Source organism: Quercus robur, chromosome 11, assembly GCF_932294415.1.
Source record: "Quercus robur chromosome 11, dhQueRobu3.1, whole genome shotgun sequence".
NCBI classification, from domain to species: Eukaryota; Viridiplantae; Streptophyta; class Magnoliopsida; order Fagales; family Fagaceae; genus Quercus; species Quercus robur.
This window is the reverse complement of record NC_065544.1, coordinates 48298683-48370464: the sequence shown is the minus strand read 5'-3', so window position 1 is coordinate 48370464 and position 71782 is coordinate 48298683. Positions and strand designations below refer to the sequence as shown.

Sequence of the window (71782 nt, the reverse complement as noted above, 5' to 3'; positions counted from 1 at the left end):
TACTCCGTGCATTCTCTGATGCTGATTAGGCAGGAGATCCTACTGATCGCAGGTCTACTACAGGTTACTATTTTCTCCTTGGTTCTTCTTTGATTTCTTGGCGAAGTAAGAAACAAACTTTTGTGGCCCACTCCAGTACTGAAGCAGAGTATCGTGCTCTTGCTGATACCACATCTGAGCTCCTTTGGTTACGATGGCTCCTTAAGGATTTGGGTGTGTCCACCTCCTCTGCTACTCCCCTTTATTGTGACAACCAGAGTGCCATTCATATTGCTCATAATGATGTCTTTCATGAACGGACTAAACACATCGAGATTGATTGTCATTTTATCCGTTATCATCTTGTCCATGGTGCTCTTAAGCTTTTCTCCGTCTCCTCTAAAGATCAACTTGCAGATATCTTCACCAAGTCACTTCCTAAGGGACGCACTCGTGATTTGGTTGACAACCTCAAGTTGGTCTCACATCCACCTTGAGTTTGAGGGGGGCTGTTAATGTATATTATGTTATGGGCTTTAGGCCCAATTAGGTTACTTGTATAGCACACTTGTACTTGTACTACATTCTACTTGTACTGCACACATATGCCTCTTATATAAAGGCAGTGATGTATATTCTTTTATTGATGAAATACAATACAATTATTCTGTATTTCTAACATGAAGTTTCTGCAAAAAAAATCAAAGTAAAATTATAGGAAGTAAAGAGAACCAGAAATAAAATTCCTAACGCTTGGCATCCATCCACGTTCTAATTTTCAGAAGGAAAATACATTCAAACATCTCTTAGATATAACTTCAATATTGAGGATCTGAATTGAAATTGAAAGTCAACAACGTTCATGACAACAATCAAGAGTTTACAAAAAAAAAAAAAAAAAAAAACTTTTTACATGCTTATTCAGAATTTCTAGATATTTTGTGTTCCCCAGGATATAAACTCCAACAGATTTGATGCATACGCTTCATCAAGGAACAATTCACTGCTGAGTGATCACATGCAGATTCAGATTTGACTATGCATCAGTGGTTCACTAGATCTCTTTTCAAAAAATGAAATAATGTGAATAGGCAACCTTGTAAACCATCTAAATAACTAGAGATTTTCATGATTTTTGCAAATAAGGTAGGCCCATCCCCATCAACCTTATTCAACAAGTGAATTCCTCATGAACTTGCCATGAAGAAAGACTACTGGCACCTAAACTTCAACATGGTCAAATAGAAGAGAAGTACTCTGCTATTTTTAAAAATATATAATTAAGAACCAACCCTGGGTATATAATGCAGCACAACTTCACAAATCACAAGAATGATAATCAAGAGTTAAGCATCGGAATCAAAAGGGATAGGGGGGAAACTATTGGAAGCTAGCTAAATTCTACAAAGCCCTTGATTACCATAATATAGTGGCATAAAGATGATAAGTAAAATTTTATAATTATGGGTAGAAATTTCTCGTAATCAAAGAACAATAATACTTCAGTTTTAAAGTCAACGAATATTACTATTTTGAGTCCTTAAAACTACATATGTGATTTTGGAAATATTTGAGTATTTGAACTAAGTCACTTAAACTGCTTATGTATTTTGGAACTTATTGTAAGTTATAGCTTTTGATATATGGAAAACTAACTACTTTCTAAATCATCTATGATATATTTGTAAGATTAAAGTATGTGATCTATTTGCAACTTATTATTTTAAGACTATGAAACTTCTTTAATTATTTTTGATAACCTATAGTATATTATAAATTTTGAAAACTCATATTACATCTTATTACTTTACAAATCTATTGCTTGATAGAACTTATTAGGATTTTGGATACATATTGAGTTGTTAGCTCACCCATTTTTTCCCCTCCAGTTTCATATTGTGAATAGCAAATTTTGAGAGTTTTGATGTTATGTTGTGGGCAGAAAAAGAAGCTTAGTAATTTTGGGATTGGATGGTCTTCTAATAGTTTTATATTTATTAGCCAATTGGCATTATGTACATGAGGTTTGGATTTTGTTCCTATTAAATTATTGGAGATCTATTTATAAAGAAATTGTTGAGGTATTTGGATTTATTTGATTTAATTTTTGAGGATAAACTTTAGTTACTAAGAAAGCCTTGCACACCTGTAGGGTGCTTACTTTATAAGCGTGTGGTGGTTGTCATGTGCCTATCTTTATAATTGGGTTCGAGGCGTGACAAAGTGGGTTCAAAACTCATCAATTGCATATTTACATGTGTAATTATATATATATATATATATATATATATATTTCACAATACCTTCTCATCATACTCCCCTCTTGTAACCAAACCCACGGTTTCCTTCTTAAACGCGTTTTCAAGAATTTGATACACCCATTCAAAAGAAAAAAAAGACATTAGCTTACAATAACCAAAAAAAAAAAAATCAAAAGAACAATTTTGTTAGAATAATAATTAAATGATTAAATTCATCATTTTCTAACAACTTTAAGTTTTGGTATAAGTGATAATTTATTATAGTATCAAAACATGTGGTCTAAGTTCAAATGTTGTCTCCACCCTACCTTAAAGGTGGTTTGGTTTCAAACCTTGTCTACAATCTTCCTTAAAGATCCCACATGTTGGGTTTTAGGGGAGTTTGAGAGGAAGTATTAGACCTACAACTTAAGTGATAATTTATCATAGGAAGCACAGACACTTCAAAACCCCTGACAGGTCAGACACAACAAGCACATTCTGCAAGCGCATCCTCATTATGTTGGATGGAAAAAAAGACTTCTGATTTTAAATGTGTTTTTAAAGATTTTGATAGTTATTATTTATTTCAAATTTTTTATGGGTGTGAATGGACTATTTCACACTTGAAGCTCCAAGTTTTCAGAATGTTGTTCAAGTCGATATTGACTTCAAGAACATATCATTTCTAGCCATGTTATTCATTAAGTATACCTCTCGTGTACTCAATCCTTTCGTTCAACAAAAAATTACTACTTATAATTTTTTTTTTTTTTTGAAAACTTGAAATAAATTTAGCCATATTGTTGAATCCTTAGTGTCCTAATTTTTCAACAATTGTGGTTTCACAATGTCCCGTGTCGTGTCCATGATTATATAAATTTACGAGCACGAGGTCCTAAATTTATGAGCACAAGCTTCAAATAATCATATATTTGAAAAAAATTGAATGCCAATGATACATATAATCATGTCAAAAATTTCAATTTATAACTGCATTTGAAGTAAAACTTGTATATGGTTTAGCAAAGGATCTTCTAAGCTATCTGCATCCTTCTCAGGATTTTCAGGTTTTCTCTCAAAGGATCTGCTTCCTGGCTTAAGCTTGGGTCCTCTTCCCTTTTTTTTTTTTTCTTTTTTTTTTTTAAAATTTTTTTTCCTTCTTTTGGGCCCTCATGATCCTTCTTAACTTCATGAGTTGGACCTTCTTTTGTTAAGGTCCATGGTATTTTTTTTTTTTTTTTTGCTTTTCATGGAATGGGCTTTCTTATCACATTTTGGTCCTCAACAATGGGTTTTATTCTATTCCATGCTATTGCAATTTGATGAACACTAGAGAATTAACCATGAAAATTACTACTACATCTATAAGTTTAAAATATATATATATATTCTTTGTGAATGGATTAGTTGTTTATGCAAAGATAAAAGAAAAAAAAGAATTGATTAGTTGTTGATGGCTTTGTGTTCCTGTTCACCTCAAAAAGAGAAATTAAGGTCAAATCACCTCATATAATAAAAATGAGAGCACAAAATGTAATTGTTAGTAGGGGTGCAAGAATAATTGATGGACCGAAATTTCATGTTTCGGTGTTTTAATTTACATTTATACAAAATAGTAATAGGATTCTTTTTTTATTTAGGATTCATCATCTTCATAGAATTGACGCAGTAAATAGTAGTTAAACATCAATGTAAAATTCCAATTTCAATATATGCGGTTGTCTGAATTTCATTAAAAAAAAAAAGAATCAAGTTACATACATAACATATGTCTTTTCTTTGAACCCCGTTTTTAAGTATTTTGTATTTTTTTTATGAATAATTGTAAATATATGATATGTACCAATTGAGACAAAGTGTACTCATACATCTTAGTCGATTTTCCTTAGGAATTAATTGCAGTCGGATTATTGACTCCAAGTCAAATAAATTATTCAGAAAGGGAGAGAAGGCTTATATATATATATATATATATATCTGATTTTTCTGATTTCGGTTTTGGTTTTCAAATTTCAAAAAATTTGGTGGTGCTGCTGGATTTTTTGACACCATAACTGACCGAAACGAACAATATATATACAATTATGTAACTTTAAAACATAAGTGAATCAGTAGCTTAGTGGTATGCTACGCGTGTTTTGGCCAACTAATCTCAAGTTTGAGCCTTAGCTATGACTTTTTACTATTTAAATTTTTAAAACCCTAGTAGCATGCTATAAATACCATGTTTTATAACTATGAGATTCTCTAAATTCATTCATATTATAATAGTTCAATGAATTAACCAAAGGCACAATTAGCTATGAATTTTTATTATTTAAATTTTTAAAACCCTAGTAGCATGCTATAAATACCACGTTTTATAACTATGAGATTCTCTGAATTCATTCATATTAAAATAGTTCAATGAATTAACCAAAGGAACAATTCAAATGCTTCTTATCCAATTACCTAAAAAAATTTTTTATTAGTGAGGGAAACCAGCTTTCATTTTTAAAAATATAATGGTAGGGCTTTAAGCTTTAAAGAGTAGGCGGTTCGTATGTTTTATGACCCCCAGAATAATATATGTAGGAGGATACGCAGAGCAAGAGCTCTGGAAGTCTACCCCGGCGCGCTTCTTCATTCATTCATTTAGGCCCGACTAGGAACATGTGGATCCAGGGAACTTAGCTCGGGAACAGCTTCTTACTAGTAAGGGCTAATCATAGTAAGAGAGTCCAATCTCTGAAATAGAGCTTAGTCACTCCCCATAGTAGTATACTAGTAAAAGGCGTAGATTATGACTTGATCCAATAGAGTCAGAACACCTTTATATCTAAAAGAAATGGTGCTCGATGAAACGATCCAGATTCCACACTATGCTGCTTTTAACAGTTATACGATTCCAGAAGATGATCTAGAATTTGGTCAATCACGTTTATTAGAAGTGGACAATAGAGTGGTTGTACCAGCCAAAACTCATCTACGTATTATTGTAACACCTACTGATGTACCTCATAGTTTGGCTGTACCTTCCTCAGGTGTCAAATGTGATGCTGTACCTAGTCGTTTAAATCAGATCTCTATTTCGGTACAACGAGAAGGAGTTTACTATGGTTAGTGTAGTGAGATTTATGGAACTAATCATGCCTTTACGCATGCACTCAGAAACATAGGCCTACTGCTGAGCCCACTCTGGCTCATCTACACCACCTGGGGTGCAAGCCACCCGAGAAGCAAGCTATTATAGCAAGCGGCTGAAGCTATAGGGAGTCGAGAAGCAAGGCAGTAGATAAGATATAAGATGGGGCTAGGCTCCTAGTGGAGTAGAGGAGACGATTAGGATAACGAACTTGAAATGCGGAGCCCAAGCAGCTGGTGAGCGTGTGGTTAGTGGCCAATAGTGCCCTAGTTGATGGCATTCCTCTCTGTGGTTGGCACTCGAGGAACCACAGGGCACTCCATACAGAGCAAGCAAGTCTTAAGGATGAGACGCTTGTGCAAGGACCTCCATTCTCATTAGGAGGTCAAACCAAGGACTTATGGAAGTCGGGGTAGCCTCGTCCCTATGGGCAATGCAACAGTGTCTTGAGGAAGGAGTTTAGAGGCCTTATAGTAGCATGGACTTCTTTTTCTTTCTAGGTCATGTGAAGGGGGCCAATCCAAGATCGTATTGTTCCTCTACAAAGACAACGAACGCTCTCAACGGCTAGGTGCCACTCTCTTTCTAAATTATTCTAGCTTTTTCATGATTTCGTGCCGCAGTGAACAAAAAAAAAAAAAAAAAAAAAAGGCCCATCTCCACGGAAGGAAAATGACCTGCAACGGCAGAGACTATTGACCCTATTCTTGTTCCTAGATGTCTGTTACGAGTCCGAGAAGCCTGGAATCCTAAATATGAGGGATCCTTCAAAATAGAGAAGGGCGGGCAGGGCTTCTACAAGGGCCTCACCCCTCTTCCCGGTCAAGATAGATGGGAAGGGGCCCTATCAAGTAAAGGCCATAACTAGCCTCTTTATTTACGTACGTACACCTTTCTTTCAGGGTGGGGCCACCCTTCCTCCTGCTAATCCGGCCATTTTCAAACATGTCTGTCTTTCCCACCCTATTCCATTCAATGGAGGACTTCTAAATTCTTGCGATTCCCAGCCCCCTTAGCTTTTAATTCTTATATATATATATATATATATATATTTATAATAATTAGAAGCTCCCCTTTCTCTAATAATAAAGTAAGGCTATGAAGCCCTTCCTTCAACTGGTTTTGGCTTGCCCCTTGTATAGGTTGGAGCTATGATGCTTACCTTTTAAAGAAAGCGAAAAGGGCTTTTTCAGCTTGCTGCTCACTTCTGAGAGGCAAAGGGAGCCTGACTTACGCTTACCAAGCCTGGCGCGAAACGAAGGGATTGAATTTCACCTATGATCAGATCAGTGGACAACCATTGTTTACTTTTTTTGTGGTGTTGTTGATGTTGTTGAAAGCGAATTTTGAAGTAGACCTCACTTTTCGGAGCTGCTCCCAGCTCACACTATGGTGGAGGAGGTGCCGTGAAGATCTAGGAATGTGAGCAGTACGAGCTAAAAGGCTCCCATATTGTTTGGAGGGCAGGGGGCATAGATACCAAACAAACCCAGCCCCTATCTATCGTCGTAGAAGCTCTTCCTAGGAAAGATTATGATTCTTGGGTATCCAATCAATTAATCCCCCAAACCGGGGAAGTTTAAGCGAAAATGAAAGAGTAGGGTGAGGGATAAGGGGGGAAGCCACTAAATGATGGAAGGCTTCGCTCACTCGCTCTAACGCTCCTTTAGTAAACAGCGAGTGGAGTGCATAAGCCCTTTTAGAGATAGAGGCGAGTACTACACGAGCTCGTAAGTCAAGTACGAAATGAGCCTTGTCTACAAAGCAGAGCGACCTCGTCTTGCTTGCTTTTGGCGAAGCTTCTAGCACTAGATAATAAGCATTCTTGTATGGTATGAATACTACTTTTTAGGTTGACCATTACATAGGAGCGATAGCAAAGCCAAGCCGTATAAAGGCAAGCAGCCCTTATAGCAATAGCAAATGACCTACTTATAGCCCTATTTTTCGCATTTATTTTTAGGGGAAACCCTGGCACACACCCATTTATTGCTTTTTTTAGTTATGCGCGGACGAACATGGTAACAACCAATTCTATATCTCTTTAGATCATGAGGGCTTCTCAGAAAAGTAAGGAATGAGGCATTCGAAAGGCCGACCACTCATAGGCCTTTTCCTTTGGTGGGAAGGCCGACGACTACACAGACTCTATACCAAGTCATGAGTGATAGTGAAGCCAAGATGCCGTTAAAAGCTTCAGCCAAAAAAAAAAAAAGTTAAAAGCTTTTATATTTGTTCTTCCTCACTTTATGGGCGCAACCATCATGGTAGGTGTATGAATTATAAAGAATGAACCCAAGATATTGCTTGCTCCATCAAGGCCTTGACTCTTTCTATATTTCTTCTTTATTTTTTTGGCACTTATACTTGTAGAGTGACCATTGCACCAAGGATGTGTGGTGGTTAAAAAAATTTATGTCTTTAAATTAGCAATTAATCTAATATAATTTATTAAGTCATACAGCAACTAAACTAGTTGGATGATTTTGCCAGCTAAAGACTCATATTAAAGAAGGATTAATGATTGGAATCCAAGACACCTATGTTATCAATAATAACTATATGATGCTCTTCCCTAATATGATTTATTAATATAAAAACTGATATGTGTAATATGTAAAGTCAAATGGAGTTTACCAAAAAAAAAAAAAGTCAAATGGAAAATCCAATTAGTGGTTTGCCTAATCTTATCTTCAGCCGCCCCCTTCCTCAATGCTCTTTCTCCATGAGATGCCACTGGGCAATCATGGTTTTTCAACAGGTATTTCTTCTTCTCTTTTCCTTCTTGATCTTGTTTCTCTCATCCCAAACCACTGTCTTCTTCTCTCTTTCTTTTTGATCTTGTTTTTCACATCCCGACCACTGTCTTCTTCTCTCTTTCTTTTCGTTCCGACAAGCACAAGGAAATTTCCTTTATTCCTTCCGTCCCCCATCATAGCCATACGCTGCTTTTTCTTCAATATTCAATTTATAAGCTCCATAATTTCCTCAGTTCCTCCATCTTATCCTTCACAGCCATCTGCTGCTTTCAGATCATCTCTCACTTGTCCTTATTTCATAAAAGAGAAATGGCCGAGTCTCTTGTATCCAGTGTGGCAGAAAGGCTTGGCAACTTGCTCACACAAGAAGCGAACTTCTTGCCTGGGGTGAGTACCCAAGTTGAGCTGCTACAAACTGAGCTCAAACAAATGCAAGGCTTATTAAAGGATGCAGATGCGAGACAGGATGAATCAGAGGCTGTAAGACAGTGGGTTGCTGATGCAAGAGAGCTTGCTTATGTTGCCGAAGATGTCATTACGACATATGCCCTCAAAGTTGGATCCAGAAAGCACTACACCAAAATAAGTCTATTACATCAAGTGTTAATACAACAAAATTAGTATAGTGGTATTAGACATAATATCACATCTAAAAATTAAAATTTGTTGCAATAGTAACTTAAAAATAGTAAATTATTACATTAATAATAATTAGTTGTAATAATTTATAATTTTCAGTTGCAATAAAGATTTTAATACTTGAATTTAGAAATTCTTTTGCAATAGGTTAAATTGAAGAAATCAATTTTTTTCAATAACTTAAATTGAAGAAACCATTATAATAACTTGATACCAATTATATATTTTGCGATATATTATAATAGATCGAAATTTCAAAGAGATGGCTTATTGCAACAAATTTAACATTGCAATAACTAAAATATCAATTATTTTACAATCTATTGCAATGACAAATATGAAGCTGCAATGAATATATTATTACAATGATCTAATTCCAATTACTTTACAATCTATTGTAAGAAAAAATATGAAAAATTTAACTATTACAATAAATATACCGTTGCAATAATTTGAACCCAAATTATTTTTGTTAATTCTTTACAATCTATTGTAATAAAATTTATGAAATAATAGCCTATTGCTACAAGATATTCAAAGTAATAAATTTTTTATTGCAATAGCAAATATATTATTACATCAAAATTTTCATTAAAATATTTAAGATTTATTGCAACAAAATTTTTTTGTAGCACAAACTTATTACCTCAAATTTTATTACAACACTTCGCATAAACTATTGCAATGACTTCTGTAGGGACACGATTATTTAACGGCCCAATAATGATGTCGGGCTCACACATGAAAGATCCCTCACAATATGATTTGTAGAGAGTGGGCTTGAAAGGCTAGCCATTGATCACGGGGCGATGATCCAGTCCTGATTTTAGGGGAACTTACGTAGAAAGGGGTTCAGCTTGGGCACCCAAACCCTACAGCTTCGTAGCCTGAAGGATTGGGCTCCTCGGACTTGTTCCGATGAGCATTAAGGTCTTCCCCCAGTTACCCGGCGGTGAGTCTTTTGTGGTGTACATACACAGTTCAGGTGTTTTCCTCCTTGGAGTCTTTTTTCCTGGAGGTGGGATGGGAGCTCCTGGCTTTTTTGTCTCTTTTTCCCCCCCCCCTTCCAGATTACTTACTTTCTCTTTTATACTCGCTGATGCTCGCTGTCCTTCGTCCACGTGTAGGGTTAACCTTTCCAAGACTGATATTTGTCCCGTCAGTCTAATCCCAGAATCATTGGGGGTGGTTGATAAAGCCGAAGAATCCGGCTCTGCTGGATGCATAGTCTTATCTGGGAAGGGTAATAAGGGCAGCTTTCCCGAGATATTTTAGATCTTCTTTCCAGTTTGGTCCTATACCGTTTTTGCCCCTCTTCTCGGTGGAATTTTGGGTCTGCCGAGGACTGAACTGTCCTCGGCAACATCTCCAAGCCATTTGGGCTTTATGTTATTGAGCTTGGGCCGTAGCCTTCTTTGACTTGGGCCTTTGGCCTCCTCACGAGCAAGTGGACTTGACCCACAAATTATTGGGCCCCACAATAGCCCCTCAAAACCCTGTTGTCCGACTTCCTAGTTGGAGAGGGGGGTTTTGGTAATACCAAGGCTTTATTATGGCTCACTTAATTCAGCCTTTGACTGACGTTGGCGACTCTTCATCTGCCCATGAAATGTACCGGCCCACGAGACGTTTCTTTTAATTTGGGCGCAATTGCACTTTTAGTCCCTACATTTTGACCTTTTTCCATTTTAGTCCCTACATTTTATTTTTTCCACTTTTAGTCCCTAAACCAATTAACGCGGAACATTTAAGTCCTTGAAACACTGTTCCGTCACCAAACTACCGGAGAAACTGACGGATTAATAAAATAATAATTAAAATTCACTGTAGCACTGACACGTCAGCATATAAATTAAAAAAATTAATTTATTAATTTTAGTTAAATAAAAAAAATAAAAACAGAATTAAAAGTATTTCATTATTGTTAGCAACCTAAATCAGCCACCTAAATCACAAATCGGAGTGAAAAAATCAGCAAAAGCCAGCCAGCCAGCCACCACAGCCCACCCACTCAGCCACTCTCCATAAACCCGCCCAGCCACCCACCGCAACCCCCAAGCCATCCCAAAAGCCCAGATCGTTAAGGAAAAAAAAAACCCCACTCACTCTCACCGATTCCAGGTCAGAGATCTTAGTGACGGCATTTCTAGTGAAACCAGATCCGAGCAACGAGCGACGAAGCGGCGATGACAAGGCTCACCTCGGCCCCCTCGCAGCGACTTCTCCGACGACAAAACGGGCCAAGATTTGATGGTGGTGCCACCAGAACGAAGGCAGAGGGTGCCGACGGAGTGGAGGCGAAGAGCGGTGAAAGGTGCTGGCGAAGTGGATTGAAGAGTGGCGTCACCGATGGGTGTTGTCACTGGTTTGGGCAAGTGTGAGAGAGGATGAGTAAAGTATGAGAAAGGGGGAGAAAGAGTTGGGTATGAAAGACAGTCAGCTGTGATATTTTTGTAAAATACGTTATACTTGTTTTTCTGGTAAAATATTTTACAAGTTTTTACATACAAGGTTTTAGATTTTTTTTCCAAATAACCTTACTTTGCTAACAATTTCGTTAGTTTGCCGGAGAATTTTGGGGGGTTTTGGTTTGTTTTTCCTGTGGGTATCTGACCCAATTTTTTTTTTTTGTATTTGTTTCCCAAGTAGATTTATGGGTTTGAAGGTTAAGGTTTACTTTGTTGGAGATCGGTTTGGTTGTTGGGTTTATGGGTTTGGTTGTTTTATTGGAGATTTGGGTTTGGTTCTTTGTTGGAGATTGATTTTGCAGGAGATTGATTTTGCAGGAGATCTGTATTTTTGTGATTGTTGGTTTTGTTCTCATTTGAAGATTGCTGTGTGTTTTGCATGTTTGGTTGCTAAGAAAATGCAAGAAGAGAAACAAAAATATTGATTTTTTAAATTTCTGGGCAAGGTTTGCTGGGAAGAAAATGAAGAACATGATTAAGGGGAAGAACACATGTTTTTATTCTGGGCAAGGTTTGAACATGATTTTTTAATTCTGTTTTTATTTTTTTTATTTAGTTAAAATTAATAAATTAATTTTTTAAATTTATATGCTGACATGTCAGTGCTACAGTGAATTTTTATTATTATTTTATTAATCCGTCAGTTTCTCCGGTAGTTTGGTGACGGAACAGTGTTTCAAGGACTTAAATGTTCCGCGTTAATTGGTTTAGGGACTAAAAGTGGAAAAAATAAAATGTAGGGACTAAAATGGAAAAAGGTCAAAATGTAGGGACTAAAAGTGCAATTGCGCCTTTAATTTGTTCACGATGCTCTTATGACGTTTGATTATCCGAAGCGTGTCTTTAATGTCTTCCCTTCACGAGACCTCTCGGATTTGACGGTTATTGATGGCGTGGGGGAGAGGAACGGGCATATTCTGGTTGGTGGATCTCCTTGGGGATCTGAACATATTAAGTACCCTCCCCTTCGTCCCCTATATAAAGAGAAGAAACGAGAGTTGTTTCTCCCACAGATGAATCCCTTTGGTCCCCCCGAAATTTGAAACCCTTAGATTCCTTCCGAAGTTACTTTTACTCTCTAGTTATACATTAACCTGAAATACACTCCCCATAGTAGTAAGCAATGAAAAAATCATTCCCCTCCCAGAAACACCATGTTCTAACGAAACTCGAAATGGCTCGGTTAGGGCAAGGATGGCGGAGACTCAAAATTTGTCTCGTCTTTCTTTCAGCCAAAATCCGAAGCAGGGATTCGTCACGTCACACTTTCGGCGTGACTGAGCCGAGGACGCACATCATCAATACCACCCGCTATCTCATGAGCATATCTAACATGGCACCAGTGTGTTAGGAGTCAGGATTGGGGCAGGAACTAAGTGCCCCTGCTTCTTCCTCTCTTCATTCACTGGCGCCTCCCTTTGCCTCTCTCTCTTCTTCTCCTCCTTCTTTTACTCATGTCCTCCATCTTCCTCATTCATCTCCTCCATCTTCCTCATTCATCTCCTCCATCCTCTTCTTCCTTCTCCTTCATCTTCTTCTTCCTTCTCCTTCATCTTCTTCTAAAGAAGGTTCTTCTCTCAATATGAGCAATACTGAGGCAGAGATTGGAGAGACTTTGAAGACGAGTTTAAAAGACACCTGACTGTTTACTTATCTGTATTGCGGATGTTACCGTTGCTTCGGCAATTCACCTTTTGTATAGGCTTGTTTAAGCCCCTCTTTGTACGTTGTAATAATTTTTCATATTAATAAAAATTGTTGCTATTTTATTTTGCATGTTTTGTCTCTATGTTTTTACAAATTTGCAAGCGCTGCTCGGCACAATAATATAGCATTTGAATCAATGACAACTAAGGCCAAAATACTTACTAATAAAAGGATGTCACCATAACTTTAATAGAATTGTTTGACATAGCAATGCGTACCTGCGAATAACGATACTTATCCGAAACAATGCCGAGATTAGAACTGAATGCTCTATGCGGTGTAGGAAGTAATCATCCGAAGACATATCGCCAGCAAAAATGAGCAGCCCCCTTAAGCTACCGAATAGTGGGGCTTACCGCCATCATCCTAACACTTTTGTTGGCCTTAACATTTTACCGTATTTGAGCCGAGGACTTTCCCCATCCAAGTAGTTGGCGACCCAATAGGCTTGATTCCGAGGACTTCGCAACGCCTTGGTTCTGTCCAAGACTTTTTGAGTACTTGGTTTCCCCATAGGCTCGAGTCCGAGGACCATGCAAGGCCATCCAAGTAGTTGGTTTCCCCATAGGCTTGAGTCCGAGGACCATAGTTCAGTTTCTCCCTTTCCTCAAGTATTTCACAAAGTGCCGAGCAGGAGGTTGTCCTCGGCAACGGTTATTCCTCGGCGTGGGCCGTAGTCCCTGGGCCCCCATGCAGAACGGGCCTGGGCCACGAATTTACTAGGCCCACTAATTAAGATGTATCTCTGTAGTCTTTGGTCACGCGGTACTTTTTGGCATCCCAATGTTCGAGGTGCGCCTTCACGAGACTCCTTTATTCTCATGGTTGCAGGTGGCGTTGGAAATCGAGCCGGAGACATTTTGTTTGTAGCGTTCCTTGGGACGCTGCGAGAATTAAATGCCACCACCTTATCTTTTTAAATAAATAGGAGAGAAAGGTGCTTTACCTTCGCACAAATCCTTCAGTTTCCTCCCTTAGTATATCATGTCTGAGGCGAGGGTTGGGGAAAAGGAACTCTCTCTGCCACAGAGGCGTCGTGTCCTCCTGAGACTCAAAGTAGTGAGGTACGGGCAAAGGAGGCATAAATTCAAGAGAATATTCTGTTTCGACAGAGGGGAAAGGGTGTTTCTCCCTCTTTTAGTCAAAATCCGAAACAGGTTCTGTTCATGCCAGAATTTTGGTGTGTCAGAAGAAAGATTCTCCGCCATCATCGCCTCTGCCTTGTTGCAGGCAAATTTTTGGTGAAGGCTCCTCAACTTCCGGCTCCCTGCGCCTTTCCTTCAGCGGTGTGAGTCTCAAGTTGAGTTTCATGCACCTTTTCTTCAGCTACGCTAGCCTGAAGCTGGGCTCTCTCTCTGCACCTTTTCTTCGATGGTGCAGGCCCTAAGCTGGGTTCTTTTACTGCCTGAGTTATGGGCATGTAAAAGCATTGAGGAAGAACAAGGTCTTGAGGCAGTAGCCAACCTCTTTTCTTTGCTGCCTCCTCGGTTTTGTCTTATTCTCTTGTATCTTTCTTTTCAATTATGTAGTGAGTTTTGACATAAGCTGATTCCAGCTTTTCAATGTACGCTGTACTATTTCTTTGTTTTAGTAAAAAGGGAAATTTATTTACTTGTTTTGAATACTATTCTTTTTGCAACACTACTTTGTGAATGAGTGTGCTCCATGTGCGTGTTTCTTCAATGGTACTTAGAGCAGGGAACCGAGGTAACAGTTGAATATTCTGTGATAAGTGCGAGAATACCGTCCGAGAATGATAATCTCTAAATAATCCACCCGAGGAGTTGACCGAGCAGTAGGGAACTCCGATGGTGTTTCAGGCAACATATTGCTCTATCTTGCATCGATCCCCTTTGGTGCTGAAGATCCGAAAGCAGACTTGAGAATCCTTGCAATTTAGGAATTAACCCAATTGTTAGTGGAGAGTTTTCCTCGGATAAATCCTAAAGTCCATGTAATATAGTTTTTCCTTGTAAGTAGTTTTGAGTACTTGGTTTCCCCATGGGCTTGAGTCCGAGGATCATGCAAGGCCTTGGTTTCGTCCAAAACTTTTTTGAGTACTTGGTTTCCCCATAGGCTTGAGTCCGAGGACCATGCAAGGCCTTGGTTCTGTCCAAAACTTTTTTGAGTACTTGGTTTCCCCATAGGCTTGAGTCCGAGGACCATGCAAGGCCTTGGTTCTGTCCAAAACTTTTTTGAGTACTTGGTTTCCCCATAGGCTTGAGTCCGAGGACCATGCAAGGCCTTGGTTCTGTCCAAAACTTTTTTGAGTATTTGGTTTCCCCATAGGCTTGAGTCCGAGGACCATGCAAGGCCTTGGTTCTGTCCAAAACTTTTTTGAGTACTTGGTTTCCCCATAGGCTTGAGTCCGAGGACCATGCAAGGCCTTGGTTCTGTCCAAAACTTTTTGAGTACTTGGTTTCCCCATAGGCTTGAGTCCGTGGACCATGCAAGGCCTTGGTTCTGTCCAAAACTTTTTTGAATATTTGGTTTCCCCATAGGCTTGAGTCCGAGGACCATGCAAGGCCTTGGTTCTGTCCAAAACTTTTTTGAGTACTTGGTTTCCCCATAGGCTTGAGTCCGAGGACCATGCAAGGCCTTGGTTCTGTCCAAAACTTTTTGAGTACTTGGTTTCCCCATAGGCTTGAGTCCGAGGACCATGCAAGGCCTTGGTTCTGTCCAAAACTTTTTTGAGTACTTGGTTTCCCCATAGGCTTGAGTCCGAGGACCATGCAAGGCCTTGGTTCTGTCCAAAACTTTTTTGAGTACTTGGTTTCCCCATAGGCTTGAGTCCGAGGACCATGCAAGGCCTTGGTTCTGTCCAAAACTTTTTTGAGGACTTGGTTTCCCCATAGGCTTAAGTCCGAGGACCATGCAAGGCCTTGGTTCTGTCCAAAACTTTTTTGAGCACTTGGTTTCCCCATAGGCTTGAGTCCGAGGACCATGCAAGGCCTTGGTTCTGTCCAAAACTTTTTTGAGTACTTGGTTTCCCCATAGGCTTGAGTCGGAGGACCATGCAAGGCCTTGGTTCTGTCCAAAACTTTTTTGAGTACTTGGTTTCCCCATAGGCTTGAGTCCGAGGACCATGCAAGGCCTTAGTTCTGTCCAAAAATTTTTTGAGTACTTGGTTTCCCCATAGGCTTGAGTCCGAGGACCATGTAAGGCCTTGGTTCTGTCCAAAACTTTTTTGAGTACTTATTTTCTTTTTCGCAGGTCAGCCCCTTGACCAGGGCGGGGAGAGTTGACTTGAGGTCGGAAGCCCCTAGAGCTGCCTGTGCCGTTGGCACTACAAGACGTAAGCCCTGGCACAAGTTTATGTCGGAGCAACAACTGCATGTCGCCGGAGATAGGGGAAAACCCACGAATCTCTGCTTCCTAGAGAGTTGACTCAAACGCCACCTGTGCCAACGTGCAAGCCTTCCCACAGACGGCGCCAATTGTAGGGACACGATTATTTAACGGCCCAATAATGATGTCGGGCTCGCACATGAAAGATCCCTCACAATATGATTTGTAGAGAGTGGACTTGAAAGGCTAGCCATTGATCACGGGGCGATGATCCGGTCCTGATTTTAGGGGAACTTACGTAGAAAGGGGTTCAGCTTGGGCACCCAAACCCTACAGCTTCATAGCCTGAAGGATTGGGCTCCTCGGACTTGTTCCGAGGAGCATTAAGGTCTTCCCCCGGTTACCCGGCGGTGAGTCTTTTGTGGTGTACATACACAGTTCAGGTGTTTTCCTCCTTGGAGTCTTTTTTCCTGGAGGTGGGATGGGAGCTCCTGGCTTTTTTGTCTCTTTCCCCCCCCCCCCCCTCTTCCAGATTACTTACTTTCTCTTTTATACTCGCTGACGCTCGCTGTCCTTCGTCCACGTGTAGGGTTAACCTTTCCAAGACTGATATTTGTCCCGTCAGTCTAATCCTAGAATCATTGGGGGTGGTTGATAAAGCCGAAGAATCCGGCTCTGCTGGATGCATAGTCTTATCTGGGAAGGGTAATAAGGGCAGCTTTCCCGAGATATTTTAGATCTTCTTTCCAGTTTGGTTCTATACCATTTTTGCCCCTTTTCTCGGTGGAATTTTGGGTCTGCCGAGGACTGAACTGTCCTCGGCAACATCTCCAGGCCATTTGGGTTTTATGTTATTGAGTTTGGGTCGTAGCCTTCTTTGACTTGGGCCTTTGGCCTCCCCACGAGCAAGTGGACCTGACCCACAAATTATTGGGCCCCACAACTTCGATGTTATTGCAACGATTTTTTTTGTTGTAATAAACATTTTTTGTTGTAGTGAAGGGAGGAGGCATGCAAAAGGTCGTCATAAGGTGTGCTTGCATCTTGAGTGAAGGAACTACAGCATACAACGTTGGGTCAGAGATTGAAAATATCAAGATGAAAATTACTAATTTGAAAACGAATTTTCGAGACTACGGCATAAAAGAATCTATAATACATGGAGGTGGGTCCAGTTCTTCGAATGAGAGGGAATGAGAGCGCAGGCAAACATTTTCTCATCTTGAACATGACATTGTTGGGTTTGACGATGATCTAAATAGATTGGTAGAGTTTTTGCTGAGAGATGAGGAAGGCAATAGAGTTGCTTCCATATGTGGTATGGGTGGTCTGGGGAAGACCACTTTTGCCAAGATGGTTTATAACCACCACAAAATCAAGCAACATTTTGATTGTCGCACTTGGTCATATATCTCACAACAATGTCAAAGAAGACGAGTTTGGAAAGAAAATCTAATCAAGATTAATGAAAAGGAAAGGAATGGAATTCAAAAGTTGAAGGATGCAGAGATCGTTGAGAAACTTCATGAAGTTCTACGCGAGAAAAAGTGTTTGGTAATTTTAGATGATATTTGGAATATTGAGACTTGGAACATTCTACGTGAAGCCTTTCCCATGAAGAATACTAGCAGTAAAATTTTGCTTACCTCTCGTAATAAAGAAGTGCCTTTACATGTAGATGCCAGAGGTTTTCTCTATGAATTGCAATGCCTAAATAGGGAAAGGAGTTGGGAATTGCTTGACAAGATAGCAATCTCTTGGAGAAAAGGTATTGCAACTAATCTTCTCCTTTGGTAATTAATTTGAAGAATATTTCTTTTATTTTATTTCTTAATTAATTTGAATGAAACGCGATCTATTAATAAAAAAAAAATTAAAAGTAAAAATAAATAGTAACTTGCAAATAATAGATTTATCTAGATATAAATTTTAATTGTAAGATATTAGAGGTTTAATAAATATTAATATATAAATATATGCGTGTGTATAGATATGTGTGGGCACCTATGCATCTAATATTAATTTTTATTTGCTGCATGTGAATGTAGATAGCAGATACGTAATCCTAAAATTTAAATCAAATATTACATCTAGGGAAAAAAAAAAGAGTCTTATCTCAATTTTCTTTTGCTATGGTTAACTAGTATTTGATGACACAAAAATATAAAATACATAGAGAAATATTTCTCTAAAACTTTGGACCAAGTGTACGTAAATGTAAAATGTTGGTTATGAAATTTTATCTTATTCAAAATTATGGTCCAAAAAGTACTTTTAACAATAGTTTTTTTAAATTATTTATTTAATAATTCAATCACTACAAGTCTACAACAAAAAGAAACTGAGAGTTGTATTTGAAAGTGCAAATTGAGCTACAATAGATAAATAAATGCGGATTCAGCTTCTGTCTAGTGGCCAGTGCCACTGGACGCGTTGGATACGCGACACGTGTCCAGTCTTGGACACGTGTCGCGTATCCAACGCGTCCAGTGGCCACTGGACAAAAACCAGTCCCAATAAATGCAATCTGAACAGGTTACCCATGACTGGCTGTTAGGTCAATTTTTTGAACTCCAAAAACTGCCATTTCAGTCCGTAAAAAAAAAATTAAAAAAAAAAATTTTTGGCAATATAGTGAGGCTGGAACCTTTAACCTACCCATTTGGAGAGTGAAATGTTAACCACTAAGATATCAGCTTTCCTTATGTAAGTTTTTTAGAGAATTATATATATCCCACACCCAACCCTCATAATTCTTCCCTTTCCTTTCTTATTTAATACAGTTGTTGAACCAAAATAATAATAATAGGGTAAGACTTAGATTCAATACTTAGGTACTGTTCCTTAGGTTCCCCTCTTAAGATTCTGTCATGTGGATTTTTTCTCATAGAATGGAAATATATCTTTTAGTTAAGTAGCCACATGACTCGATCTTAAGTGGGGAATCCAAGGAACGACACCTAAGATATTGTACCTAAATTTTGTCCATAACAATAATAATAATATAGTTAGCCATAGGGATGGCAATGGAGAGGGGTGGGATCAAAGGATGTGATCTTCACTCCTACCCTGCATTGTTTTGTCTTGCGCCATTCTTGCCCCGCCCTGCCCTGCATGATGGGAAAAACTTCCTTACCCTATCCCCACCCCTCAGAGACCAAGCAAGGCCCCGCCCCACTCCATAAAATTCTACTTCATGTTAATTTGTCCCACAATTATTACAACTCTTTTTAATAAAACTTGTATCATTAATATAAATATATTTGAAATTACAACTAAATTTATTCCATCGAATCAAACTAATTTTAAACAAAAGTTGAATAATATTATCCAAGTGTTTAACAAGACAGTATCACAACAAAAACAAATATCTTAATATCCATGCATTTAAATTTGCGCTAGTATTGATTTGTTTATTTAAAGTAGGGATTAGGGTATGAAAAATTTACAATTATATCCCTTACCAACATGGGGCAAGATAAGGCAGGGCTAAAATATCTAAGCTCATCCTCACCCTACCGTGTGGCAGCGACTAAAATCTTGCCCCATCCCCACTCCACCTAGGGAGTGGGGTTGGGAAGGGTAAGTCAAGGCGGGGCAGGACAAAATTGTCATCTCTAGTTGGCCAAATACATAAACAAATAAATAATAATAATATATTAGTTAATGAACAATAAATACATATTTATTTTGAAAATACCTTATTTCATATTAAAATGTTTTGTACTTGAAGAATTAATAAACATATTACTAATTTAGGTTTGTTTATGCGTCATTATTTTTTATTTACCTTACAAAAGTGGTGAAAATATATTCAAAGGTTGTTTAAATTCCTTTAGATTTTATTTTCACTCAATTTTGTTAATATTTATAAATTTAATTCATTTGTTTTATCTCAATTAATTATTAAATAACTTATGGCATCATCACATTTTAAACTCTAGTTGAGTTTCAATCCGACCTTAAAACCTTGAACCTATCTTCTTCTTCTTCTTTTTTTTTTTTTTTTTTTTTTTTTTGAACTGTTCAATTTTTAAAATTTTGGTATTTGATGACACAAAAATAGAAATATTCAATATGAATGATAAAATATATAGAAATGTTTCTCTAAACTTTTGGAACAAGTGCACTTAAATGTTGGTTATATAATTTTATCTTTTTAAATATCATTTGGTCCAGAAGAGTGTTTGTGTATGTGTGTGCATATATATCTAAATAATTCAATCACTACAAAAAAAATTTCTCAAAAAAAAAATCACTATAACAATGAAAAATGTGGAATTTGTACCTTAGACACCGTTGGAAACACTAAAAGATGTTAGTTAAGTTACAAACTTTAATTTGAATCTATTATGTATATTAATATATCCAATCAATTGTGAATGTCAATTTCTTATAATAATTGTGAAGAATTAAGTGATTGATAGAAGCTTATAAAAAAAAAAAGTGTTTGATAGAAGGAATTTATTTGGACAAATAGACTATTATCTATTTTAAATGAGAGGGAAGAGGGATTCTATTTTGTTTTTAGGAGTTTTCAATATTATTATAGATATATAAAAGGGGAAAGTTTCGTGGAAAAATGTAGCTCTCTATTACTTTCAAAAAGAAAAGAGGTTTATTGAACAAGTTTTGCCACTCCAAAGTTAAAATTGCTAGATGGTCAAACTTGAATCTCACATTTAAACTAGCCCTACGCCAACCAATGATAATTCTAGAAACTTACACTCGTATTAGTTTTTTTTTTTAATTTTTTTATTTAATTTTTGAGTGAATACACTCGTATTAGTTGGTACGAGAAACTTGAATAATTCAAAATTTGGCCAAAAAATGAAAAATAATAGTAATTCGAAAAGAAAATGGTTTAACTAATACTTTTATATTATTAATATATTAGCAAATTGGTGAATGCTTCCAAAATAATTGAGAAAAATATTACCACATAAAATTAAAAATAAAGAATTTGAATTAATTGTATTTGCATTTTAAATAATTTAGTAAAATTAATTTCATACCAGTCGAGAGCCTGTATATTGGATAAAAGTCAAATATTAGTATCTTCCATAAGCATGGAGCAAATTTCTCCAAATGGATCTACGATTCTATATCAATGGGTTAATAATTATTATGTTATTTGTCGACTTTCTAGTCTTTAAATATAGGTATTTGATGTTATTATTGTAGTTGATTTTGTTGTAGTTGTTGTAGTTCAAGAAGAAATGATATTATTTTGTTTGTTGTTGGCTTTGCAGACAGTGTGACCAACATAAATAAGCCTAATATTGAAAATTAGGGAAGGAAATAATTGAATATTGTGGAGGTTTACTGTTGGCTATCACTGTACTTGGTGGCCTTTCAGTGACAAAGCAGACGCAGGATGAGTGGAAGGATGTGCTTAAACATATTATGTCGTACATTTTAGAAAAAGATGGCGTAGGAATCAATAAGGTGTTAGGATTAAGTTATAATGATTTACCTTGCCACTTAAAACCATGTTTTCTATATTTAGGCCATTTTCCAGAGGATTTTGAGATTCCGACAGAGGAATTAATTCAAATGTGGATGGAAGAAGGTTTTATTTGGCTTGGAGAAGATAGTGAGGATACAATGGAGAGCAATATTTGAGTGAGTTAATGCAGAGGTCCATGGTTCAGGTGGGGAAAATTAGCAGACTTGGAAGGATCGAAACTTGTTGAATCCATGATCTTATGCGAGAATTTTGCATTTCAAAAGCCCAACGAGAAAATTTTCTCCAAATCACCAAGAAAAATATTCACTCCATGGAAGGAAGCCAATGGCGTATTGGTAAAATTAGAAGACTTGCTATCACTTTGGAATCAAATGATAATTACCTCAATGAATATCCTTATGTCACAGGTCCCTTCTCTACTTTACGCCTTCTAAAGAATTTTATTTCAAGAAATCCAAGCTGCTTAGAGTCTTAAATTTGAATAGTTACAAAAGAAAAAACTTACCTAAAAACATTGGACGTTTCATTCATTTGAGATTTTTATCTTTGAAAAATAGCGATATAAATCATGTGCCATCATTCCTTGGCAATTTGAAGTGCTTGCATTCACTTGATTTACGGCTTCCGTACTTAGTTGATTCAGATACAAAAGTGAGAGTGCCAAATGTTTTTAAGGAGATGAAACAGTTGAGGCATCTATACCTACCCGACCAGCATAAGGTAAGTGAGAAGTTAGAATTGGGTAATCTTTGTAATTTGCAGACATTGCTGAATGTTGGGCTTGAAACCATCAAAATGGCCACAAGTTTCCGATTCAACCATCTTCGGATTCTGGGCTTCAAAGTTCACGTCAATGGTGAAGCGTCCCATGTAATACAAATACTAGTACCAAACTGTCCACATTTATATCAGCTATATGTTAACTACCCTATTCTGAAACTTCTAAAAACTTGTCAATTCTCTCCAAATCTTGCCGAGTTGGAATTAAAGTTCACTCATCTTAAAGAAGACCCAATGCCAACCTTAGAGAAGTTGCCCAACTTAAAAACCCTTGACCTCTCTTTTCTCTCTTTCTTTGGGAAGGATATGGTTTGTTCTGAAGGAGGATTTCTTTTGCTTCAGTATCTTATCCTTGTTAATATAAACATAGAGGAGTGGAGGGTGAAGGAAGGAGCCATGCCTAGTCTCTGCCATTTGAGAATTGATAACTGCTGGGGATTGAAGGCTATTCCAGATGGATTGAGGTTCGTCACAACCCTCCGGGAATTGGAGATCAATTTCATGCCGAAGTCATTCATAGATAGGCTTGAGAAAGGAGGACCCGATTTTTACAAAGTCCAACATGTGCCTTCCCTTGTATTTACAAATTGCTGGTAATGATAATCATCATTAGCTAAGAACAATGAATTCCTGCACTTGCATTATTGAAATATCTTATGGACCTTTCTTTTCTTTCAAATCTCTCCCTCCAATTAATTCAATTTTTCCCCTAACAATATTTACAACAAAATATTTCCCTAATTAATGTAAGGGTAATTCTTCTTTTGATTAGAATGAAGCTCTTATCTATTCTTTCCAATTATTTATTATGCTTTGAACTCACAACCTATTTGCTTATTATATTACAGGTAAATTCTTTTCTGCTTCGTCTTGTGGTGGACTCTTAATTTTTGCCTCTGTTATCAATAAATTAAGCAATGAGTTTTATTTCACAGTTTGTTCTTCCTTCTTCTCCCCTTTTTTTGGGGTCTTTCTAATTATTTTTTGGTCCTACTTTTTTCCTTTTAATTTCTGCAGCTTAAATGTATTGGTTAACGGCAGAAACATAGTTCTAAATGTTGCTTTAATGAGTTTATGTACACTACATATTCATTTTAATTCATTTTTGATGTTTTGGGCTTTAATCATTTTAGTTGGTTGTCTCTCTCTATTCTCCTTTGCTTTTTTTTTTTTTTTTTTTTTTTTTTTTTTTGGCAGGTGAAATTAACCGTGGAGCAAAAGTTTCTACTCTGCTTCAACTAATGAAAAATCAACATAAATATTTTCACTGCTTTGCAACTTTGTACAAGTTTGTGACAGTTTGGGGTCTTAACTTTCTGTTTTTTGGGTCCTACTTTTTCTTTTCATTTCAAGAGCATGAATATATTGGTTTTCTAAATATAGTTCTAAATCTTACTTACTGAGTTCATGTCTATAGGCTACAGCATATTTCATTTTAATTCGTTCATGACCTAATCTTATTTATTATATATGCTTAAATATCACAAAATGTTCAGTGCAATTTATTTCTTAATAAAGCCAAAAATAAGTCTTCCACAACAATTTCTAGGGCAGATGCTTCACTTGAACGGTAAAGTGATTGAATCCCTTTTAAGAAAACCGTTTCAAAACCTTCAATTATGAATATTTTGAATAGCATCCTTCCACAAACAAAATTAGTCTGATCATACCAGTATTGTCTATATGTTTCTCTGACATAAATTCCTTCTTTCCCGTATGGTAAAACTTACAGAAGGCGGGCAGATTATAAGCACAAAACAGAAGAGTGGGAGAAGATTATAACTAATAACGGTCTCTACAATCTATTTCAAGCATTTTCCATGATTTGTATGCAAATTACTTAAAAGAGTAAAGGAACTAAAACTCCCATTTTTAACTGGTAGGTAAGTCATTACAATTCAAAAATCGAGCCCAAACAACTGATGATAAAATAGGGTTCTACTGCTTTTGAAACATATCATAAAGTTCTTGATCTGGTAATGTCTTTGACAAATAATCAATCCCCATGGATGGTATAACGCTCCCATTTTCTCGTTGGGTCATATATCTGCCAAAACAAAGATAAAAAAGAAGTGATTAGAAAACATCTAAGGAGCATCATGCTGCTTGTCCATTGCACTCCCAGACGAGTAGCACTCTTCAGATAAGCTATAAGCACTCCAAACAAAAGTAATCACACTAACTATCTAAGCTCCTGAACAGATTGAAGTCAAGTGGATATTTCTGAAACAATTGTTCTAGAATGAGAACTGAGATGCTGGGGTAGTTATAGACAACCTAGATTGACAGCTAAGGGTGCCATACATGCAGTGATAGGTCAAATCTAAAATTTATGACTCAGTGAAAAACACACCTCCCATCTTGAAGCAGGGAAAATATGCTTGTTCTTTTCGTACCAGTGCCTCTCGACAACTTTCCCAGCATGAGACTGTCAGAAGTTTCAAGAATATTAGTGAATTGACACAAAGAGATGCAAGAAATTTTAATTACACATAATAGGGAAGATTCAACACAGATGCTCCAACCTTACATGCCCCCCGCCCCCCCCTTCTTTTTTTCCTTATTTTGCTTTATAATTTAACTCACCCCAAGAGATTAGAACCCATGATCTCTCACCCGATACTATACTGTCAGGGCCCACACACAGAGCATTGGGAATTCCCTAAATGGCCCTAACCACCATGTTTACATCATCGAAGCCATATTTCAGGCTTGGTTGTGCATGTGTTTCAATATTCGATTCTGGAAATGTTAAATTTACAAAATATAAGAGATAGATAATGATAAGGCAGGAATGAAATGTACCTCATCCTTTTCTACTGTTGCATCAGCAATTGTTCGCACGTCCTCATGCACATCAAAGTGGAAAAGCTGCACAGAACCCCCCCAAAAAATGATAAATAAGTCACCCCAATCAAATACAAACTATAAACCCTGCAACGAGAGAGAGAGAGAGAGAGAGCTAAAGAATTGTTTTAAAAAGCCCACAGCCGCTTGTTTTAGTTATAGAGCCCAATTTCTTGGTCATCTGCAAATGAATTAAGTTTTGATGTAACAAAACCTGACTGGCAACTAAAAAAATCCACCATCTTACAAAATCTTCTCATTTATCAGTCATATACTGCTGCATAAAACTTTATTTTCCTTAAATCTTAGAAAACAAGAATGTAAGACTTCCAAAAGCACACAACACCATTACTTTTCACTTGTTAGGTTGTCATGAAAGTGTGAATCTAACACAAACCAAGTGTTGCAAGCTGAAACCCACTATAAAACCCAAAATAAGGCATAAGCGAGTAAAATTATATTTGCAAGATACTCAAACAGAATACAAAATACTCATCTCTTATTTTTCTCCTCGGTTAATTCAGTTACTAGTTGAAACGTGGGTAAACAACCAGCAAGATAGCATGTGCGAACACAAGGTCCCCCCCAACCCCATTTTTAATTCCAAAAACCAAAAAAGGAAAATAAGAACACACAACAAATTAAAAGAGGAGTAAATTTGAAAAAGTTGATACCGGTCCACTTTTGCCCCTAGCCTTGTTCACGATTAGCTCATAGAAACTATGCTGCTGCAATTACAAAATCATGGAACCAAGAGGAATCGAATTAGTTAGTACATGTTCAGCAGCAGAATATCACAACCATAACTAAATTCTTGTTTTCAATAGTATCTTACATGGGGAATGATAAGATCTTCTTTCACATAAAGCAAATTCTCCACTGAGGTTGTCCTAATTTCTCGAAACTCAGGTGCAAGTTGCTGCTGTACAGCCCGAAGGAACTCTCCTATGGTATCCCCCTTCCGTACCTAAATGATTAGAAAACGGGCCAGGAAGAAGAATATTATGATCTCTCTCTCATTTCTTTTTTTCTTTAGGGTACACTAACATCAATCACCTAAAAAATTTGAGAAAGAGAGAACTACAAGCAGTTTTAATAATATGCAGTTCAGGTAACCACTACTCACCTGAAGCACCCGCCTATGCCCAGCTCCATCCCAGTAGCTGTAAGTAATTTGAAGAGGCTCATCTGAAATACACAAAAAGCTTGATTCAGTAGGAACTTAGTTTTCATTCATTCACGTTAATTTTATCAGGTATCAGAACACATAATTACTTCGAATCTGCTCCTGCTCAAGAAACCACCGTCTCTGCAGCCTTTCACGTTCAGCTTGCTCCTCTGCCTCCCTCTCACTGAAAGCGTATCCTCATCACCTCTAAGATCACACGTTAGTACAAAAACCACAGAGGGAGAGAGAGAGCCAGGGGGAAGGAGGAGAGAGAGATACCACACCTGTCAGGCAGAAAGCTAGTCTCCACTGTTGGATCTTTACCATATTTGCCATGTCGAAATTTCTTTGATTGTGAAGTTTCTGCAAAAAAAATCAAAGTAAAATTATAGGAAATAAAGAGAACCAGAAATAAAATTCCTAACACTTGGCATCCATCCAAATTCTAATTTTCAGAAGGAAAATACAGTCAAACATCTCTTAGACATAACTTCAATATTGAGGATCTGAATTGAAATTGAAAGTCAATAACGTTTATGACAACAATCAAGAGTTTAAAAATATAAAACTTTTTACATGCTTATTCAGAATTTCTAGATATTTTGTGTTCCCCGGGATATAAACTCCAACAGATTTGATGCATTCGCTTCATCAAGGAACAATTCACAGCTGAGTGATCACATGCAGATTCAGATTTGACCATGCATCAGTGGTTCACTAGATCTCTTCTCAACAAATGAAACAATGTGAATAGGCAACAAGTAAACCATCTAAATAACTAGCAATTTTCATGATTTTTGTAAATAAGGTAGTCCCATCCCCATCAACCTTATTCAACAAGTGAATTCCTCATGAATCCTATGAAATGGAATATAATTCAATGAGAACCTGAACTTGCTGAAGAAAGACTACAGGCACCTAAACTTCAACATGGTCAAATAGAAGAGAAGTACTCTGCTTCAGTGAACTATGCAATTTTTAAAAATATTTAATTAAGAACCAACCCAGGGAATATAATGCAGCACAACTTCACAAGAATGATGATCAAGATTTAAGCATCAGAATCAAAAGGGATGGGGGGGAAACTATTGGAAGCTAGCTAAATTCTACAAAGCCCTTGATTACCATAATGTATTGGCATAAAGATAATAAGTAAAATTTTATAATTATGGGTAGCAATTTCTCATATCAAAGAACAATAATACTTCAGTTTTAAAGTCAGCAAATATTACCATTCTCATCCTCCTCCTCTTCACTACCATTCTCAATATCATCAGTAAACGATAACCGAGAATTCCCCTTTATCTTCCTCTGTTTACGCTTTTTTAATTGAAGCTCCTCCTCCCTGTAACAATAAGGAACGCCACCAAAAAACTAAATATCACACAACAGGCAAACACAAAAGGGCCCTAGTAAAATATACACAAACTTTCACAAATTTAACACAAAAGCCATAAAGATTCAAACTCACTCTTGCTGCTGCTTCTGAAGCTTCTCCTTCTCTTCCTCTTCAATTTTGGTCCGAATATTAATTCTCTACAATAAAAGTACACATCTCCTCAATCGCATTCATCAACACAAACAAAAACTACTCGTGTGTGTATCACAACGATTAGGATCCTATAGAGTTGTTAGAGTAACTCCAATATGATTTTCCTAAAATCCTATCCATCTATTTAGAAATTAGTAGGTTGAATTTTGCCACATCATCAACATTTAAACAAATGTTGGCTATCATCATTTTGGTATCTATTTAGATTATTGATGATGTGGCAAAATTCAATCCACTCATTTCAAAATGGATGGGCAAATTTTAAGAACTACATGGAGGAGTTACCCAAATAACCCTAAAGGATCTTAATTCGCATATCACAATACCGCCAATGAGCTCTAGCACAAATGGCACCTCCTCCACTTGTACAAGCAAGTTGGAGAATGAGGTCGTGGGTTCAAAACCCATCAACTGCATGTGTAATTACCATTTATATATAAATATATATATATATATATATATATATATATATATCACAATACCTTCTCAACATACTCCTCTCTTGTAACCAAACCCACAGTTTCCTTCTTAAACGCAGTTTCAAGAATCTGATACACCCATTCAGAAGAAAAAAAGACATTAGCTTACAATAACCAAAACAAAAAAATCGAAAGAACAATTTTGTTAGAATAATGATTAAATTATTAAATTCATCATTTTCTAACGACTTAAAGTTTTGGTGTAAGTGATAATTTATCGTAGTATCAAAACATGTGGTCTAAGTTCAAATGTTGTCTCTACCCTACTTTAAAGGTGGTCTGGTTTCAAACCTTGTCTACAATCAACCTTAAAGACCCCACATGTTGGGTTTTAGGGGAGTGAGTTTGAGAGGAAGTATTAGACCTACAACTTAAGTGATAATTTTATCATAGGAAGCACAGACACTCCAAAACCCCTGACGGGTCAGACACAGCAAGACACATTCTGCAAGCGCGTCCTCATTATGTTGAGGGGTGTGAACAGACTATTTCACACTTGAAGCTCCAACTTTTCAGAATGTTGTTCGAGTGGATATTGGCTTCGGGAACGTATCATTTCTAGCCATGTTATTCATTGAGTATACTCCCCGTGTACATGATCCTTTCGTTCAACAAAAATTACTACTTATAAAAAAAAAATTTCGAAAACTTGAAATAAATTTAGCTATATTGTTGAATCCCTAGTGTCCTAAATTTTCAACAATTGTGGTTTCACAGTGTCCCGTGTCGTCTCCATGATTATATGAATTTACGAACACGAGGTCCTGAATTCAAACCCTAAATTTACGAGCACAAGCTTCAAATAATCATATAATCATGTCAAAATTTTCAATTTATAATTGCATATGGTACAGCAAATAGAAACCCTAGAAAAGTGAAAATTGGGGTAACTGAGAAACCCTAAAAGTACAAAAAGACGGACCTCGGCACGACTTTTGCCGAACTGGAGGAGACCCGGCTGGCCTTTGGACGAGGCGGACTTGTCTTTGAGCTCTTGGATTTTGCGGCGCTCCGCTTCTCTCTGCTTCTCGAGTTTTCGGATCCTCACGGCGTCTTGGGCCGTGCCCACGTACCCGTCTCCCATACCCGACATTTTTTTTCTTCTCTTTTTGAGCTTTTGGCTTTTCCGACTCTAAAAAAACTCTGTTTTCTGCTTTGTGTTTAGAAAATTGAGAGCGAATAAGAACCGCCACGGTGTTTATTATATATATAGGGGATGGTGTGGGCTGATAAAGTACAGCCCGGTGCAGAGATATTATTTTGGATCGTCTTTTTATTTTTCTTTTTTCTTTTCTTTTTTTTTTCTTTTAGATTTTAGTATTTTTATTTTTTAATTTAATAGTTGGGAAAAAAAAATGATTGAAACATGATTCCATGAATATTATGAATTAAGAATATATTATTTTGCATAATTTTTGTGTACAATATCACTTTACATAAGAGAGCGAAATCCAGTACATACAAGAGAAATATTACAATTTTTGTTTTTGTTTTTTTATTTTTAGAAACTAGAGATATCATAACCAATAATTACGCATAATGCCATATATATTTTTTAACCTTTTGGTCGATTGATAACATGAATAATAAAAAAAATTATAAAAAATTTATATGGATAATTAAACAAAAAATTGGGTGCTTTTTACTCAATAATATTGTTTGGGACTTATTTTAAAATGTAGTCTTTTTAAAAACTTGAATCTTCAAGAGTTGATTTTCATGTCACAATAGTTTACATCTAGTTTTTAGCTATGGTTGATTTTTCTTTTTCTTTTTTTTTATTCATATTATTTTTAATTTAAATATTTAATAGTTGGGAAAATAAGGATTTTTTGAACCGTGAATATTATGAATATATTACTGTGCATGATTTTTGTATGCAACATCCCTTGCATAAGAGAGTGGATACCACAAATACAAAATCCACATTCATATGAGAGGAATATACAAATTTTTTTTTTTAGAAATTAGAGAAATGTTATTGTTGGGGTCAAAAGAAGACTAAGACGTCACAAATAATTTGTATAGGATGGGTAACAAATAATCTACAATGGGAGATTTGAACAAGAATGATACATTGAAAATATAGATTGAATATGGATTAAGAACACAAAGGAAAAGCTTGCTTAGGAAAATAATGCCCGAGAACAAGCATACATTCACTCTCTAGTCTTATTCTCTCTTTTTATCTCTAAAATTTCAATCCCTTGATAATATAGCATGTCCAGCTTCTCTTTATACCACCCTCTTGCCTTCTTTCTTAGAACACATTGTCATTATACAACTAGTGAAATACTTGTTCCATTAGACACTTCCTCTCCCTTTTTTATAATGAAAATGGACTTTTAGGGCTTAAAACAATATTCAAACCAGTCATTCAATAATAAATGTGACTATGTCAAGCATGTGAGTTTAATTAATGTGAAGTTGACTGTTACTTTATGAAGAAACCTTCCTTTGGGTCTTCGGCCATTTCCTTGTGACTCCATGCTCTTCCTTGAATGTTCCGAGGGTGCTGAGATCCTCGGTAACTTTACATATGGAGCGCCTCTAACAAACTTTGGCAAATGGGCATAGGACTATCCTCTGAGGTCCAACCTCAACTTATTGGGCTTAGGACCTTATTTTATTAGTAGGAACTTGAGCGACCCCCTCGAAAGGCCCAATATCATTTAAGGCTAAAACCACTCCTCCATAGTTACATCTAACAATTACGCATAATACTAAATTGATATTTTAACCTTTTGGTCGATTGGTTGCATGATCCAATAAAATAAATTATAAAAATAGTGGATGGATAATTAAACACAAAATCGGATGCTTTTTGCTCAATAATATTATTTGACAAGCAAATTTTTTTTTTTTTTTGAAACAATTTTACAAGCAATTTCAAACTTATATTTAAATAGCGTTTTAAAAAACTCAAATCTTCTTTCATTCCACAATAGTTGATGTGACATTTTTAAAAAACAATTGAATTATCATCTAGTTAAAAACTTATATTTGGTAAAGCAATCTTCCAAGTTGGAACTCTACTCTTGATAAGTTGACTTCCACTTGAAACATTGCTTTACCAAATTTCTCAAATCAGTCTCACACTTGTCTTTGTCTCTTTCACTCTTTAATCCCTTTCTCAGTCTCAATCTATCCCACTCTCGTCTCTCACTCTTCAAGTGACCGGCGACAATGGTCCTAAAATTCAAGTCACTGGAACTCCTCATTCTTTCGGTCTTCTAGGTAAAGTTTTAAGAAAGATCATCTAGTGCCTATAAGTACAATGCAAGTGAAAAGCATTTTACCCTTGAAGAAATTAGATATGTAAAATGCTACTCCCATCCATGACAAATACCGATTTTTCTCACATATGTATAGTGTTCAAAAGCATATCGTTTTAAGTGCCTTTGAAGAGAAGTAATGCACCCATAATTGTCAATTATTGGTGTTTGCTTGATGCATATGAAGACCCATATAATGAACCCAAAAAAAAAAAAAAAAATTGTATAATATGAGAAAGAAGATAAAATAGTGCATTGACAAATTGGTTTGCCTATAGAAAAGGAACTCCTTTTCACCATGTTTTAAATTGTACATCTTATTATGGAAATACATTGACACCTCAAATTTTAGTTGGCCATTACCAAAAATCAAAACCCTGACAAATATGAAAAACATTATAGTGGAAACATTATAGATATATGAGTTGCAGGGAGCTTTTCAAATATGAAAAACATCTCCTGTATTTACTTGACAAAATGAATAAATCTTCGTTCGCTTAACCAAAACAAATCTACTAAGATCTTGGCCTTTTAAGAGTTGACTTGTGTTTAATTCTAGTCTCTTTGAAGAAATGAGATTCAAGTAAATCCAAATTTAAAAATTCTTTTTAATTTCGTTTTTTCAAGAATCGGGTTATGGGCCAAAAATCTTGTAGTTGATTTGACACATCTCTATACACAAAATGCTTAAAAATCTAAGAAAAAAAAGATAATTAGCAGTAAATTATAATTATCTTTCACAAAAAGAATTTGAGTTATGGTATTTCATGGATGGGAAAGTGAGTCCCACACGTATGTGCATCCCGAGATCTAAGAAGGAAAAAATATATAGCCCATAGATTTTTCTTATTTGACAAGCATATAGGCCATTGATGAAAATAATAGTTGTGGGAACTCACATTGATAAAGACGTTTGCCGGGAAAACAGCAGAGTACTACGCGACCAAAGCGTGGGAAGCACATGAAAGCACGCGGCGAAGCACTATCACACACACTTTGTTTGGACTTTGCTGATAATTAAAGCTGTTCAGTTCGCTCGTGGACTTCTTTAGCCATAACACACGCTCCGACCAAGCCAAGCAAACCAATTCACTGTGATTTCGTTTCACTCCGAAAAATCTGTTACCCAAACAGTTTCGGAAGCCACTGTACAATGGAATTCATTCAAAACAAACAACCCCCAATCTCAACTCCAACAACGAATATTGCCCAAAACCCGCGCGTGCTCTCCACTCGCCCACAACCCAATTCCAGGTTCTGAATTTAATTAAATTGTTTGAGTCATGTGTTTATTTTTCTTGGATTTAATTCTACAATATCAATTCTGGGTTTCAATAAATTTTTGAGCTTTATTTTTCTGCTAAAAATAAAGTCAAAGTTTCTATTCAATCAAAGTGGCACTGGGTTTCTAGAATAGTGGAACTGTGTTTCTTTTGTTCTTAAACAATGTTCATGTTTGATGTATTTTCAGTCAAAGGTCTGAACTTGAACTCAATGATTGCTTATCTGCAAGAAAAATTCAGAAGGCTGACCGAGAGAAATTGAGGAGGGATCGACTAAACGAGCATTTTGTCGAGTTGGGAAATGTTGTAGGTAATAATAGTAATCTTACTACTCCTAATTGTTGTTATATGCTGTTATTGAATTATCATCTAGTTACCAATAATGATATGTGAATAGCAGTTCAATATATATATATATATATATATATATATATATTTTTTTTTCTAAAGCCTCATATGAACTTTAGAAGCAAAGATTTTCATTTTAAGCTGTTTTGTTTTATAACTTTTGTTTGGGACACTTTGAAAATTATCTGAACTTTAAATTAATGACATAGAGCTTCTCTTTTGCCAAGAGGCTTGTGGCCCAGTGGCACTGTCCTGTTCTTCACATGGGGAGAACTTGGATTTGAATCCCTTCCCCTACTAGTTGTAAGCCAACCAAAAAAACATAAGGAAAAATAGAAGACATCCACTTTTGATAAAACAAAAAAAATTACACCATGTAACTTTGACCTATTTTCATTTCAATTTTTTAATTTTATTACATTTTCAATATAGTTATTTTGTTTAGTTCCGTCCAATCTTGCTGTTAGTGTTCGTATTTACACTTTCTAAAATGACGTTTAGGTGGACTTAACAGTGCAAATTGGACGGAAGGACTACATTGGAAATGATTGGAAGTTAAAAGACTGAAGGACAAAAATTTAAAAAAAAACAAAAAAACAAAAAAGAAGAAACTTAAAGGACTGAATTGAAAACGTCAAAGTTAAAGTGTATAATTTGTAATTTAAGATTTTTTGTTCTGTTTTATCAGGGTCCACATGTTTTAATTATCTTGTATTAGTTAATAGTGATATTCATTCCACTTGAAAAAAAGATATGAACTTTTTTTTTGTTGCTAAAAAAAATATGAACTTTCAAAATAGTGCATAACCACATGTTTTGGGCTTTCAGTTTCCCTTCATGTGTTACTACTTGCCTCAAATCTCCATAGCTGTAATTTTTTATATCCAAGTTTCCACATGTCCTTTTCACTGTGATAAGCTAGATTTGAATAAGTGTATATGAAATGTGAATGAATACTCTTTGGTAGTTTATTGGGGGTTATTTATCATGCTTAAATGATGATAGAGGAATTCACTGTAGTAATCAACTGCTGAAATTGTTTAAATAGGACCTTGTTAATCTACGTGATCAAGTTTGAATCTGAAAATTACACTATAGTATGGTATAATTTTAGCTAAGGGGAGCTTACTTTATGTTACATGAACTTAATACGTGTCAAGTGTGTAATTGATTTTGCTTGTAATTTATTTAGAGTCTATCTATGTGGCAGTCATGTACCTTTGCCTATAAGCATGAAATCAACTTCCATATGGTGACTTTGAAATGCAGATCCTAATAGGCCCAAAAATGATAAAGCAACCATTCTAGCTGATACAATTCAATTGGTAAAGGACCTGACGTCTCAAATCAACAAACTCCAAGCTGAGCATGCTACACTAAGTGAAGAATCTTGTGAGGTAATCTTTTTATATGTTGTGTTGATGATCTGGATGATGATATCTGTGGTGCTTATTTGGTAAGGTACGCAATCACATAATTTGTTGAAATACAGTTGACACAGGAGAAAAACGATCTCAGAGAAGAGAAGGCATCTCTTAAATCCGATATAGACAACCTTAATGTTCAATATCAACAGAGAGTTAGGGCAATGTTCCCATGGGCTGCTATGGATCACTCTGTTGTCATTGCACCACCATCTTATCCGTATCCGATGGCAATGCCAATGCCTCCAGGACCAATTCCAATGCATCCATCTATGCAGCCATATCCGTTCTATGGAAATCAGAACCCTGGGGTGATTCCTAACCCGTGTTCGACTTTTGTTCCATATGTGACTGCAAATACGTTGGTTGAACAACAGTCCACCCAAAATGTATCTCAACTTGTGCATCCAGGCAATCCATCCCCCATCTTGGGAAAGCAAGATTCTAGAAACAAGTCATCTGGGGAGAGCAAGATTGAAAAAAAAAAGGACTCCAATGATGTTACAACAGAACTGGAGCTGAAGACTCCTGGATCTACTGAAGATCAGGTTAGTTGTGGCCTTTCAAATTTAATTGTGAGCATTGGAGAAATAATTACTTCCAGAGTAAAAAATATTTCATATAAATGCTACTTTTTAACAGAGTTTGACATCGGGAAAGAGAAAGTCTAAGAAGTCTTGGAGGAAGGAAAACAATGATACTGAAGGGAGTTCTTCAAGTAGGTGTTCTTCATCAAGTAGTGTGAAGGATAGCTCATCTAATAGCATTATTGGTGGTGGAAAGGCTGGTGACTGAGAATTGGAAGAGACTAAGCTAGAACAGTTAAAACTAGGTTTTGACCCATGATAGGGTCAGCTCTGCTGTGAATCAAGCTGCTGCTGTGCACTGTGCTGTGCTGTCAAAGCTTATCTGATTTGGAAGGAAGTTAGGATAATTTCTGATGAGGCAATTAGTAGTTAGTTATAGTTAGTTAGATCCAGCTATTCATAACTGATTGTATAACAGATTTAGGGGGACTAGCTATTGCTATAAGAAGCTGGGAACACTTGTAAAGAATCATCTTGGAAAATACCATGCAAGTACTCTCTTTGATCTTTACTCTCTCAATCTCTCTCTATCTTTGTATCCTGACTCTCTAGGAGGCCTAGTTCCCTTGAAGAGCTACTCAAACTATCTTAATTCCATAAGAACCAGTGGGTTCTTATCATCCCATTTCTTCTTATTCCTTATCAATCTCCTCTAATATATTATATTGTTTAGTCTGTGATCATTTTGTTTGATTCCAAACTCCTAGCCAAAGACCAATCACCTTTACCCTTCCTCATTTCCTTGTCCCTAAAAAAGAAGGAAAAAAAGAAGAGGAGAAAATACTTCTATGTTCTGGAACAGATTTCCAGTCGTTTTGTATCTGATATATTTCTGAGCTGAATTAATTTCAACATGATGCAGTCTGAACACCATTTGCATTATAAAGCAAGTCTGAAGTTGGCTTTTCACCATCCATCCCCTGGCATGAATGCATTATATGTGGTGGGTGTATTCAGTCTCTATTATCCATTTCTTCTGAGCATGAAAAGCACTATAAGTAGTTTTGGAGTTTGGACACTGATTTAAGTTTAAACCTGTTTGTTCATCTGAAATCATTGGCAGCTTTGCTTGTTTATAATCATTTTGCGTATGGTAGAGACATTTCAATGAGAAAATAAAAGTAGATTGAAGAAATGCTTAGGTGACCATGAAGGTTAGTGTAATTTTTCTGTAGGATGTCGAAAATATTTCAAGGTGCTAAAATCGGATTTGTGGTTCTTTCTTGTAAATGAAGATCTTGTTGCTTGACAGAGACTATTTGTGCAGTGAATTTCTTAGCAATTTTGAGCGGAAAGCTAAGCTGAATATGCCAGTCTTGGCATAGACACGATTTTGATGGCTGTTGCCATTAGTTTTTTATATGCATTCAGGCAAATGACTTGAATGCTGTTTTTTTATTCCTGCTTTTCCTTTCTTGTACTCATTATACTCCAGGACCCCAGGTTACCATCTCGTTTGCATATCGAATTATCACCAGTCACCAAATGAAAAAAAAAAAAAAAAAAAAAAAAAAAAAAAAAAAAAAAAAAAACTCCAATAAAGGTTTAAAAAGGCTACTTCTTCCTCATGAGTGTTTTTTTTTTTTTTTTGGTTTGTTTCTTTGACAGTGAGATGCATTTGTATAGGTGTTGTTTACTGTGAGTTTCTTTCTGAGTTGAAATTGTAACTGTACAGTGCTTTACTGTGGTTTAAAAAATCTCTCCCATTCATTTAAAAAGAAAAAAGTCCAATAAAGGCTGGAAGTGTTGGCTACTGCTTATAAGAATATCCAAAAGACTTGAATGCTGAAAGAGACATTGGGGTATTCAGCCAGAGGATTAAATATGTTCATGGGCACAATGAAAAAGACCAGCAGAGTCCACAAGTGGGGATATCAATCAATTAAAAGATGAGCATCTACAAGTTCTGAAGAATAGTAGAAGAGTGGGTGGTCCTCATTCCTCAAATGCTATATAAAGGACTGGAATTTAATAGTTTACAGCAACACCTATCTAGGATTACAGGGGGCAAGTTCAAACAGAAAGTCTAGGGACACATTTATTCACACAAAGTTTCATAACTTCTCTGAGATGATAAGTTGTGATTGGTGAGCAAAAAAATTGTCAGTGATGGGTTTGTATGAAAATAATGTTAAGTTAATCTTTACTTATCAGTTACCACCTTAACACGTTGTAAAATAAAAGAAAAAAGTGAGAAAAAAATAGTGTTTGTAGCATAGTTGAGGTTCAACTGCGGTATGTGCTGAGGGAAAAGACAAAATAAGACATCAATGTGATCTCAAGGTCTCAAGTCTCTCAACAGTCCTAACTGTTTCTTTGGATTTGTGCTGAAAATTCTAAAAGAATTATGTTGATTTCAGATACTCAACAAAAACTATGATCCGCAGCAATCTTTGAAAATCATTCATAAAAATCATTTTCAATCCTGTGATAACACCTTCTCCAGTTGACTAACATGGGTGTTGATAACAAAAGCACACATCAAATTATCCTGTTTGTTTACTATTTAGTGCAATAATCATCATCTTCTTCTTCTTTTTATTTATTTTTATTTTTTTATGAATGTGCAATAATCATTTTACTCGGGCTAGAAAGCTTTGTCTAATACATGTATACCATGGGGTTATAATTCACAATTTTTTACAACCCTTGAAGTGGTATATTGTAGTATATAATTAAAATAGTGAGTGACGAATCTATGTGAATTTCATGGTGATATTACAAGAGTCAATTTGTCACTTCAATAAATTATGAAAAATGTTATAAAATATAGTTATATGTATCGTTTTACAAACATAACATACATGTCAAAATAAAATATTTTGTAATGGTTCCTTTGTAGTACTTGAGAAAGGGTAATCTAAACTAATAAAGATTGTGAGATTGATTAATTGGAGACTAAAAGTTTGGTGGACTACCTACTAATCAACCACCTTCATCCTTTGTTCTTAAGGCTTTCTAATTTAGTTAGGTACATAACTCTATTTTTCTCAAGAAAAAAAAAAGGGTACATAACTTTATTGTCTATATTACCTACTTAACAAAGATTTCAACCTCTTCTATAGCAAAATTATCCTAATAATTTGCTCATTAATCAGTTTCTGACTAAATTATCTTGAATTTGGTCATGGAGCAACACATATTTGTCACAAACCTTTTTTTTTTTTTTTTTTGAGAAACATTTGTCACAAACCTAGGATTGTGAAATTGGGTTTTTGTTTTTGGATATATATTAGATTAAATATATCTGTACGGTCAGTAACACAAACTAGAGCTTTTCACCACAGATTCCATGTAGATTGCCACCACTACATCCGCATCCATCTTTTCCTCCTTTTTTTGTGTGTAAGCCACGTGGCAAAAGGAAGAAAGACCTCAATATTATATTATTATCCTATACAGCAGAGGTTGAAAAGAACATGAACTAGGACGACCTTAAACGATGTCGTACTTTGTATTTTATGTGTATAAGGTTAGAGATAATGCCTTGCCAACATGTCTTCTCGTTGAACGACAGCGACAACTACAATCGTGTGTGTCTTTGAATATAATCAGCGCCTTTGAAGCGCGTGGAAGGTAGAGCTTTTAATGCTGTGTTTGGTGGAGATTTGAAAATATCCAATTCATATTTCATGCCTTTTTTTTTTGGCAAAGCCAATCCATTTCATTTCATGTTGCTTAAAAGCCAATATGATATAATTGATTTTGACATATCATCTCAATAAATTTTTTTTTATTTTTCTAGATAACCTTTCGACCAATACAAACAATGTTGCATTTCTCAACATTTTTATGTTTAAGAACTTATTTGAGATATTATTAATGGATAAATTAAATAATCCAAACACCAATATTTTTTTTTATAAAAAAATTAAACTACTATTTTTGGTCAAAAAAGTACGTGTCAGTAGTTGGAATTCAATTTTATATCTAGTTTAAATAATTATTTGTATCAATTTAATCACTTAAATTTTTATTTAATATTGTGCTGACTTTACTTATCGTCAAAAGTTGAAAGTTAACTTAATATAAAATATTTTTTTTAAGAAAAAATTTGATGATTAGATTGACATAATTAATAGTTTATAAAAAATAAATTTAAACCCCAAAATTGTAGTCATAAAAAAAGAATGCGTGGAAAAAAAATTGAGATATAACTTACTTAGGGTGAATGGTGAGATTAATAAATTTTCTCTCCATTTGCTCAGAATTGAAAGAATTCATCTTATTTTAATTTAGTCCCAAAAATTTAAAGACCTCTAAGGTGGTACATAATTGTTTCCTTTTCATAATTTAGTGGTGGTCATTTATTATTAGTGATTTGTAAAATCGTGTGAGATAATGTGTATACATGTAAAAAAGAAAAAAGAAAAATGTAATTAACACTCTTAATGTTCGGGTTAATGCCAACAAGATTCAAGACTTTTAAAAAATGATCAACTTAGTTCCTAATCATCACGAGAAAAATGAGTAATGATTTAGGGTCCAAATTGGGTTTATGGATTAAGTGGGTCATTTTTGAAAAGTTTCGGTACAATTTCATTTAAAAAATAGAAGCAATTAAGCGCGTGGATTTGACGCCCACGGGAGTAGCGTGAAACACCCAGCCCACTTTACCAGCTGGTTTTTACCGTAAAGCCCAACGTATCACCAACCAGCAACCAACACCACAACTCTCAAAAAGCTCTCTCGGACCATTTTACATACAAAAACGCAAAACCCAAAGCCAAATCCAAAGCTACCTGACTCTCTCTCTCTCTCTCTCTCTCTCTCAAACTCCCCAAGTAGTACTTTCACAGACAGTAGTGATGGCAGTGGCTTCAACATCTCTAGCATCCCAACTCTCCGCCCAGTTCTCCGGTCTCCGCCGCACTTCTCCAAAACTCGACCACTCCCTCTCCAATTCTCAATCCTTATTCCAACATGTTAACTCTCATCTCCGCCTCACTTCCTCTCCTAAACCCCCACGTGGCGTCGTTGCCATGGCTGGCTCCGGCAAGGTACACTGTCTTCCTTAACAATAATAACTCCTAGATCTATAAGCTTCAATGTTGTAGTTTCATCAATATGTTTGTTTCAGTGTTTAGATAGCTATTGCTGTTTCATTTCTTAAAAATTTTACCTTCAACAAACGAAACCAACCACTATGAGATATAGACACTTGTTAGTTAATTCCAAGGTTGTAAATTTTTTTTTTGCATGTTTAATCTTTTAGCTAAATGAGTGACCAGTGGTTCCTTCTTGGAACCAATAATGAAGCATTCAAAGCTTTTGAATTTTTACTTTTTTTTTTATAATAAAAAAGCTATTAAGTTGTGCATTATTAATTGTTTTTATCTTTATTTTTTATTATAATGATTTGATTATGAATATGTTAAATGGGTTCTCAAGTGTAAATGGTTCTCCAATTTGGACATTTACTAATTGTTCTTATGATTTCTTGTGCTTGCAGTTCTTTGTTGGTGGAAACTGGAAGTGCGTAAGTATTTTTTGTCACAAATGTTGTGATTTAATTTGTCTGTATCTTAATTATGGTTTTATTTTTTTTTACATGGTCCGTATTTCTTGTTTGCATTACTTGTTTGTTTCTTAAGAATTTGAGTACTTTCTTGATAGAGCTTGAATTTTGAAGAGAATTGTCGTTTTGATTTGATAGGTTGGATTTGTCATGGTATGGGTTCTTGAGTTTGAATCCTGTCTCCATTTTACCTTCTATTTAAAAAGTTAAAAATCTCACGCGTTGGGCCCTATTTATTAATGAGTTTGGCCCCACACTTGAGGGGGAGTTTTAGAATTATGATTAAATGATTTAATTCACCATTTAGTTACACCTTAAGCTATTAGCTAGGACAATCAGTACTTTATCAAATATATATGCCACTGATAGTACATGTGTATTGATGGGTGTTTGATGAAGGAAAGGAGGAATTTGTTTCTCTATAAGCTGAAAAAGAGAGGTTGCAGTCTGTTTGGAACCTGTTTTGCTCCGAAGTCCAGTCTATAGAACATAGTTTCTCAATCCCATCTAACTCTCTCTTGTATGTAACCTAGTTGTACCAGTAGTTAGTCCAAATCTCTTTTCCCATGTAAAGCACTCAATATCTTCTCTCTCTAACAAACAATTGCTGGGAGTTGGGCTTAACCATCAAAACCCGCAAAAGTTTCTCCCTTATAGACAGATTAGAGCTCTTGATTAGAGGGTTGATTTGACACAGGAAATAAGGATATACTGCATTTGTTCATATATGTAGATTTTCTCTAATTAGGTTTGCAGAGCATAACTCTATTAATTGGCTTTGTATTATGTACTCTTGGAATTGCACTGGATAAAGAAATAGGACAGCTATGGATACTCTGTTTACTTACAAGCAAAATTAGAATGGAATAACGAAAAAAGAATACGTGCCTTAGTAAAAAATTGCCTGAGAACCCTTCTGCAGGGTTTCCGTGCCTTGTGTGGGTACCTTGTCTCTGCTTCAGTTTATATAACTATCTTGCAACGTATTCTTGTAGTTCTCAACTCCGCATTGGTTGTTCAGCAACCTGTTTTTTTCTCTTTTTTGGCTATGTGTGTGTGCACCTACATGGGCAAGCATGTTCATATATGTCAAATTGAATGCCAAAGACGGCAAGACTGGTTCCAACTCCACATGATGGTGCTACCATTCATATTTCCAAGTTATGTACATTTGTATGTAACATTGATAGCGTCAGAACTCAGAAGTGAACTGTGAACCTAAGGCTCCTTTCCACCCAATGCATTTAATGTGGAGCTACTCCACATATCTGTTAGGTTATAATACATTTTTCTTATGCATTTTTTTGGACTGTACATTGGTACAAACTTCATTTATATGCTTTTCTATCTTGCTATTTTGTTAAATATTGCATATGCAATGTAGATTTTTTGCTCTTTCTATTTTTTTTTTTGTTTTTGTTGTTTTAGTTTCTTCATATTGAAAAGCTCATCTTTTTTTTTTTTTTAATTTTTTTTAGAATGGGACGAAAGACTCAATCACCAAACTCATTTCTGATTTGAACAGTGTGAAACTGGAAACTGATGTTGGTAAGATAATATTCGATCTTTAATGTAGTATATGTTACAATCTGCAGTAGACTGACTTCTGACTTTTTCCATGACTACTTCCCAAAATTAGAAGAAAAGATAATTACGTGTAAACTGATAATTTAGTTTCTGAGTGTGCAAAAGAGCCTCAGACAGTGAGTCAATGATGATTTTGTCACTATCTAATCCTTGAGAAAATGCTGCAATACCCTTGGACTTCTGTATAACTAACAGTGAATCTTTTTTCAGTATTCGAAAAAGTGTTGGAGATGGGTTTTGTGGTGGCAAGTCTAAAGCATTAGTTGTTCAATAGGTTCTTTTGTATGATAAAGGTTTATTTTTTTATATAGTAATTTATCCAAGTATTTTCTTGTGAGATGTGCAGATGTTGTAGTGGCACCTCCCTTTGTTTACATCGATCAGGTGAAGAACACGCTATCAGATCGGATTGAGATATCTGGTCAGAACTCTTGGGTTGGAAAAGGTGGTGCTTTCACAGGAGAAATCAGGTGATCTTGCTCTTCCATGTTCAGCACAATGTGTCGTTTGTTCATAGTTTCTGGCTCCTTTGCTGTGTATACATACATACATACATACATACATATGTGTGTGTGTGTGTGTGTGTGTGTGTGAATTTTATTTTCTCAAGAATCAATCTTTTTTTCAGATTGAGTGATTCTTTTAGTTATCTTATATTGGCCGCGGAGTTGTTTTACTTAGGCAGTTGGTGTGTAGAATAATTTTTTTTTTTGAGGAAGTTGTGACTTTGCATGGCTTTCATAAACAATGTGCCTTTTATTTTCTTAGTATCTAGTTTTCTCTTTTGGAAGTTCTTCCCTTCTTTGATGAGTAATAATGAAGCTTTTATCAAGAAACAAGAATGCTCAAAAGATTTATTTTCCTAAAGAATTAGAATCATAAGCCTAATTTGAGAGACATATAAACTGAATGAAAGAGTTACAAGAAATCCTCACTAGTACACCATTCAAACAAAATGTGCAAAAAGCTACATTTGATCTCGATAAAAAGTTTCTCTACACCCTCAAATGTTTGGCTATTCTTCTCCTTCCAAATCTCTTACATAAGACACATAGGGGTTGCATTCCACATGATACTATTCCTATGTCTCCCATACAACCCCTTCCATCAACAATCTAGAATATCTCTCTCTCTCTCTCTCTCTCTCTCTCTCTCTCTGATGAAACTAAAATAACGAAACTTCTAGTGGTTCCTGTTTAAAATTTGGTATCAGATTAAAAAAAATGTCTTGTTTTCACTTTTCATACTGCACACAAATGGTTCTTTCAAGATTGTTGCTCCAAAAGTTCCAAAAGAGGTCCTTTTACAAGAGTCCAAATCATTCTGCTGATGAAAATGCAGGACTCAGCCATACATCGACTTTTTGATAACTAATAAATTAATAATGGTGTCATCGTTATTCTTCTTTTGATGTCAGCTTTTAATTGATCCAGTTTCCTACAACATCAGCTATGTAGGAACTAGTAATTAGCAATATAGGTGGTGAGATGCACTTGCCTTTCATAGGGTTTAATATTTCAAACATGGCCTGAGTTTCAGGCTCATGGGGCTCCATTCTGTTGAATTTACATGTATTGGAAGTTGATTTGAACATCTTTTTCCTTTATGTAGATCCTGGGGTGTTCATTGACATGAAAAATTCTGTCTTTGGTTACTTATAAACATAAAAATAAAATCTGTTTTTGGTTGTAATATCGTACTTGTGCCCATGTTTTTAATTTAAAATTTTCACATAATTACCAGATTTACTGTTTTCATTTTGTAGTGTGGAACAATTGAAAGATATTGGTGCCAAGTGGGTTATTCTTGGTCATTCAGAGCGGAGACATGTTATTGGTGAAGATGATCAGGTGAAAGTTTTAACAATTATTGTTTTGAGAGGTCTCCGAGAGAAGATGATTAATGTTCTTTGCTAATTGATGCTATAAGTTAAGACTTTAACTGATGATTTGTGAACTTCAGTTTATAGGAAAGAAAGCTGCCTATGCCTTGAGTGAGGGTCTTGGAGTAATAGCTTGCATTGGGGAGAAATTAGAAGAAAGAGAATCAGGGAAAACTTTTGATGTATGTTTTCAGCAATTGAAGGCTTTTGCAGGTAACTTTCATGCTGATGTTACTTCTTTTTATGAATTATGATTGGAGTCCTGTTGCAAAAGGAAAATGTGTCCAGTATTCCATGATACTATTCATACCATTATGTGCAGATGCAGTATCTAGTTGGGACAATATAGTTATTGCTTATGAGCCTGTTTGGGCAATTGGGACTGGTAAAGTGGCAACACCATTGCAAGCACAGGAAGTACATGTAGCTATTCGTGACTGGCTAAAAAAGAACGTCTCAGCAGAAGTTGCATCTAAGACACGAATTATTTATGGAGGTAGTTTCTTTACTGCAACTGCATTTGCATCATGATTACTGTTTTGCCAAATCATATATATCTAATGCTATGGTTACATTTTACTGCATTTGGAAGTTTTAGTTTATAATCATCTATCCTTAAGAAGGGATAACACTACATCGGCATCTTTTGTTTGTAATAATCTTTTTGTGGGGGAAGAGAGAGAGAGAGAGAGAGAGAGAGAGGTTTGCTTTCCTGCCGTATTATAGTCTACTGTTATATGATGCTTAGAATTGGTTATAGAATGGTTCATCTCTAGTTGTTATAGTCTTCTATATGACTGCTATTATAGTCTACTGTTATATGATGCTTAGAACTTATTATAGAACAGTTCATCTCTAGTTGTTATAGTTTTCTATATGACTGCTGCTTACTATCTATATAAAACCAAAATGAACAAAAATTCATTTTCAGGGTCTGTAAATGGAGGCAATTGTGCTGAGCTTGCAAAGCAAGAAGATATTGATGGTTTTCTTGTTGGTGGTGCATCCTTAAAGGTATATTCCTGCTGTTAATGATTTCCTTGAAATTTTATGGAAAAAAGTTTATCAGAATTTTCTCAATGATGGTGCATTGTGATGATTACAATTTACAACTTGATTTTTCTTGATGTAGGGTCCTGAATTTGCTACCATTGTTAATTCGGTGACATCCAAGAAAGTTGCTGCTTGATTTGGTGGTTTTGGCAAAAAGAGCAAATAAATGGTGAAGAAAAGCTGTTTCAGTTTGAAGCATAGTATAATAAAACTATGTGCCATGTGCCAGTTTTCTTGGATGGGTTTTTGATCATTATCCCGTTTTTCTTCCCTTAAAGCTAGAAGAATCTCTTTTATATGTTTTCTGTGGGCTACCTCTCTTCTGGGAATAACAAGAGGTATACAAATCATGTTTTAATAGCATAAACAATTTATGAATGAGTGGCATCTTTTTCAAGAATTCGGAGCTTTTATGTTGAAGTCTTGCTTGTGTGATGTGGGCATCATATAGACAATTTAGTGTACAATGCTCTTCTCTGACTTTTTGTTCAAAAATCGCACCCACTAATGACTGCATTAGTAAAAAAAAGAAGGGAAAATATGGGAAATAAACCTTCAAAATCTCCAGTTTGCATGAACCTCATCAATCATACTAGAATTTGGACAATGGTGGTGTGGATATGTTCTCTCCCTGACTTATTTGTACAGGCTAATGGTTTTGTGTGTGTTTGGATCAACTTTTTGCTGAAAGTTGACAAAAGCATTGTTGTACTTGTGCCTAGAAAAAGTGAGGTACTGTACACAGATTAATGGCTTTTTGTGTGTTCGGATTAAATATTTGAGGAAACTTTACTTGTTTACTCTTTAAAAGTTGATAAAATAAAATTTGTACTTAGAATAGTGAAATTAAAAATAGAAAAAAAAAAGTTAATCCAAACTAGAAACTGATTTCATGAACTTGGCCTCCAATGCCAAATAACATGTGTTTAAAGCTTTTAGCAAAGGAAAGAGTGTGCTTAAAGTTTTTTTTTTTTTTTTTTTTTTTTAACCTAAATTGCATGAACTTTATAGATGGTGATTACATTTCCAAGCACTCCTTCAAAAGCAAGATTATAATTTGGTATCAATCACATGAGTGAGCATTCAGCACAGAAGAAAAGTTGTGCCTGGGAGAGCCTACACTCAAAGCATATGTGCCAAAGCAAACCTAGTAATAAAGACAAGCAAGCCTTATACTTCTTATATAAACCATTCTTGGAGAGAGGTAGAGGTATAGAGTAAGACAATGGAGTGGTTCTACACTAGGAGGAGAGGTCCAGAGTGGAAACAAGGGTGGACAGGCCAGACCTTGGGCTCCATTTCTACACCACCACTTCATTTGCTCACCATTTTTGGCATTGTCTTTGTGTTACTGTGGTTTTCTCACTACACAGGCTATAAGACCCAGTTGAGAACCACAGCAATGAACTTTCAGTTGTTCCTTTTCTTGTTGCCTATCCTTTTGGTACTCCTCATGGCTTCAAATTCTTCTGGTTGGAGGTTCAACTTTCCTCTCTCGCGCTCGGACCATGGGGGCTCACCTTTGGGTATTGCAAGCTTGGTGGTGCTACTTTTGGTGTTGCTTTCTTATCAATCATCTTTTCAATCAAAGTGGTTTGGACCTCTTTGGAGGTCAGGCTAATTATACTATCAAAAGAAGAAAAAAAAATACTGTAATTATCAGCTATATATAATGCCTATGTGTACATGCATGTAAATCTTAATAATGAAATCTTTTTGTTGTTGTTTTTGGAGCAATGCTATCTGGTCCATACAAATAGCACTGGCAATTTGAGGTAATATCTTTGTAAACACATCATGGAATTGTTCTTCTTCTGGAGCAGTGCTATCTTGGTACAACAAAACATTGTTAAACAAAATTATATTAGCATATAATTTTCATTTTTATTTTTTGTAATTAATATCAATTAATATTTTTTAGATTTATATTTTTTTCAATGTAGTTTTTAAATCTTGCCCTTCTAAGTTAAAATCTTGATTCCGTCACTGGCTTACGATAATAACATACCAATTCTTAGATATTTAATAATTGTTATAAATTAAGTATAGATTGTAATATCAAAGGAGGTGGATTTTTGTCTTTCAATAAGTTTGTCCCATATGGAAAGACTTGCAAAACTTTTGTTGTGAATATAAAGCAACCACAAGCCATGCATTCCCTGCATTATGTTAGGTGGAACAAGAAAGCGCGTGTATGGTATGGATTGCTCATTAAAAATGAAAAAATAATTGATTTGGAACGAGGAGAAATGATTGCTAATTTGAATGAAAAGCTCTTTGAAAATATAAAATATTTTTGTTTTGTTGTTTTGTGTATTGAAACAGCCAACCTATGTGCTTTAGGCTAGCTAGGGGAGAATATTGTGGCTTGGTGAAAGACGTACGAGGGTGGTTTTGGTGCAATAAATAGCTTAAGCCATAAGGGGTCCATTATCTACAAGAGGAATAATCTTTTTTTTTTTTTTTTTTTGGTATAAAAATAATGTTTAGAGAGAGAAGAAACTAATGTGACTTCTCTATTTGGACGTGACCATAATATCATCCTAATCGCTCTTGGATTAAAACCATACATTATAATCACTAATGAGTTAGGTGAATAGTCTTCAGATAGGATATAAAAAACCGCAACATACTACTAGTAGGAGAACTCGAACCCATGCTTGAGGCATGTTGGCGCAAGCCCTTATCACTTGGCCAACCAAGGTGGTGGTATAAGAGGAATAATCTCATATTAATCAACTGAAGTTACTGAACCATCATGCCCACTTATGCGAGGTTGATCAATTAAGTGGTATATTTCAAGCTCTTCTAACACAAAATTGAGAAGAGAAAGAAGAGTTTTAGGCCAATGCTTGTGAAATTAGCCAATGCTTGCTCATATAATTTCACAAGCATGAAAATGAAAGGGCCAAATCAAATGTTTTTGAGTTATTGACAATGCTGACTAGCACTCCTGATTTAACTAAGCTTGATTGAGTACTGGTCCACGAGGACGGTGGTAGGTTTAGAAAATTATTGTTATTTCGATAGGTATTGATAAACACTTGTGCCGTGACACAGTGAGACAAGAGGAATGGACATCTGAAATTGACATTCCGGAGGACATTGCTTAATTTCAGTTGCTTTTAGGCATCTAGTGCCATCTGTTATTTGTGTTTTATTTTGGGGTATGTCTACCTTTAGATTAATAATAACTTGATGGAAATATATATGTAGAGGTCCCACTGAATTTATAATCTATATCTTATTTTTTTGATAGTTGGTGTAGGTTAATTAATAAGTTGCCTAGAATGATCAACTAGTGCAAAATAATGAAATATGATTATCTAACATTTTAAATAATTTTTCTTTCATCAAATTGCGGGAAAGTGTGACAGTACTTTTTTTTTTTCCTTTTTTAATTATTATTTAAGTTTCATAGCTTATTTACTCATGTAAAATTTCTTAAATTTACTACTTTTCTTAAGTAAATATATATTTTTGTCAATTTTCAGGGGAAAGAATCAATCATATTTTTTTTGCTTATTTGTTGAAAATGAACAAAAAAATAATTTTATTCAAAAAGTGTGAAGTTTTAAAAAACTGTTTATAAACAAACAAATTATCTAAAATAACTACGAACATGATTGATATATGTTATTTGCTTTTTGAATTTTTTTTTTTTATATATATTTAGAGAAAATATGACAGATTGATTCATGACCAATTAGCTTGAAAATTCAAGTTAGTTACAAACATGATTGATATTTCCTCATTAACATTAACTCACAATCTATTTGCCTCAATTATTCCAAAAGCTCTATCCCAAAAGCTCTTCTCAAAAAAAAAAAAAAAAAAAAAAAAGATCCCAAAAGCTAAACATTTGTGTGATTTGTGGGTTTTTGTTTTTGTTTTTATTAGGGACAAATATTATAGAGATATGATATATGATATATAAGCAATTAACTTAGCTTAACATTTAAGTCATCAATTACCTTACCAAATATATATGAGTTCTATTTATAAAAGATTACTAAGTTTTATGTGGCCCTATTATAATTCCTCTCCTTTTTTTGGGGTATAAAACTGATTGTATATAATATATCAGACTCAAAGTATCTACAGGCAAAATTATACAAATAGATTAATGAACAAGTAAATGAAAATCAGTGATAACTTGTCTTTGAGAAAAATTACTAGCTCAAAGCCGTAAAAGAGCTCGTTAATAGAACAAAAAATTGCTTAGCAAACTAGTAAGTTGCATCAATGAAAACAGTTCTTGTATAGCTTATGAGTAAATTATATTCAAGCATTTGATTGGTCCCTTAAAGATGACAGTAGAAGACAAGAAATAAGAATGAATTAAGAATGTTTTATAGTCATTGACTGAGATTCAAGAAAAGAAAATCTTCCACTCAATTGATTCCAGGACAAATCTTAGGCTTAGTTGAGGTGTATTTTCCAAAAGGCAGTTACTTGAGGCATACATGGGACAAATATGTCTGGGCAAGGGTGTGATTATTCATTTCCTTTCTGTTTTTTTTAGTGCAAAAGGTGTGATATCTATACTGGTTTCATAATCTTGTTTAAGGTGATATATTCACAAATCACAATTACTGGGGTAATTAAATACAAAAAAGGGTTTATCTCCAAATTTCAAACTAGTTTATAGAGAAAAACTTTGTCCATTAAATACAGCCAAAACAAGATAATAAATTTTGTCCTCAAAAAGTTAAAAAAAAAAAAAAAAAAAAATTTGTTCTTAAAAATGGCTTTTATGATTTAGTAATATTACTCGATTTTTTTTTTTTTAATCGGTGAATCTTAATCCACTTGCTCTACTCGTTGTGAAAAAAAGGAATAGAAAAAAAATAATTCCTTCCTTAAAAGAAGTCTTATATATCTCTCCAATCTATATTAGACAAAAACCCAACCACCCCTCACTCAGTTACAATGTGTCGTCTCTCACTACATGCAATGGTCAGTGGTCACGAAAATTGCATGTTAACTCATCTTTATCCGATAAACACAAACCTCTTTAATTTCTTCAAACTATAATTCACTAGAGAACCAATGAAATAAATTTAAAAAAGAAACAAAAGCAAAACAAAACAAAGTTCATAGCTAAACCATCATCAGAACTTTGCTATATATTACAATGAAAAATAAGAAAAAAAAAACATGATAGATATCACCCACATATTTATATCTACCAAAAACCCAAATCAATTACAATTCATCATCCTTTACTATATATATACAACAGTCATGTATATTATCATGATCTATATAACCTGTCTTTACTCTAACAAAACACAAACTCCATTTTTCCAAACTATCTACAAACTAATCTGTTTCAACCAAATAACAGCATATATTCTCATATATCTTATATAGTTCTGTATATCTAAACTAACCAGCCATCAGTAAAGACAGACCGGTATTGCACCATAACAAGCAACAACACAATCAAAGCAGCAACACCCCATGGTGAGCTTCCCTCCGAGGGCCGGTGGTGGGTTCGGCGGCGCTGGTCCCATGGTGACATGGAAAAGAGAAAATTTGGATTTTCCATGGATGATAACCACCGGACTAGGATGAGTAACACTATAGGTGTGGCCAAAAGCAGCCAACCCATTTGTTCTTCAGCACTTTCCACAGCTTCCTCATAAGAGAAGTACCATGAGGTGCCAAGAAAGATTGAGATCACTGCTAGAATTAGCAGAACTGGGTATGGAAGAGGGTTTAGAGAGAAGGCATCAAAGATAGAGGAGGCTGTGCTTCTTCTATAGACCATTGAAGACCTTCTTAATGAGAAGCTTTGTATAAAAGTTTGACAAATTCAAGAGGTCCTTAGGAATAGCATTTATAGCCAAAGGTGGGATATTTGATTTGGTAGTTAACCTATTATTATATAAGAAAGTCTAGTGACACACTTTGTTCACACACAATGTCACAAATGGTTAGGGTGGTATATAAGTTTGTAATTAATTAGTAGGTGGAAAACTTATATAAGTTATAAAATGGTATTAAAGTAATAGTATTTCTGACAGAACATTCAAAATTCAAAATTCAAAATTCAAATTTCAAATTTCTTGATCATCTAATTACAATAAAAAAAAAGGGAGAAAAAAAAAAAAAACCTTCTTATGTCAACAATTTATATAAAAAAAAAAAATTTGTTTACATTTTGGCACGTCTACTAAGTTATTTGTGTGTGATTCAATGCATGGGTTTTCAAATTGATTGCTTAGTGAAATGGTCTGACTTGTTTGTGGGGTAGAGCATGTTGGTAGCAAGTGGCTAATGGGCCCTCTAGACTCCAGAGTAATAAATTAAAATCATTGAATTAGATTTGCTAAAATTATTATTTTGTATAATATATGATAAATTATCTATCATAATTGATCACATCATAGGTTGGTACCGGTACCCGATTAATATGAATATAAGACATCAAGTTTTTTAAAACATATTTAGATAAGATATCAGAATAGCTTAACCTATTCAAAAGATTAAGAAGAACATATATAAATTAAAAGAAAATCAAATTGAAAATATAAGCTTAGTTTTATTTTCTTCACTTAAAAAAGGTTTTTTTATTTTTATTTATTTTTTTATTTTTTTATTTTTATTTATCAATGTTATGCCGTATAAACTACTAAACATAAGCAAATATTTTAATTTAGAAATTCCAATTGATGCAAAAATTACATATTTGTTATATGTTGATGGTGAACCAAAATTGGACTATCTTCAGTTCGTCCATAGTGTCGTCCAAGTCCATAAAGGTTGTCCCAATACGAGAAGATCGTCCAAGCGTAAGAAGGTCGTCTAGCATGGAAGCACCTAGACGACCTCCTGACACTTAGAAATTATCAGAGTAAATTTGTGTTCAAAAACTTATAATTTGGACCACGTTTTACTATTCTGAAGTATGAGCAAAATCCTTATTTATTGCTCTAACCTCCCACTAAGTTCTTAACTTTTGATGGCAGTTGTAGAAGATAAGTCTGAACCTTCTAACTTCCATCCACGTTGAGGAAGTTACTAAATAAGTAATCACTCCAAAGCTCACTATAAAAGGACTCATTCATATCAAATGAAAGTAAGTTTCCATCACTCCTAAAGTTGGAATTCTTGAGTTCTAGAGAGAAAACTAACTTAAGTATCGGAGGGTTCTTGGCCGGTTCACCCCAGTTACCTTTGATCTTATGTTTCTTTCTTTTCAGGCCTTTCAAGCAACCACTATCCTATTGAAACCCGGAACATTCAGCCTACTGATTTTCTGTGCATCATCATATGTATATATATATATATATATATATATATATATATATATATATATATATATATATATATATATCCATATAACAAAATGAATGAATAAAAAAGCTAAAAAATATGTGTTAAAATAGGTGATATTATATCAATCTTAGTGAGATGTTGTCTTATCATAAATGATCCTGATAAATTGTCAACAATAAAAAAAAATAATTTTTTTGGGATAATACAAAGAAACTGTATTAATATAACATAAAACAGAGAATTAAAACATAAAGTTCAGCACAAACCCTACATATATAGCATACTAAAAATAAATTAAATTTGTCAAGAGAATATTCAAGTGATTAGAGGTCATAGTCATCTCTCAATCAACCAAAGTGGATTTAATAGTGAATTACATCACTGTCCAATTTCAATTGGGCATGCATCCACATCAGGGATTTTATTTTATTGGGAATTAAGATTGCACCACAAAGAATTCTCTACTCAGCCCATCAAAGATTTTAAAAAGAAAAGAAAAGTATAGTGACACCCATTAGAGATGGAGTTTAAACATGAAAAAAAGAAAAGAAAAAAAAAATGTAGCATGGACAATAATTGCCATGATGTGGGGCAGATGGGCCAACTTTAAACAGTCAATGATACATTGTTTAGGCTCAATGTTTCATTCTCTTTGTAAGTTCATCATTGATCTTATTCCTACTGCTTTAAAACCAATGCTTTTCTCACTCAAATTAATTGTTAATTGTCAAGCTTAGCAAAATTTAGGGACCTTGTCCCTTCACCAGTATTTTTATCAGGAACCTCAAAAACATGCAATTTTAAAGTACATCACAAAGTCACACGAATAGTAAAGAAGAAGAGGTGAGATTCAAATCCCAAACAGTAAATTTGAATCACCATTCAAAAGGTGATATAATTGCTCAACCACTTTGATGATACAATATATGTTTTGATTTGTTCCTATGGTTGAAAGTAGATATAAATCAACGTCTGCTTTATAAATGCTTCCAGCTTTATAAAATTGTCGCCTTCTTTATGAAGGTTTGGCTTTTTTGACACGGGTACTCAAAATTCTTTATTTATTTATTCTTTTTTTAAGGCCGACCCAATGTTGAATTGATCAATCGAGAAATTGTTTTTGTATTCATCAGTGGATAAGGTCAGTCTAGCTGAGCTATGGACTTAATAATTAAAGTTTAACAGAAAGATTGATCTGTAAATTTAGATATGACTCAAGAATGTTAAAAGGATCACCAGAAACCACTGGGAATTACAGTCAAATAACTCTGCTTCTGACATATTAATGCTAGATGACACCCTCTCGATTGGATAGAAGTTGAGTCGGCCTTTAATGTTGCAGAGATTTTTTATTTTATGCATCGATAGTTGAGGGTTGAGGAATCTTAAAGTTGGCCTTTAATGTTGCAAAGATATCACGGTTGGAAATAACTGTGCCAATTAGTTAACTACAAGACTGTGGATTTCAGTTAGTTCAATTGGTAAAGTCTTTGATGGTTGAATCCCCCTCTTCTATCAAGAGTTTTATAATTAAGTGGTATTGTCCTTCTCCTTCACAAGGATAATCAAGGTGAAATTCTCACTCTCTCATTGTTATAATGTAACTATTAAAATTGAATTAAATTTTTTTTTTTTTGTAAACTTAGGATTTTCTCTAATAAAAAAAATTATTATTTTTTCAATCAAAACAAAAAGATTAAGGAAGAGGCTAGAGAGTAACTTACAAATTAACCCACCACTATCAAACTGAATCATTACGCGATCATTGGCATTAGCTCGTAACAATAGCACTAAGTCGTTATAGTCATTTATTTATATATTTTTAATATGGAGTCGTATATAATATATTATCATTAAAGCGAGTTAATAGTGGGTTTTTTTTTTTTTTTTTTTTCCTAGGCTATAAGTGTTTTCTTTTTTTCTTTTTTTAAAAAGAAAGAAGTCAGGCTATTAGTGCCTTGGTGGCCATAATTGTTGGTTTATCCAATCCAGGAAATCCAAATGAAACAATTTTAATCTTCTAAACAATCAAGGAATATTCTATAACAACTGCAAATTTTACTAAAAATAAATACAAACTACCGTGATAATAAATATAATTACTTAATTAGTGTTATTTTAAAAACATAATAAATAAATGTTTGATTTTTTATTTTATTACTACTACATTAGTTTGTAAGATATAAATAGTAAAATTTATAATATTTCTAACATTTTCTTTACACAAATGTGTTGCAAAATTCTTAATCATCATTAGAAGAAAGAAAAGAAAGAAGAAAAACAAAATATCGGTTTCCATTAGCTGGATCCAAATAAAATTAAATATAAGTGGCTACAGGCTCTAATCCTTGTACCAAAATGGTATTTCCCTATTTAAATGAATGTCTTGAATTCAACTCAAAATGATACCCCTATTACCTTGTGGAGCAGATGACAAAAATTGTTATGATGTTGAGGCTTTAGAATTGACAAATGTCGAGTGATCTATTTGACTATTTCTATTCTGCTTAACAATATTGTAGAGCTTAGTTGTTGCTTTGATTTTAATGCATTTAGTTGGGTTAAAAGGAATGTTAATAGTGTTACTCGTGCTCTTGCTAAGTTTGTTTATGCAAATAGATTTTAGATTTTTTTTTTTTAATGAATATTGCGCATTAAAACAAAAACTGCTATTACCAATTAACTGTTATTAAAAAAAAAAAAAAGAAAAAAAAAAGCATATATGGGACCCTCCTTTGGGGCATAGGTATTGGAAAAGAATTGATTCTATCCGATCCATATACGGAATTTCATGCATATCTGATCAAAATTCATCAAGCAAGAAAAAGTGAAAAACCAAAACTATGAAGTATCAGACAGCACTTTGTTTACTTTTCACATAATCATAATGTTAGGCATAATTGCCAATTTTACATCTAATACAAACATTTAGAACTCTCTGAGTCTCTGGTACATAAACATGATACAACCAAACTAGAAAAAAAAAACACGTTTTTGCTGACTAAATAGGCATAACAAATCAATTAAAACACAGTGCTTATCAAAAAAAGTAAAACACAAAGTGCTTACAAGTTACAATCCATGTCTCAGGAAAATGTAGCTTCCTGATAATCAATGAGCCACACCCCATGGCACAGATCCTTTGCAAGAGCAGTGGCGGTATCGTTTGCATGGTGGTGGTGGTGGTGGTGGTTTGCATGGTAGTGGTGGTGGTGGTGTTGGTGGCATTGGACAACACTTATAATCAGGAGATCCCATTGATGATAAGCCAAGCACAATGGCTAGTAATAGCAATGGTAAGAATAAAAGGGGCCAATTTATAGACTCTTTGGGTGGTTCAACGATAACAGGTGGCTCACGAGTAAATAGCTTTGGTATGCAAAGGAGGATTAAGATCACAACCAAGAATAGCAGAACCTTGGATAAACCATCATTCACTGGGGTTGGTCTGCAACAGCTTCTATAGCATCCCATTAAGAGCCTTACTGGTTTGTTGGGGTTGCTAAGGTTTTATGAGAAAACTTCAGAGTGGCTCTTCTTTTTTTGGATGGAAAAAGGCCAAAACTTATAGCCAAAGGTGAAATTGAAAAGCAAATCATATCCTAGCTCAATCTCAACCATACACGTGTTGATGTGTCCACTTTTTGGATGGCTGAACATACGGTAGTTGTTCCATCAACATTCTCTTTTAGCATTGAGATATCTTGTTTTGTAAGAATGGTGGGTGATGCCAATACTATTGGACGTGTGAGTCAAATATAAAATGAGTAACCTTATGATTACAAAAAATTTCACAATTATTGACGTGTTAAGTTGTAATTAGAGTAACATTACTCTCATATGAGTTTATATCAATAACAACATACCATCTTAGCAATTAAGAAAAACATTGTAAAAGGTTGTCTCAGGCTTAATTGATATGGAATATATTGGTGTGGAAAGATATTGTTAGCCTTTTAACCAAAAAAAAAAAAAGAAGAAGATATTGTTAGCCTTGACGCTGGACCAGCCATTTCTCAAGAAAGACGATCATTTTTTGGCTGTTTTTGCGGTCCTCTTCACAAACTCATAATTGTTGCAGCTACAAAAGATGTAGATTATAGACCACTGTTTCTTATCCCAGTTGCCGACATTATTCTAAAGTTCATATTATTGTTATAAAGTTAGATGAAAACATTAGCCTAAAGCATATAGTTCTATAGCAGCCCTGTATTAATACCACTAATAACTTCTATTTCCACAAAGAAAAGCCAATCGTTTAATGTTACAAAGTCTTCTACTCAGCATCATTCTCATTGGGTATATTAAACTTTTTTCTTGTGTGAAATAGCTAGTGGTTTGTATCTGCTATGTAAATGCGTCCAAATTCTACTGAAACTTTGTCCATAATGAACTTTTCATCATCTCACATAATGCCTACTTAACTAATGGGCATGCAAATGATGCCAAACTTCATTGTCAGTCAAGAAGCACCATGCATTGCTCTAGATTTTTTTTTTTTTTTTTTTTTTAATACTGTATTTACGGATCAGATTACATATTGACATCATATGCACAAAGATACTCAAACAGCATAATAAAATACTAACAAAAAATTGATATTTTTATAAAAGAAGAATGCACTTTACAACACTACTGAAGCCATTTATACTTGAAAGGTTACAACAGAAACAAGGTAACTCAGTAATTCTCTCATATGTACACTTCAAACGACATTAAAAACCCCAAAAAATTGCAACAATATAAAAACCTACAACCTGTGTAATTTTGGACTTCCATGAGGAAGCTACAACAACCACCACCAAACTTTAGTCCCAACATTTTGGGATCATCTATAGATCCTCAACAGACTAGTTAGGGTTAGCTATGCTTCTTTCACATTGTTTTTCTTCTCCATAGCACAAAGGTAAAATTGTAACCCAGTATTCATAATGTAAAATAATTTGTGTAAATTTGAGCCAACATATTTAGCCAGAGCAAAAGAGAAGTAGATCAGACTTTTCCTTCATACTGGAAATTCAGTTTGTAGTCGTGTCGTAAAGTTGCTAGTGTGTTTCTGCAAGGACCCTCTACAGAAACAATAAGAAAATAAGTGAGAATGAAGTGTTTCCTTCTTGTACTCATTTTAAACATCAACACAAAGATTGCTTACCTCCAAATACTGTATGAAGATACTGAAGATCATCTGCTGAGCAGGCATCTATCAAAGCGTATATACCTGGTCTGAGAGCTTCATCTATTTCCCTGCAGATTCACAATAAAATGGTTCAGCTGCTACAGCGTGAGAGCTAAGGGTCGAATCCCACTAAGCTTGTACTTTTCAAAAAAAAAAAAAAAAAATTATAGAGACTAATTTATTTAGTTACACTTGCTTATTTAAGCTCTCATTTCTCCAACACTGTCCTCCTCTTGTCACTCTAAATAATGGGAAAGAGGAAAGTAGGACCTTTGGAACCATATTTGTTTTTTTATAGGTACCTTTGGAACCATCTTTTGAAATAGAAAAACATTTTGGGACATATTAAAATGCAAAGACATGTTATAGTTGGGAGGAGTAATGGTTCAAATAGAAAACAAGAGCAAGACATGGAATTCTTGTAGAACTTCATAATAGGAATGATTAAAAAAAAGGTGCTAAAAATTACCTTTTGATGCCAGTTTTAAGGGGGCCATAGCCTGAATAAACATATATGTAGTTTGCCAAAAACTGAGAACAATGGCGGCCAACGGACTCTTTTTGCTGTCTTATCTGCACCATAAATATGAAGAAGTAAACCAGGTAGAATAAAAAAAAGAAAAGAAGGAAAAGGTGTCATATACGTGTAAGACTCCCCCCCCCCCCCCCCCCTTCTCTTTCCCCCTCTATTTTCAAAGTAAACAAGACCACACATTTGCATAGAACCCGTGACTTCACTCTCCACCCTTTGTACATTGGAGGAATAGATGTCATTTGATCCAAAGACCATTGGCATGTAGAGGTCGGGTATTGGTGTGATGGCAAGTGCCTTCCACCAAAAGTGACAAGTCATGGGTTCAAGTCCAGGAATCAGCCTCTCCCAAAATAAATTGGGGATTAGGCTGCCTAGTGCCTACCATGACCTCCCAAACCCTGCAGAAGTGGGATCTCTGTGCACTGGTACAACCATTGGCATGTATCTTATGCTTGTATGCATAGTAAAGCTTAAATACTATTGAATGTTAGAAATGGTAAATATAAAGTGAACAAATTATGGTTACTCTTAGCAAAGCAGTAATGGTAATACAAAGTAACCATCAAAAAAAAAAAAAAAGGTAATAAAAAGTAAATGATGATAGAAAAGAAGTCTTGCCACAAACATGTTTCTATCAGTAGTGGCGATCAGTTACTTATACATCCAAGTTTTAGTTGGGTAACAAGTTTTCTGGACTAGAAAGGTTTCCTAAATGTGCAAGCTGGGCTGTGGGTGTTTTCTGAGCACCAATCACTTTATCCCCATATAAGCTCTGACCTTCAATGACCCCCATTCACCAAAGAAAAGCCTTTACAAGGATATTAGGTCTTTAAGTTCAAACTAACAGTGGAATAAATGGGATACTAATGACATGTAGGTTCATATGTTTGATTGATCAAATGAACCCTTTACCTGAACAAAAATGACAAAATTCAAGGAAGAATGTTTAAACTTCTTGCAAGGTGAGATCCATTATATAACATATCAATTGAAAAGGGATAGGGACAACATATTCTATCAATTGTTGTTCAATTTTTTGATCCCTCTGTGACACTAAAACGATCCCAATTAACTTAAAAATAAAATTTTGAGATCCATCTAAAACATAACAGCTATATTCTTAATACTATCAAATAGTTCTGATGCCAGTTAAAATTGAGGACAAGCTTTATTGGCAAAAAACATGCTAGCTTGTTTACTTTAGCTCCAGTGCTAACCATGTGCATAATGTCTCCCAATAATTTTGGCAAGATGAACTTATTCCAAAATAAATGGCATGGCCAAATGAGCCACCTCTGTCACCATTCCTTGAAAAACTCACCCTAACAGGAGTTTTTACCATGGCTGAAGAGAATTCACAAAAACAAATTAAGGCCATGGAGTAAGGATGCACTGTGATACGCTAATTTAGATGCATTAATGTATGTTCAAACAAAAAATCTATAGAGAATTTCGAATCTTGGTTTGTTATTTCTTGGGTTATTATTTTATTGGCGGTCATTGGATGCAAGCAGACCTCCAATGTTATAGGAATTCATTAATTCTTTATATTTTAATCTAACTTAAGGAACCTGTGAGTATATCATGTATAGTTTATTGGTTCCCCATGTATGATTCTTTTTAAGTTAAATAAAATCACTTATTACCTATCAAAAATAAAAATGTCTGTTCACACAAACATCACATACCTCTTCATAAATCCTTCGAAGAAAACAACCGCATTTTACTCCCTCTTCTAATTCCCACGAAAAATATCCTTTTCTGACAATTGAATCGGTATCCACAGTCTCCAAACAATGAAGGAGAACAGAAACAGAGGCTTCGAGTAGAGAAATACACCGCTCGCACTCACTAGAATTAATGAAACAATCAGTATAATAACATATAATGCCCACTTTCATCCACCAAGGGGAGGGGATACCAAAGAAAACAAGCAACATAGTTTATGCATGCCAAGTGAGAAATATGAACGTAATAACCACAAACCTAAGAGCATTATGCATAAATCATAATTGAGAAAATAAATAATTACCTCATATTTAATCAGCTATTGATGTAGTTTTACTAAACCAAAAAGAAACTAATAACCTTAGATCTAGCCATTAAATTAAGTATGCTCTTTTCCCTGGTCCATCTTCTAAAGCGAAAAAATAATTACTCAGCTCAAAATGACAACCCATAAAACATGTTAATTGATGAGAACAGAGTTTGAATGGTTCAAACTACAGCAGGGTTTAGTGCTAAGAGATGTGCAGCAACTGTAGCCTTAAACATCAACATAGTCATATTGTCCTCCACATAAAAAAATTGCAAGCATGCAACTTGCACTAATGGTTCTAAAGGTTTTAGTACCCTACAATATGAACCATTGTAGCCATGTTTTTGTGGACATTTCCCCACCCCCCTAAAAAAGGCACACACCAAAAAAAGAAAAGAAAAGAAAAGAAAGACAAACTGTACCTCTTGTGATGCTTAAGAACGGTATACAATAATCTACAACATGCAGCAAATAGGTCAATTGAGAAGTGCCGATCTACAACACTTAAATCCTTGCTTGCTAGTCGATCAGAGATTTCATTATCCAATATCAAGGAAGAATGAGATGAAATGGAAGCTTCAGAAAGTTTAATCTGATGGAAATCTTGAAAAAGTGCAGCAGGTATACGTAAAGACTGAGCTACATGCCAGGGTTTCATTTGGAAAAGAGCATGCTTCCCAAAAATTCTTATGAGTACTTCAATGCACATAAGAATGACAGATCCTGAATCTGGATTAGTGTTGCCTTTATCATGCATAAATCTCTGGAATATTAAAGGATTCTGCAAGTGCAGAATAATGTTGAACAAACCCGCAAGTATGCTCTGAATGTGTTCTTTCACTACATCCAAATGTTTGCGTCCTGAAAAGAAAGTCAATGGTCAAAACAAGCATCAAACTGAGATAGAAACCTGAGGTGACAGTTGCAATAACATTGCTCTAAGCAGGGTTGATCAATTTATGCATCTCCTCATCTGATAATTTTTTAATACGTAAATAGAACTTTATTAAAAGGAATTAAAAATGGTACAAACTGCTCCCCTGGTACACAGGCAGTATGCTATGGGAAAATCTCATCTGATATTAATAGCTTCTCCATTCCATATACTTCATAATTTAGTAAGGTAGGAATCTGAATTCTAGGATGTGAGCCAGACAACATCAATAAGAAAACCTTTTTTCAAAGAAATTTTACACAAAATATCTGCTATCCATCCATGGCTGACATTGCTCCTTTGTTTAAACACCGTCTTTGCAATAACAAGTTGAAATTTTCATAGATCTAAAAATCGTTTTTCCAAATTTTTTTTTTTATAATTTTATAATTTTTACTTTTTTATAAAAAAGCAGTTATATTATTGAAGGAACATGTGTGAGGAATTATTCAGTTTTCTGATTCCTAAGGTCCATTTTAAATGCAACACAACATTACCCATGGCATTTTAAGGCAGCTAGTTTTAATCACTTTGGTGGAAACATGACCAATTGAAGTACATTCCATCTAATAGCTAATAAAATGAAAATAAATGAAACATGCAGTAAATGCCAAAAACACAAAGTGGACCCACATATAAACAAGTTAAAGAATGTAATGCAATGATTAATTTCCAAAATTATCCAAAATTGCATTCATTGAGTGTGCAATGTTACCTGAAACAAATTCAATAACCAAATCAAAGCAATCAATTCCAGCTGCAACTATTGAGGAAATCTTTCCACCAGCTACATTTCCAGTAGTTATGTCATAGATTGACATGCATCCTTCCCGGACTCCAACTAGTGCTTTCTCTATAGTCTGTATCACAGTTAAGAGATGCAGTCTTGATGGTTTCTTTATGAACATTTTAAATGAAATTCTCAACCTTGCTTTAAATTCATCCAAGCAGTGTGGCCCAAGATGAGATGCTTCAGAGAATCCTATATGACCATGGAGTGTCTTAGTACTTGACTCTGTCTCATGAGATGCTAGAGTGGCTCTTTTTCCTTGCAAAGTTATGCATTTTCCCATAGCCCTTAAGTGTAACTCTATCATCCTGGCATAGACATTTCCATATAAGGTAGGATTATCTGAAGGGAAATGATTTCCCAACTCTTCCAGATACTTTAGAACACCATCCAACCAAACAAAAGAAAATGTGTCTGGAATGTCAACCATACCCACTAATTCCAATAACAAGACTTGTGAAATGCCAGCAAGACAGGGCACCAAGCTTGACAATGAGGAAATCTTATTTATCTGCAATTTTATCCTCAATATAGCTGAAGAAGCAATTAATAGCTGCCTGAGTGAGAATGCTACTTCAGGATAATCACCTTTCAGCAAGCATCGCAACAAAGGCTTATTTATAACTTGAAGATCAAATGAATCCACCTTAGTCATAATACTGGCAGCAAAGCTGGCATCTTTCAACTGGAACCTTCTAACACTAGCTTTTCGAGAGTTGTCATCAATGACAGATGACAATGAGCAAGCCATTGCAGCTCCAGATTTTTGCTGCTGTCTACCACTTGAACTTTCAGCCTGGGCAGAGCCATTCAGTGGACGCTCCTCTGCATCCAAAAAATCTGGGCCATACTCTGACTTTTTAAGATTTAGTGCATCACAGTAACTTCTGGGCTGTTGATCAACCTCAACGAGGAACATACGTAAGAAAAGATTGATGAAATCTTCAAACACACTTATACAAAGGTTGAGTTCCGAGAGATGTTCACGTGTCCACCCTAATGATTTTGCTTTATTGTCATGAAATCTTGCATCTTCATCATTAATTGCAGAAGCTAGACCCCATAAAAACCCACTAAAGCAGGAAACTATAGAGGAAAATTTATTCAAATTTACAACATCAACACCAAGAAACTCTTTTTCAGTACAAAGGTTATCTTTCAGATAGTTAACAAGGCTTTGTGCCTGTTCCTTCAACATCTTGACAACAAGGAATGCATCATTCCAGGCCTCAATACAGTTGGAGGAATCCAAACAAGGATTAGATTCAATTAAGTTACACTGCTCGTTGACATTGCCAGAAAAAGGTTGCTCCTTACAAGGCCTCTTGGCATTGAGAAAGAAGTGAACAGCATGACTAATTTGATATTTGCTTAATGTCAAGAAGACATATGATGTGTGATCCATCAATGAAAATATCAAATCTTTAACTTGAGACGCAATATCTTTTGACACTGCCTGTTGAAGCTCACCCACCAGAGATACTGACTTGAAAAGCCACAAAGCAGAAAATGAATCTTCAGGGAGTATTGGAGCAAATGAGGATTGACTAGCTTCTGTCTTCTTCTCACAAGCTGCCATAATTATATATTTCAAGGCCTTCCGGCAAGAAACAAACAGTCTGAAAAGGTCATGATGCCTGTGTGAGTACAATGTACCCTGACATTCCAATAAGCTACCAACAACCACCCTGAAACATGTAGGACCGGTAATATTATAGTTTGAATTGAATTTGAAAAGAGTATCTTCCAGCAGAGATTGCAAAACTGAGTTCTGTGATATCATTTCATATGATAAATGCGACTTGAATGCTTGTGAAAAAAAGGTTGACAATTATACATGATAAGATAACAGATCATTACGTATCCATGAAATTACCAAAAAAAGTGCACAAGAAAATGTTAATTGTTTAACTTATCAAACCAAAACAGTAGACATCAATTTTTTAAGAAAAGTGGTATGTGCAACATATTGCAGGGACAATTTGCAGCAAAGAAAGTTAAACCATAATCTTCAGTTGTATAAATTTATGTGCTATTAGATGCATAAATCTGGATATCTATTAATTTTTCTCCTATTTTTTTCAATAATTGTTATTTCCTAATTTTATCACCTTCAAATGATTTAAAGAGTTCACCATGCAGCACAAAGCCTTACCTCAAAAGAAGTGAAAAAGTTGTGTTACTTGCTTGTGTTCTAAAAAGCAGCAATCATTATTTAAGCTGGGAGACCATTATATCAACAGGCACCAAATCATAGCATAAAAAGATCAATTATGTAGAGAAGACAGTCTACCTTTCAAGGTTGAGTATATATGTGGCATAAACTGAGAATGATCTTGAATTTAAATACCCTTTCGGCATCCAACACAAAAGATTAAGTAAACTATGACAAGATGTAAAATTAAAGCCGGTGAAGGGTAAAGCTTTTTGTTCAGTGCAAATCTCAGTACGCAGCTTCTCAGATGAATGAGCAATTGATTTTGAATCTGAAAAACAATCACAAGTAACAAGTTCACTCCCGGAAACTTTTACTGATGACTTCTCAAGTGCACCAAGAACCTCTGGCCAATGAGGTGATGACTTCAATTCAACATTGCCAGATGGAAAATCTTTAAATAACGGTAATACTGATTTCTCCAATACACGGCAAAACCTTGATGCCAAATACCTGCGGACAAACTAATACAAGAGATGGAATGAACACTATAGAAAGCAAAATAATATCTACTAAACTCATAGAAGTTCTAGGACATCATACAGGAAGCTTTTTGAAGAAAATAAAAATATATATAACACACAAAGCTTTTTTTTTTTTTTTTTTTTTTTCAAGTAATACACACAAAGCTAGTTTGTATGGGTATGAACATCAATAAGAGGAGTTGGGGAATCTATGATTCAGTAAAGTGTCTTACTTTTTGTTCATACAAGATTGAGTCACTTAGAAGTTCTGATGAGATTTGATGCATGGTGACTTTCTTCAGCTGGCTGGGTTCATTAATGTGCTGTTTTCCAATCCTCACAAAGCTGCTTGTTGAAGAGGGAATGAAAGTATGGATTAAAAGTGAGAGGAACAATTTCAACTTCTTTTTAGCAGTATGACTGCACCAAATATCAATATTTTGGCAAAGGATCCACCAAATAGCAGTGGGCAATGACTTCTTGTTCATGGAACAAATACTAAAATCCCATTCTTCAGTTTCAAGAAGAGCTTGGGCAGATGTGTCCACACGAGTTGCATCATCAGAAGAGATTGACTGTTGACCTTCAGCCACTAACAGTAGATGTCCCATCATGTAATCAGTTAGACCTGCCACCTCTTGCCTCAAAACAGAGATGCACCTTGCCCACTTTCTACTTCTTTTACGATACAGTGACAAGCTAGCATCATCAAGCAACATTTTTTGCACCAGATTGTCATTACTCTGCAGCAAGTACTCAAGTGAATTTATCTGCCTGTTCAAATCAACAAGCCTCTGAAGAGCCATAGCATTTAATACATAAATTAAAGGACAGCAATCTTCAGAGCTATCCTGGAGATAAATATTTGAAACTGATTGTATAACAACAAGAAGAGAAGTTGAAGGTTGGTGAATCCAAGAAAAGTAGCCCCCATCATCCCAATCAGTCCTCTCCATCCAATCCTTTCCAGAGTATGCTGTGGATGAATCGCCCATCACTTCTAACATCCTTCTTGATAAATCTGGAGGCATAAGGCTGATTGCTTGCCTATATAAGCTTCTGCAAAACATGTACAAGCGAAAGAAGAACACAAAGACCCAATAACTGGAAAATCCAAATTTCAGCAAATCATCTTTATTCCCGGCATCAAAATTTCTTCCTGTGACAGAACAAAGAAACTTGTTGACAGTAAGCGGCTGTACTCCAACTAGGCTATTCATGCAAGGACATAGTAGTGTCATCAGGTCCTTGACAGAAACTCCAAGAAGGTTACTGTTACCAATTGTGACAGTCACTGAATCTAGCACTAGTGTATACAATTCAGACAATCCTCTTCCCAACAGTTCTGCTTGCTGATCAAAACATTTCAGACTACTTACCTCCAAATTGCCAATTTCATTTCCCTCAGCCACTGAACAATTAACTTTCATCCATTCCAGAGATTCTGATATATCTTCTGTTAACTGCCTAATACATCCACTTGCTTGCCCTTCTGGTATAGATTTAATGGCATTACAAACAGCAAACTTAAAGTCTTGGGAGGATAATAGATTTCCCACTGATTTTGCATAAGCTTCAGAAGGTAAAGCAGCCATAAATCTGGTATAATTTATTTCACCACCATCATCATGTGATATTACAAGCCTTACTGCTTTACACAGTGCAAAGATAGTATTATTCACCTACATTAGTTAAATGTATAAGAATATGGCATGAGACCACTCAATACAAAACAGCTATATATTTTTATTGGTAAGTTGCCAAGAGCCTTGTAGCTCAATTGGCACCTCCTGGTGTTTCCAACAGAGACATCCAACGTTCAAATCCCCCCTCCCCATTGTAACTATAGAAAAAATTTCATTGGTAAGTTATACATGCACCCAATGGGCCTTGAACCCATGAACACAACCCCCATCCCATTCGTATGGGGGGAAAGGCAGTGCCTTTTAAGCCAAAGGTCATAGGCCTCAATAGTCCATACAAAACAAGATTTGAGTTACAGAAACTAGAATGGGAAAGATGGGATGTTTTGCAGGGGAAAATTTATGAAAAAACTATGGTCCCACGACCCTCATACCCCACACCCCACAAAATACACGCACACACAATCTAATGACTTAAACCATGTGTGATGCCAGTCATTTCCAACTTGTATAGAAATTAAAAAGTGGACAAATAGAGTATGATCAGAGTTCTACTAACCTGGCGAAGCTGGCTATAGAGATTAATCAGTTGGCATCCAAAGGCTTCTATTTTGGAAGATAATGAGCTTTGATCTAACACATCCACCAAAGAGAGGCCAATAGTTGAGTACGAAAACATCATAAGCCACAAGCTTACCAAGTCATTCCCTATAATCTCATATTCAATCTCCAGAAGATAACCTACAGCAACAAATACCTCATTGGCTAATAAAGTTAACGTGCCAATGTGCTTCTGGTTTTCTAGATCATATTTTGACAACCAGAGTAAATTGGTGGAAAATGAAATAACAGTATCATAAACCTTCTTCAAGAAATTAAAGCAAGCTCCTTCAGAGTTGTCCTCTGTTCTTAAATAAACCTTTTCATCCATAAAGCTGGCAAGTAAATTATTAATAGATTTGAGTGTGCCATGAACCTCCAACAACTCAGGTCTCACTTCCGGTTTAGCTTGAAGATAAGTATTAATATTGAGCAAAAGAGGCTCCATAATCTGTACAAAAAAATCAAAAAGCGACTTTCGTGTGTCTGCATTGAAACCACTTGAACTATAACTCTTGTCTAGATGTACATTACTACTGCCAGAATACAATTTAGATGTATGACCCAATGAGTTATCCTCCAAATTCCTTGAAGCTCCTCCTTTCCCTATCATCTTTGTATCAGCAGAAAGCACTGAAACTCCTTTTAACTTTTTCACTCTATGAACAAGCAAGCGGAATAGTTCTCCAATGCCTCCCATTGCCAATACCTTCTTTTCGGTTAGGGTTCTTTCCAGTTTGTCAAATAAGTGTCTGTGATAACTCTTAATAACAGTTTTTGAGTTTTTGGATTCCCCATCAATGGTTGTTGCATACTTCTCTGTACCACATAAGCTCAGAAATCCATCAATGTGGATAGGATGAAACAACCCATTAAACAAAACTTCTTCAACTAGCTTCAGTAAGTTTTCTGTCCAATGAGAATTACTTCCACCACTTTGAAGATGCAAGACACTCAGCAAATGCATCAGTGGCTCAAGAAGTTTATCAATGAAATCATGAAATCCCGTTTTCCGAGTTGGGTGGACCCTCAAAAACATGGCAAATGGTTCAAGCACCAAGCATGAAAACCGCATGGCAAAAACACCCATATTGCCACTATCAAGGTTCTTTACGTAAACTTTGTGGACAAGCTCAAGCACTGCATCAACAGTTGACATCCACAAGTCTAAATTTTCATTCGACAAGCCACCATGGGATGAGAAGACTAACGAGATACAATCAAGCACAATACTGTGCAGTTTAAAGCCTTCACCAATAAAATACGATTCTTGTGAACTCAACAATGTGTTGTTCACTAAAGACACTGCATTTTTTGCAATTACAAAAATAGACCGTAAAAGGTTCCGTGAGAAATTTAAAGAAACTTGCAGTCTCAATGATTCCTCCAAGCAAAATTTGAAAATCTCCCAACACCTACTATCTAACCATGTCTCAATAACTTCACCCTCAGGTTTTTGAACAACACCTTTCAATTTTTTCTCTGAAGGTATCAACAATGACTGGACCCAATCATTAAGGAAGACTATCAAGCGGGATAACTTCACAGTTTCATAATCTTGATCAGCACTGTTGCCTTCTTCTGTGACCCTCATCTTCACAAAATGGAAGGCTAATTCCACCTTCCTGCATTTGAAATTACCTCATTTGTTAAAGAACTTAATGTTCCTATTCATGGCTCACAAATGTATAAAGGACATGAAACAAATATAATCCTCATATTTTGGATATGATATTTTCTAGGGACCCACGGTAAACCCAAAGAGGAGAGGTGGGAGGGGGATTAAAGGCATCAACAACCTTGTCTTACAAGTCACAAATATAGAACTCAAACTCCAATTTCGTCTTTTTTCCTCTGCCTTCACATTAAATGTGAGATTCAGTTATTCAAATTTTTTTGAATAAATAAAATAACTTTATTTCATAAAAGAGTATTAGAGCTATTCCGAAGGTATCAATTATTCAAACACCATTTTCTCTTCGCTTTGCCACAGATTCCATGCCACTCAAAAAGCTTAAATGCAAAATTTATCAATTATCAAAAGGACCATAGCAAGAAATAGATAATTTTCAAAGCTCAATATTTACACATATAGAGAAAAATAAAGCTTTGCCATTGCCATTGCCAGTGCCATAACCTCTTTTTCTTCATCATTTTCAAAACCCATAAAGAAAAACCCAAAATTTTGTGATATTGAATTTCAAGTTTCATTCTTTTCCCCCGACTTTCTCGGAAACCAAACACGGAAACAAACATAAAGAGAGTCAGAGAGAGATAACTAACTTGTGAAGCTCGAGCTGTTTGTTCTGAATCGACAGAATCAGCCGAAGGTTCCTCCATGGAGATTCTTCTTCGAGCTCTCTCTGTCCCAACTCTTCAGCAAGCTGCTCGACCTCTATTTGTTCGCAGTGTTTGTCAAACTGTTCAACACGGTGCGTTTTGGTAGGTCTTTCGGCCCCTTCTTCGAGGCTACTTAGCTTTCTCTTATTCTTCTTCTTCTTATTCATCGTGTGTGTCTCTTTGGGTTTCGCTTCCGAATCAGCCATTGTTGAAAATTTCGAGCTTGGAAGAGTCTGACTGAGATTTTTGCTTTTGGAGGAAAAAAGGGTTTTGGGGTAGGGTTTTAGCTAGTGACCGGTCCAAAATAATGAGCTACACGTCGTTTACACGATATAGGCATGTTTGGTAAGAGATTTTTAATATTGTTGTTTAAGACTCGTTTGGTAATGTTATTCTAGTAACATTATTTAAATGTTGTGAAAATACTGCTGTGTTGTTTAAATAATGAAAATTGTTATTTAAATAACACAACCAAATATGTCCTAAGTGTTGTGAAAATACGTGTGGGTAAAAAACTGTTATAGAAATACATGTTATAGTATTTAAACAATGAAAACTGTAATTTAAACAGCAGTACAAAATAGGCAATTTACAAACATTTTAAGAGTTTATAGGGAAAAGGGAGGGTAGGATTTTTTTTTTTTTTTTTTGTATTTTTTTTAAAGCCTATAATTTAAAGGAAGACAAATTTATAATTATGCAAATTAGAAATTAAACCTTTGTTGAGGACAAATTTTTTACACCACATGGCTTCATTCCATTGGTGACCCGTACCACATCAACATTATCATGCATTTTTGGGAAAATCTCTTTTAAAGCCCAAAAAAGTCCATATTCACAAAATGATGTCAAAGCCCATGGTCCAAAACTCATGGCGATATAATCTCATTGAAGCCCATATTTCGAGCTCATAGCACATTATCTCATTTTTTGACTCATGATCCAAGCTCATGAGTCTCATCAGGGGAATTTTGGCAGTTGTGGTTTGGAGGACCAAGAAGTATGTTCAGTAAAACTCCAGTGGTTTAAAATTAATAAAAGAAAGCATGTTACTTGGCATATCTTCCACAGTTCCCTAAACTCTGACGGGTTAGTGTGCAATAGGTAACATTTGGTAAGTCTCTCATATCACATAACACTTAAAATAATAAAACTCCTCATGCTCTTTACATAAAAATTAATGTTCATCATATAATATAAGTTTAAAAATATAATTATAGTATTTCATATAAATTATATTATTATCATCTAAATCAATTCTAAGTACATGGCTAAATATATATTAATATCTCATATCTAGCATTAAATATATTCCTTACTCTTCAAGATTTGGTTAAAATACAAAAAGACTATAATTATATCTCTAAAACTTCATCAAATATCAACCAACTAGTGTATTATTTACCAAAATTATATATGGACTAAGCATATGATTTTCCAAAAGAGAAAACTTAGCTGAAAATACCAATAGTAGCTCTAGTAGAAGCTACAAACAGCTCCAACGAAAGCTATTTTGCAGAAATAGCTCCAACAGAAGCAGAAACAGCTTCTGCAAAAACAACCTCTGTAGAAGCTGCCACAGCTCCAGCACATTCTGCTGTGGCTCCAGTTGTGGTACCAAAAATAGAAAGATCTCATGAAGATTATCTTACCATCTTTAGCCAAATCATGAATTTAATGCCAAGTATTGTCCTCCAAGCAAAAGATGTCATCAGCCAGCTATGATAGCTATGAATGACAGCTGTAACAGCAGCTCCTGCACCATTATGTCCATAGCTTTCTTCTTTTGGCTAAAAAAACAAAATCCCTCTAATGAAACCACTTACCTTGTCAAGGACTTACCATCTCTACACATCTCAAAACATATCAAAATACTCTTCCAAGAACACATCACAAAAGCCCTCTCTCATGGGAGGCATATGAACATCAATACTAAGACCTTTCTCTTAAAAGACACAAAGACTTCATATTAAAATCTTTCTCATTGAAGACATACGTTTTTAATACTTAAAGCTATCTTTATGAAAGACAATATCACTCATACTTGACTAAAAACTAAAAGAGTATTACATGGGGAAAATCATTTAAGTGCATGATTAAGGGGATAAACTTAACCAACCAATGCACACGGCTGGATATGCTCTCTCTCCCACTAGTTGCACCCATTTTTCCCTTTCAAATATGAAGGTTGTTGAAATGTTAAGTCCACCGATGTGATATGGCTGGAGCTGCAAAACATGAAGATAAGTCATCATATTTTTGTCTTCAAATTTATATTATTAAGTATATTTTATTCATCA

At 35.2% G+C, this 71782-nt stretch overlaps 5 protein-coding genes across 7 annotated transcripts; 2 read left to right on the top strand and 3 right to left on the bottom strand.

Annotated features, from left to right (window-relative positions):
- Nucleotides 1-24045: 24045 nt before the first annotated feature.
- On the bottom strand, nt 24046-29687 carry LOC126705305 (protein XAP5 CIRCADIAN TIMEKEEPER-like). 3 transcript variants are annotated; one of them, XM_050404200.1, is made up of 12 exons: nt 29426-29687; nt 28507-28572; nt 27944-28008; nt 27705-27817; nt 26757-26835; nt 26580-26656; nt 26431-26492; nt 26140-26271; nt 25979-26032; nt 25263-25328; nt 24811-24885; nt 24046-24504 (listed from the first exon to the last, which is right to left on the bottom strand). In XM_050404200.1, the coding sequence occupies exons 1-12, from the start codon at nt 29594-29596 to the stop codon at nt 24454-24456; spliced, it is 1011 nt and encodes a 336-aa protein (XP_050260157.1). In that variant the 5' UTR covers nt 29597-29687; the 3' UTR covers nt 24046-24453. The 3 variants fall into 3 exon arrangements, with proteins under 3 accessions (XP_050260157.1, XP_050260158.1, XP_050260159.1); XM_050404201.1 differs by lacking the exon at nt 24811-24885; XM_050404202.1 differs by lacking the exons at nt 24046-24504; nt 24811-24885 and having other exon boundaries at nt 25280-25485.
- A 2958-nt stretch (nt 29688-32645) lies between these two features.
- Nucleotides 32646-35931, top strand: LOC126706310 (transcription factor bHLH121). The gene is made up of 5 exons (XM_050405727.1): nt 32646-33032; nt 33250-33371; nt 34679-34806; nt 34902-35381; nt 35476-35931. The coding sequence occupies exons 1-5, from the start codon at nt 32932-32934 to the stop codon at nt 35626-35628; spliced, it is 984 nt and encodes a 327-aa protein (XP_050261684.1). The 5' UTR covers nt 32646-32931; the 3' UTR covers nt 35629-35931.
- A 4177-nt stretch (nt 35932-40108) lies between these two features.
- LOC126705350 (triosephosphate isomerase, chloroplastic) lies at nt 40109-45860 on the top strand. Its single transcript, XM_050404300.1, has 9 exons — nt 40109-40420; nt 40873-40899; nt 42417-42486; nt 42872-42995; nt 44291-44375; nt 44488-44620; nt 44730-44903; nt 45339-45421; nt 45540-45860. Exons 1-9 carry the CDS (start codon nt 40229-40231, stop codon nt 45594-45596), a joined length of 945 nt encoding a protein of 314 aa, XP_050260257.1. The 5' UTR covers nt 40109-40228; the 3' UTR covers nt 45597-45860.
- A 4677-nt stretch (nt 45861-50537) lies between these two features.
- On the bottom strand, nt 50538-51317 carry LOC126706496 (uncharacterized). The gene has a single exon (XM_050405994.1). It carries the CDS (start codon nt 51234-51236, stop codon nt 50847-50849), a length of 390 nt encoding a protein of 129 aa, XP_050261951.1. The 5' UTR covers nt 51237-51317; the 3' UTR covers nt 50538-50846.
- A 6007-nt stretch (nt 51318-57324) lies between these two features.
- On the bottom strand, nt 57325-69778 carry LOC126705358 (uncharacterized). Its single transcript, XM_050404312.1, has 10 exons — nt 69426-69778; nt 67102-68767; nt 65133-66581; nt 64514-64899; nt 62146-63908; nt 60919-61357; nt 60147-60309; nt 58393-58496; nt 57900-57991; nt 57325-57816 (listed from the first exon to the last, which is right to left on the bottom strand). The coding sequence occupies exons 1-10, from the start codon at nt 69686-69688 to the stop codon at nt 57740-57742; spliced, it is 6402 nt and encodes a 2133-aa protein (XP_050260269.1). The 5' UTR covers nt 69689-69778; the 3' UTR covers nt 57325-57739.
- Between the last annotated feature and the right edge of the window lie 2004 nt (nt 69779-71782).

Bases quoted from the DNA above. Each gene is read 5' to 3' on its own strand.
- LOC126705305 (XM_050404200.1), bottom strand. From the start codon at position 29,596: ATGTCGGGTATGGGAGACGGGTACGTGGGCACGGCCCAAGACGCCGTG. The intron at 28,009-28,506 runs GTATTGTGATAT...CTTTTATTGTAG, and splicing joins GAGAGGAGTATGTTGAGAAG to AGAATTAATATTCGGACCAA. The intron at 24,886-25,262 runs GTACATTTCATT...AACTTCTGACAG, and splicing joins CAACAGTAGAAAAGGATGAG to TCTCATGCTGGGAAAGTTGT.
- LOC126706310 (XM_050405727.1), top strand. From the start codon at position 32,932: ATGGAATTCATTCAAAACAAACAACCCCCAATCTCAACTCCAACAACG. The intron at 33,033-33,249 runs GTTCTGAATTTA...ATGTATTTTCAG, and splicing joins CGCCCACAACCCAATTCCAG to TCAAAGGTCTGAACTTGAAC. The intron at 34,807-34,901 runs GTAATCTTTTTA...GTTGAAATACAG, and splicing joins TAAGTGAAGAATCTTGTGAG to TTGACACAGGAGAAAAACGA.
- LOC126705350 (XM_050404300.1), top strand. From the start codon at position 40,229: ATGGCAGTGGCTTCAACATCTCTAGCATCCCAACTCTCCGCCCAGTTC. The intron at 42,996-44,290 runs GTGATCTTGCTC...TTCATTTTGTAG, and splicing joins GCTTTCACAGGAGAAATCAG to TGTGGAACAATTGAAAGATA. The intron at 44,904-45,338 runs GTAGTTTCTTTA...ATTCATTTTCAG, and splicing joins GACACGAATTATTTATGGAG to GGTCTGTAAATGGAGGCAAT.
- LOC126706496 (XM_050405994.1), bottom strand. From the start codon at position 51,236: ATGGTCTATAGAAGAAGCACAGCCTCCTCTATCTTTGATGCCTTCTCT.
- LOC126705358 (XM_050404312.1), bottom strand. From the start codon at position 69,688: ATGGCTGATTCGGAAGCGAAACCCAAAGAGACACACACGATGAATAAG. The intron at 63,909-64,513 runs GTAGACTGTCTT...TACATGTTTCAG, and splicing joins TATATACTCAACCTTGAAAG to GGTGGTTGTTGGTAGCTTAT. The intron at 57,817-57,899 runs GTAAGCAATCTT...TTGTTTCTGTAG, and splicing joins TCTTCATACAGTATTTGGAG to AGGGTCCTTGCAGAAACACA.